The sequence below is a fragment of the Rhinoderma darwinii genome, chromosome 3, assembly GCF_050947455.1.
Source record: "Rhinoderma darwinii isolate aRhiDar2 chromosome 3, aRhiDar2.hap1, whole genome shotgun sequence".
NCBI classification, from domain to species: Eukaryota; Metazoa; Chordata; class Amphibia; order Anura; family Rhinodermatidae; genus Rhinoderma; species Rhinoderma darwinii.
The window spans coordinates 391376128-391448216 of NC_134689.1; the positions used below are offsets into that span (position 1 = coordinate 391376128).

Here is a 72089-nt window from a genome sequence, read left to right on the forward strand (position 1 = left end):
TCCACAGGAGAAAGGAGGCCAGGGTTGCATGGGAAGTCGGAACCATTATGGCCACACGTAAACAGTAAGCTCCCTCTAGTGGTACCTGCAGGCTGTGAGAATTTTATTCTTTAAATGGATTTTCTGACAAGCTCACCAGGAAGTCAGTGAATGGAGAGCTGATTTATATTACAGCAAGGGCAGAATGATTGTAAAACATAATAAAACATAATTTAGCAAAAGAAGGTAACGATCACACACATATACTAAGGTAACTGAGCCTAAGGCTGGGTTCACACGACAGGGTCCCGCCCGAGCCCGAGTGTCGGCCGGTAAAATCGGCCATAAAGTTTTGTACCCGTTCCGGGCCGGGCAGATCTGGACAGTGACATCAGCGGCAACTCCTGAAGGGGAATCCCCATGTGTTCGGGGATTCCGGTTCAGGAGTTTCCCCTGATGTCACTGCCCAGATATGGACAGAGACATCAAGCGCTCTGTCCAGGAGCGGAATCCCCGAAAACACAGGGATTCCGCTCCTTCAAGGAGCTAAAGTGGGGCTAGCACATAGCAGAGCGGGGAGATACCTCCCTGCTCTGCTATAGTGGCGTCGCTACAGTAGTAGCAGCCGCAGCAGCAGCTGCTAGCGGTGCCATGGAAGGTGTCGCCGGGCCAGGGCGCTTTTAAAACAAGCAGTGCTCCCTTCCACCTGCTGTACACCCCGGCCCTGCCACACAGTGTACAGCGTACAGCCATTCGTTCGAATGGCATAAACTCCTCCTCCTCACATGCACTCTGCGCTGTGAGGAGGAGGAGATAGAGCGCAAGCGCCGGAAAACCCGGCCATCACTCGGGACACATCCCGGTGATGGCCGTGTATTACCCGGCCCCATAGACTTCTATAGGAGCCGGGCGGCCGGGTACCCGGCCGAAAATAGAGCATGTCCCACTTTTTGACGGCCGGTTTTCCCGGCCGTCCAAAAAATCGGTCGTGTGAATAGCCCCATTAGGAGTCTATTATTCCTAATGCAGCCGAGTGCCGGCCGATTTATGAACGGCCGGCACCCGGCCGGTAAAACCTGTCGTGTGAATGAGGCCTTAGACCTTACTTACACTTGTGTATTTTGGTCAGTATTTGTAAGCCATAAACAGCAGTGGGTCCACCATCAAAGGTGAAAATATTTCCATTTTAATGGTTCTCTGTTTATGTTTTACTCCTGGTTTTGGGTTACAAATACTGATGTAAAATACTGACCAAAATACAAAAGTGAGAACGATTCGATTTTTTCTCTGCACTCAACACTCACAACCTGGTCATAAAAAATAATGCCACACCTGTTAACAGGTTGTATGTGGTATTGCAGCTCAGCTCCATACAATGCAATAGAGTGGATCTGCAAAACCAGACACAACTCATGGTCAAGTGTGGTGTTATCTTTGGAGAAAAGCAGCAAGATTTTTCTAATTCTGTACAACCCCTTTAACTGGTTTGGGACTGCCTACTGTATCTTTACAGCGGGTGGCCCTGGTCCATACTATATTTATGGCACGGGCTTTAGATGGCAGCCCGAATCTTTTTTAAATTATTTTAGTTTTTTTGATAGAGCATTTTGTTAGGGGGAAAAAAAATGGGATTACATTTTTTTTTTTACTTATTTATAAGTAGCTTTATTAAACTATTTTCTTACCTTTTTTTTTTTTTAGTCCCACTATGGGACTTACACTGCAATACTTCTGTATTGCAGTGTATTATGCCTGTCAGTGTAAAACTAATAAGCATACACTGAAAGCAGACCTGCGGGCCTTTGTTAGGCACTCAGCTGCCATGGAAACCATCTAAGAGGTAAAATGGGTGGGATTGCCGCTAACGCCGATCCTGCCAATTAAAGCAGGAGCCCAGCTGTCTTTAGATAGCCTGACACCCACTCAAGCTGGTACGGGACACTTCTGCCGGCCTTTTGACACAGCGCCATGGAAAGGCAGCGCTGTAGCATAAGTACTAGTAGGCATACACTGAAGGCAGACCTGGATACCTTTGTGGGGCCCCCGGCTGCCATGGACACCATCGTCACCGCCGATGGGGGTGACAGGGGAAGTGTCCTCCCTCTGAAACCACCTTGATGCTGGGGTTGCTATAGCATCTAAGGGGTAAAACGTGTGGCACTGTGGCATAAGTAATCTTAATGACCGAAGTGAAAAGGCGTATGGAGCGATCACTAAGGGATTAATCAAGCAATAAAAGATGTATAATTGAGAACGGTCGACCTTGATGGACCTGTGTCTCTTTTCAACCTACGTAACTACACTATGTAAACGCATCATACAGATGACTTCTAGCTCGGCAGCGCAACTTTTTTTAAAATCTTTTGCAGCAGTCATAGTATGAAAATGCCAAGGAAATAGCCCATATAGCTTAAAATGTTATTACAACTAGGAGATACAGTACCATACTGGGATCACCACTCTACAAATAAACATTGATTATAGATATTATTCTGTTTATCCGCACCATATGGAATATTTTAGAGAAATGTGAATTATTTTACGTTTGTACGAGTGATGTATTTCCGACTGAACGTAATGCAATCAAGCACTGCTGTGTAATACATGCAGCATAAAGAACGACTGGCATCATAAGCGGATTCTAATAGGATTCTCATTGAAAGCACGGACGATAATACAGTTCACTTATTGGCACTTTATAACTGGAGTTCTATCTAGGGACACACACAGTTCAATAATATTCATAAATAAAAATAGCCTGGACTCGAGCTCTACCTGAATTATACTTTCATGAGTAACCGTGCTTTGTATTCTGGAGGACTTAAAGATTTGTCGTTTTAACAACCTTGGCAGCAGGAACGAGACATCTTCGCTTGACTTCGCTCCTCCACATTTCTCATGGTACCTCGGGGGGGGGGGGGGGCAGCGCCAATGAACTGCAGTATGTGCAACACAGTTCCTATATACCAGTGTCTCGTACCACAATATCTTCGTTCTTTAACTCTTTACTGATTTGAATGTATTTTACATGGAGCAGAGAAATAAAACCGGAATGTTTAATTAAATTAAAAAAAACATTATTTGTTTGTTCCGAAACAGCGCCACTCTTGACAATAGGCTAGGTGTAGTATTGCAACTCAGTCATGCCTGCTTAATTATTTTTCCACAAATATATATATATATATATATATATATATATATATATATGTTTATTTTTATGAGACAGTGACAGGAAAAGTGGTAGTGGATTGCTATATTTCCCCAAGATTCCTCTCATATGTCTACTAGGCTCCAGGAAGTATATGTCCCACCCAGGGTGGGCTGGATGAGATAGGAGGAATCCATAAAAGCGGAGTATCCTTAGCAAGGAGTAGTTTTGCTAAGAACTCTGGTAATTCCTAAGTTCGGGCCTTGAATTTTATGGAATGATAGGCAGGTTGGTAGTAGGGCCTATCATTCCCTTTCTGGCCAGTACGGGTTTTCCTCTGCAACTCAAGTGTTGCAGTAAAAGGTGTGCACTTCGCGGGGCCATGTAAAAAGGACAGAATGTGTCTGTATGGGGACAGTATACTGAAGGCTGATTTACAGCTGTTTGTTTTTGTTAGCAAACTCGTTTTTCATGGACATTTTTTTTTTGTATAGTCGATGAAAAACGGCTCCAAAAATAGCTCAAGAAATGACATGCACTTATTTTTTGCGGTCGTTTTGAAAAAAGCCCCGTCAGAACAGAACGCCGTATTTCCCATTGAAATCAATGGGCAGATGTTTGTAGGTGTTCTGCTTCTGATCTTTCAGCCGAAATCACTATGTGTGCACATACCCTAAATCTATATAATTGCTATTGATACAAAACCTGAACTAACATTGATTTAGTCTTGAGACGGTTTTGTCTAGTAGAACCTACTTCATGTTTTGTTTCCAGAATGTAAAGGCTGTAGGTTTTATTTTGTTTTCTGCCACAAAATAAAGGTCAAGCAAAGCAACTGTTTGACACACACACAAATTAGTAAGACATTTCTTTAAAAAAACATGATTGATTTAAAAAAAAATAAAAAAAATGCCATTGATTTGAAAATATACATTTTCAGTTAGTAGAATAATGAGACTGGAGTCATTTGACATATCAGGGATCTTAATTCTATTACTTTCCAAGGTGTACACTATAGGTCATTAACAACACAGTACGTAAATCACAATACTGCTGCATGTTACTGGGTACAGAAAAAGTTGACAAAATGATGGCCTTTTCTGACATAATTTCCTGTTGCGCAGCTAATGGTTGAAGCTGCACCTCACAGACTTCTTGTTCGGTCTGTCCCCTTCATGAAATATTGCAGTATTCACACTGGTCTACTCTATCCTAAAAAAAAAAGATAAAAGGCCCTTTTACATGAGCCAATGATCATGTGAATAAGCAATCATATGAACGCTTGTTCCCGATCATAGCCCTGTGTAAACAAGGCAAAGATCAGCACGTCTCCGTGTGTAACCAGGGAGATCTGCTGCCGACATGATACAAATGCATGGGGATGAACGATCGTAGTAATAATCACTCAACTTCATACATACGATGATTGCACGATTTGAAAGGAGTAAACAAGCGCTAAATCGACCAGTTTTATTGTCAATCGCAAGCATAGGTGAATATCTGCCCGTGTAAAACCACCTTAAGAGACCATTATTATACAGTCAGCGTGGCTGACTGGTCATCTTCTTCATTATAAGGGTATGTTCACACGCTGAGAGGCAGTTACGTGTGAAAAGACAGGCTGTTAACAGCTGCCTCGTTTCACACGTAAAAGCTCCTCCTCGTAATTTACGAGGCGTCTGAGACGCTCGTAAACCTTGAGCCGTGCTTCATTGATTTCAATGAAGAACGGCTCAAATTACGTGGCAAAGAAGTGCCCTGCACTTCTTTGCCGAGGCAGTAAATTTACGGGTCGTCGTTTGACAGCTGTCAAACGACGACTCGTAAATAACAGGTCGTCTGCACAGTACGTCGGCAAACCCATTCAAATGAATGGGCAGATGTTTGCCGACGTATTGTAGCCATATTTTCAGACGTAAAACGAGGCATAATACGCCTCGTATACGTCTGAAATTTGGCCGTGTGAACATACCCTAACAGTGTACAGTAGCTGTCTAATCATCAGCAGTAACTAGGATAGGAGTTTGTGTGGAACAGTCCATGTAATTTCATCATAAAGGAAGTGCTGGTGCCTGTATGAGTGACACAGACTCAAATAAAAAAAAAAAGCATGTTGATGATGCCTGATTCAGACTTATCATGCAACGGCCCTAAAATGATATTAGAAATAGAAGAATCAAGAAAAGAAACAGGTAAGAGATTGACACATGGAACTCCTAACTGGAACACATGGATGACTTTAGTTTGGAGTTTCCCTTTAGGGGAGTTCACAAAAACAAGCAATTTTCCAGCAAGCAGACATTTTGGGAGTCTGTTTAATGGTCGCAATTGTGTCCTTCGTGTTACTACGGCATAGGTAGAGAGCATTAATAAAAGGGGGACTCTACAAGTGACAAGTTCCCTTCAAGGCCTCATTTACACGAGCGTGTGCGTTTTGCGCGCGCAAAAAACGCAGCGTTTTGCGTGCGCAAAAGGCACTTGACAGCTCCGTGTGTCATCCGTGTATGCTGCGTGATTTTCGCTCAGCCGCCATCATAGAGATGAGGCTAGTCGATGCCCGTCACTGTCCAAGGTGCTGAAAGAGTTAACTGATCGACAGTAACTCTTTCAGCACCTTCGACAGTGCATTCCGATCACCATATCGAGTAACCTGTTTAAAAAAAAAGAGGTTCGTACTTACCGAGAACTTCCCGGCCGTTGCCTTGGTGACGCGTCCTTGGTGACGTGTCCTTGGTGACGCGCCTCTCTTGACATCTGGCCCCACCTCCATGGATGACGCGGCAGTCCATGTGACCACTGCAGCCTGTGCTTGGCTGCAGCTGTCACTTGGACTGAATTGTCATCCCGGGAGGTCAGACTGGAGGAAGAAGCCGGGAGTTATCGGTAAGTCAGAACTTTTTTTTTTTTTTTACACGTTCACGTATATTGGGATCGGAAGTCACTGTCCAGGGTGCTGAACCAGTTTAACTCTTTCAGCACCCTGCACAGTGACTGTCTCCTGCCGGGTTCGGTCAAAACGAGTTCGGCCGAACCCGGTAAAGGTCGGTTCGCTCATGTGTAAGACACTCCGTCCGGAGCACGTGGTGCTTTTCTGTTTACATTCAGTTTGACAGCTCTTGCGCGAATCACGCAGTTCGCACGGAAGTGCTTCCGTGCGACCTTCGTGGTTTTCACGCACCCATTGACTTCAATGGGTGCGTGGTGCGCGAAAAACGCAGAATTTTAGAACATGTCGTGAGTTTTACGCAACGCACTCGCGCTGCGCAAAATTCACGCATCGTCTGCACTGCCCCATAGAGTAATATAGGTGCGTACGACACGCGTGAAAAGCACGCGCGTATATTACGCTCGTGTAAATGAGGCCTAAATCTGGTTAGACCCTTCCACAAATGAAAATAACATGCACAAAATGTGTCCTTTATTAAGCATAAGACCTAATCTTAAGTACATTTGCAGAAAGAATTGTATGCTTTCCCAGAAAATAAATTATAGTCTTGTTAGTTTAACTTTAGAAATAATAATTCTGTTCTACAAATCTTGTTTGTTGTATGCCAGCACTAAAGCTCTTACATTAAGAAATGAAGGTCTATGCTTAGGCTGGTTCCATACAGGACGGTAATGCTGCGGTTTTTCTGTGCGGAATACAGTACCAGCCCCGTGGATGAAATTTACACAAATCTCATCCACATGCTCTGGAACATTTGCCGCACGGACATCACAGCATAATGCGTATTTGCAAATCCGAAGAATGGTCAATCTGCTGCGGCTGTTCGCAGCGGATTTCACCCTTTCTTAATGTAGACCGATTCTGTTCGGGATTTGTTGCAGAAAAATTTGCCACAAATCTGCTACATGTGCGATTACCCTTAAAGTGGATTTAGTCTAGCACATGGCTATGATCATTGACTACCAATTTAGAACCACATCAAGTCTGCTCAGTGACTTAGTGTGCCACACTGTGACTACCAAGCTCTACATTGCAGCTCTGAATGTTCTGACTGGCTGCCATAAATGATCACAAGCCCACCACTAACCTAGCAGAAAGTCAGTACATGGGGATAAGATTTCCAAAGGCAGCATGGCACAATAAAAGACAATCACTACACAATTGGCCTTACTGAGGTGTAGGTGTGTGCGGGGTTGTTGTCCTGGGGCTTTGAATGTGCAAATATCTGTATCCTAGATTTAGGAGACCGGCACAATGATTACTAACAAATCACCAATAAAGAGAAAAACACCACATGGACTATTCCAATTTATTACAAACATGATCACAATAAATGTACATTATCATATATACAATAGATTAAAAACTCATAACTTCTGCGTTACAAGAATGTCACCTTACGTTGACTAGGTCTACATTTTACGCTTCGCGTTTTTTCATTTTTTATAAAATTTCAAAAATGTTCGGACCGGTGAGTCTTCCATTGGCTGAAAAGTTTGAGATCCTGAAAATGAAAGCAGGAAAGTTTAGATCTTGGAATGTAACCAGAAAACCTCATGCCCCATGTTTACCAGACAACATAAAACCTACTCAGTTGTGTGGACAATTGCTGTATGTGGGAAGTGGTTTCATTTAAGGAGGAGTTTAACAAATTGATTGACTGTTGAATGTTATCCAGCTGAAATAAAGAAGAAATCTTTCAATAAAACACAGGAGTAATAATGCAATTATTATTACTATATACATATCGTATACTTATCAGAGACTTTACTACCGTGAATGCACATCCCTATAAATATAGGAAATAAGTTAGATCTTTCGTTTTTAGGTAAATATTGTCAGTATCTTGATAAAACTTCCTGTCTACATCCACTCATATCCGAAATATTCAAGTGTAACTGCCTTGTAACATCCCTACCATTCATGGTATAGTCATCACAAAACTAAGATGTGAGGTTGACAGTAGTCCATAAGCTACACATTGAAGAGCTACTTTAAAGGGAACCTGGTTGAGTACCTTAAACTATGTTTTATGGTACTAAACCACCAGCATGTCGATGTTCTGCTGGGGTTTAGTGTCCGAAAACATGTCCCCTCCTTAAAACGGTCAGTTTTATCATTTTGCCTAAAAAAAAAGTCAGAAATTGCTTAAGAGGCCGGTACACCTTAGGGCCTGTTCACATCAGCGTTGGCTTTCCGTTCCGGAGTTCTGTCGGAGGTTTCCATCGGGTGAACCCCGCAACGGAAAGTCAAACTGAAACCACAGCTTCCGTTTCAGTCACCATTTATATCAATGGAGATGGAAACATTGCTAATGGTTTCCGTTCGTCACCATTCCGGCAGGTTTTCGTTTTTCCGATGGAATCAATAGCGCAGTCGACTCCGCTGTTGATTCCGTCGGAAACCTCAGACGGAACCCCGGAACGGAAAGCCAACGCTGATGTGAACAGGCCCTTACTTCACTGCGCAAGCTGTTGGTCAAGCACTGTTCAGCTCTACCATAAACATGCAATAGGGAGAGCAGGATAAGCAGCTGCCAAACAGCCATGATGACGATTATCACTTCAAGCCCAACAAAGGATCGGCATGTTAAAAGCTGAACAGCCAGATCCTGTTTCCTCTTAACAGCAGAGGTGGGAGCAGCCCTCATACACATTAGATTGATAGAAGGATCCTACTGAAATCAACAGGATCTGTTGACAATATAATGTGATGCCAACCCTAGCTGTTCTCCGACGGGGAGGAAAAAGAAAAATTGAATACCTGTTTTTTTTTTGCCTAATAAAAAAATTGGCTGTGCAGGGCAATTTTGACATTCTTGTAATGCATTCCATTTTTTGACTTTTTATTCTAGCAGAGATGCTACACTGTATGGACAAAAGTATTGGGACACCTACACATTACATCTACAGGAGCTTTTATGACATCCTATTCTAAATCCATAGGTGTTAATATGGAGTCGGTCCCCCGTTTGCAGCTAAAACAGCTTCTACTCTTCTGGGAAGGCTTTCTACAAGACTTTTTGGTGTTTCTGTGGGAATTTATGTCCAGAAGGGCATTTCTGAGGTCAGACACGGATGTTGGATGAGAGGTTCTGGCTCACAATCTTTGTTCTAGTCCATCCCAAAAGTGTTGGATGGGGTTGAAGTCAGGGCTCTGTGTGGTCCAGTCAAGTTCTTCCACACCAACCTCACCAAACCATGTCTTTATGCTTGCTTTGTGCACAGGCACAGTCATGGTGGAACAGAAAAGGGCCGAACCCCAAACTGTTCCGACGAAGTTGTAAAGAATACAATTGTTCAAAATGTCCTGGTGTGCTGAAGCACTGGAACGAAGGGGCTGGGGCCAAACATTGAAAAACAAGACCATAGCATTATCCTTCCTCCCCCAATATCTTGGAATTCTGCATTTATTGAGTCAGCAGGGCGTTGGAGACTTATGCTCCTCAGCGACGACGCTCTGTAACGTTACGTATTCTACAACTTTGTTGCTGTATTTCGTAAACGCTTCCACTTTACAATAACATCACTCACAGTTGATGGTGGAATATCTAGATGGGAACAGTGGCATCCTATTACAGTACCCCGCTGGAATTCAATGAGCTTTTTACAGCGACCCATTCGATCACAAATGTTTGTAAAGGTGACTACATTTTTATACATATGTGGCAATGGGACTGAATAAAACACCTGAATTCAATGATTAAGTGGTGTGTCCCAATATTTTTGTCCTAATAGTGCCTGTTGGTATGCGAACGCAATATTTTTCTTCTCCTTGTGTCTAAAGGGACAAATTAAATTTAGCTGAACCGATTGGGAAAGGTTCACTTGTGTTGAACCGAAACGTCGCCTTCTATAGAATAAAAGTTCTACACTTGATTTTCACCTTGACATCCTGGAGCGCTGCCAGTTTTTGACTTTGCACATAAAACATCTATCATCTGAACAACCAGGAGAACGTGGAACTTCTAACTGCAGCTAATTTCCTGCCAAAACAAAGATCCCCGTTTAATCTGGGGACAGTTGGGATGCCCCCAAACATTATATTGGCTGACATTATTCTAATGTGTAGGGGCAGCCTTAGTCCTTCAGTGTGAAGATCCTGTAAATAACTCCCTATAGTTATGTTTTCTGCACACTCTGAGTATGACTTGGGGGGGGGGGGGGGAAGGGGTATCTACGTTAACCTAAATATCCCCCTGCCTGCTCTCTCCATTGTTCCGGGCATCCTAATTCTTGCTAACAGTATGACCTACAGCACCTGATCCAACAGGGTTTTACGTCACAAGAATGAGGGGATTTGTCGAAATGACAAGATACTGCAAAATGGCTTTGTTTTTTTTTTTGTTTCTGACAGTTTTACTCAAAAGTAAAGGTTCAATTTGACTTTAAGTGAAATAACTTGAGGATCGTGAAGTGGTTATGAAATCTCCTATAAATGCTCCGTCTTATTTGGCACTACGAATTGGAGTGATTTTAACTTGCACAGCACATATTGCTGTAATTTTAAGCTGTTCTTCCTGACATATTCAATTATTTCTCCATTTCGGGGGCTGAAGCACCTGCTACAAGTCTTCAGAAAATCTGTCAGAGCTCGAAGATTGCTCATATATAAAAACGACTGAACTCTTCAATGTCTTACGTAACACAGCAGATATTACCAGATTTTTTAGACTATAGGAAGCACTGGACCATAAGACGCCCCCCATAATTTGAAGCATAAATTCACAGAGTTTTCTGACGCGGAAACTGTGTCGGAAAACGCGCCAAAAATAATGGCCGAAAATGCCTCCCATTGATTTCAATGGGAGGCGAAAGTGTTTTTCCCCGCGAGCGATAATATTTTAGGCAACTAAAACGATACGATTAGCAGACGAACGAGTGTTGCTTTACAAATGTTGGAGTAATTTTTCTCCTTTATTCCTTGTAAAAATTCTATTTAAAAAAAAAAAAAAAAAAAAAAAAAGTCGATTTTCATCTTCACAGACGAATTCCAATTAATTAATTTAGGAAACAAAACTGTGAGGTCAAAATGCTAACTATACCCTTAGAAAGATTCCTTGAGGGGTGTGGTTTCCAAAATGGGGTCACTTTTGGGGGGTTTCCACTGTTTTGGCCCCTCTAGACATGGCACCGAAAACCATTCTAGCAAAATCTGCGCTCCAAAATCCAAATGGCGCTGTAATTGGGAGAAATTGCTTTACAAATGTTGTGGTGCATTTTCTTCTTTATTCCTTGTAAAAATTATAAAATTCTATGTTTTTTCAGATAAAAACAAAATTTTCATTTTTACAGACTAATTCAAATAAATTTAGCAAAAAAAAATAAATGTGGGGTCAAAATGCTAACTAGACCTCTAGATACATTCCTTGAAGAGTGTGGTTTCCACAATGGGGTCACTTTTGGGGGGTTTCCACTGTTTTGGCACCTCAAAACCTCTTCAAACCTAACATGGTGCCTCAAATATATATATTTTTCAAAAAAAAGGAGACCCCAAATTCCACTAGGTGCTCCTTTGCTTCTGAGGCCTGTGTTTCAGTCCATTAGCACGCTAGAGCCACATGTGGGATATTTCTAAAAACTGCAGAATCTGGGCAATAAATATTGAGTTGTGTTTCTCTGGTAAAACTTTGAAAATGTGAGAAATTGCTGCTAAAGCATGTTAAAAAAAAACACTGCCAATCTAAAGTAGACATATGGGAAATGGTAATTAGTAATTATTTTGGGTGGTATTACATAGTAATCTGTTTTACAAGCAGATACATTTAAATTTAGAAAAATCATAGTTTTTGAAAATTTTCCCTAAATTTTGGTGTTTTTCACAAAAAAGTCCAATATGTCATGATAAAACTGTCTCAGAATAGCTTGGATAGGTAAAAGCATTCCCAAGTTATTACCACATAAAGTGACATGTCAGATTTGAAAAAAAAAAAAACGGGCTGGTTCTGAAGGCCAAAATGAACTTGATCCTGAAGGGGTTAAAGCAGCTGTGTGTATGAATTGACAAAATAACTAAGAAGCAACAAAAACAATAATAGCTAAACTTCTGCAAGGTTACTTAATGGAGTTTTCCAAAATCGGAAAAAAATTGGCCAAGGGGATGCCATCAAGTAAAAAAAGACCCATAACTTACCTGATAAATCCCCTGCTGCTCCGCTGGCCCCCGTCGGCCTTTGTTCAGCTGGAGCAATGACGTGCCTGTATACACGTGATCATTCCAGCCAATCACTGGTCTCAGTGGTGTACGACACAAGTTTCAGTAGGCCAGTGATTGGCTGCAGTGGTCCTGTGGGTATATGGGTACAGCATCAATGCAGCACAGTAAACAAAGAACGAGCGGCAACCGATTTATCAGGTGTTATTTTATGGCTTTTCGAACACTGGCCAATTTTTTCCTGATCTCGGAAAACCCCTTATAACAGTGAAATATTGTTAAAGGGGCAAATTATGCTTTACAGATTGATAAATCTAGAATATTTACAGTTAGACATACACACACATAAAAGAGAGCTCTATTTTATACTACGGGTGTGGTAAAATCTCATATTGAGATCAAACGACAAAGTTAGTCGGCAACTTCTAACAAAATGAAACAAATGTGAAGGCACAAATCTGCTGTGACTGCAATGCAATAGCAAACAAACACAAAGATGCCGCAGCACTTGGCGGGTGCGAAGATATAAGGCGCATTGAATATCTGGATTATTTCAAATCCCATTACTGCTAGATTTACTATACTTATAGATGTGAGGTTCTAAGCGCTCATTTTAATGACATTTTGTAAGCTCATCTTCTACGAGAAGGAGACATTAGGTCGGGTTCCCACGTAGCGTAAACGCTGCAGAATGGTGTGCGGAAATTCCGCAGCATTTACAGTAGCAGCAAAGTGGATGTAATTTAGAAAATCTCATGCCCACGCTGCGGAAAAAAAAACCCAGCGTAAACATTAATAAATTGACCTGCGGTGGAGAATTTAATCCCGTAACATGTCAATTTATGCTGCGTTTTTGTTGATTTCTTGTTGCATAGGTTTTCCCTATTGAATTCAATGGGGATGCAAAACCAGCAACAGAAAGCCAAGTGTTGTGACTTAATCTCTGCGATTATGCTTGGAATAAAATCGCAACTCTGGAAAAAATAAAAATAAAATAATTTGCTTACCCAGAACGCCCTCCTTCTTCCTGCAGGCCGGCCTCCTGGGATGACGTTTCATCCCATGTGACCGCTGCATCCAATCACAGGCTGCACTGTCATATGGCCTGCAATGTTATCGTAGAGGCCGGACTACTATCTCTGCTTCCCTACGGAACTGCTGTTCTGTAGTGAACAAAACGATACAGTACAACAGAACAGCAGTGACTCCTAGTGTATATATAACCGCACCGCCCTGTAGCTACTACCCCTCCTTGCAGATCACACCACACCCCCCTTGCAAATCACACCACACACCCCCTTGCAGAGGGCATCACACCCCACCTTGCCGATTGCACAACCGCCCCCCCTTGTAGATAGCACCAGAGTAGCACCCACTAGGAGCTGTATCCCTGGTCAAAGTGTCAGCAACCTCTTGCCGGGGATTCAGCCCCTAGTGGCAGCTACAGTGTCTGCTATCTACAAGAAGGATGGGGGGGGGGGGGGGGGTGTTGCGATTTACAAGGAGGGAGGGTGAGATCTGCAAGGATGTGTGGCACTATATGGGGGGTGGCCATGTCACTATATGGGGACGTCGCGGCACTATCTACAGGGACGTCGCGGCACTATCTACAGGGACATTGCGGCACTACCTATATGGGCACTGGTGTTTTTAGGGGATCAGGACAAAAAAAACCCTGACAAAGGAAATCCATTTGGAGAGACTGATGCAAAATGGACATGAAAAACTGAAAATTGATCAGCTTTTACTGGCCATTTTTTTTCAATGAGTTGTGACTGTAGCCTAAATGACTACGATACCAGGAGTGCCGTTCACATGTACCGTGGTCAGGCCAGGAAATCTGGCTGCCACATGGACCGTTTTTCACGGTCCAATCACGGTCATGTGAATCCAGCCTTAATGTAATTTATTTAACAACACATCGTGGTACTGCACAGGGTCCTGCTCAGACCTCAGACACTATAATGTAATCTCGCCCCAGAGTGCCCGCTCAGCACTATCTGCCTGGCCCTGCTGCAATTTACACTGCTCTCGCCTGCAATGTTGCAGACCGGCTGAGGTGGTGACGGGCACGTAGGGGTGTTAGCGCACGCAGTGCATCATTGATTATAGATTCTGTTAACCTGTTCCCTGCCGGGGAAAACAGAAGTTATAATCAATTAGATGGATGTTTTTCCAATAGTATTTTTGATAAAGTATTTGCAGAGGTTAAAAGTTGTGAAGTTACATACAATTATTATAGTAATATATGTGAAAAAGTTATTTATATAAAGAAAATAATTTATTAAATGATCTCTTGGTATTTATTTCGGTTTATTTACCAGTAATAAAAAAAATTGAGATTCAAAATCGAAAATCGCCCATAGGGTTAAAAAACAAACAAAAAACATCTAGCTTTACTGCACCAGAAATCTTCCACCCTTTCTTGAATGCAACACCGGTTCCTTACTTTTCGCTCTATCAGCTAAACAAACGACAGCTCATGCCTAGAAGAAACCATATATTCCATACTCAAGAGCTCACTCGATTGGATAACTTCATGACCAATGAACTGCTTACAATTATCCTAATGCCCAGCAAAAGTTTTCAAGATCTGGGGTCCATGCCTAGCGCATACCCATCCACACTTGTCAATTGCCGGTCCTTCACTTGGAGAGAGGCGAGTGTCGCAATGTACATGTATAATGTTTAGCGTAGGGACCCATCTATAGGAGGTCGCCTTGTCATGGCAGATGGGCTCACACAATATGATCAAAATGTGACATTTGAGAGTAAATATCAGTATTGCAATTTTAAATAATCCAGATATTCAATGTTTGCATATATCTTAGCGTTTACAGGGTGTTGCTGCATCTAGAATCCGTATTACAACGTAAGACGCAAACTCCACACTGCTCAAGTGAACTGAACTTATATCACCGTAGATCCCTATACTAATCATAGTTCAGTTCACTTGTGTACTCATGTGTCATTACAATCAATATACATTACCTCCAGCCAGGACGTGACGTGTATTCATTCTCCTGACCACTTCTGTAGCGTCTCCGTGATTTACAGCATAGTAGGCGTAGTCTCGTGAGATTACGCTGTAAACTGTCATTCACAGCGAGATCTCGCTGTGCTGTACATCACAGAGACGCTACAGAAGTGGTCAGGATTCTGAATACACGTCCCGCCCTGGCTGGAGGTAATGTATATTCATTGTCAGGACACTGCAATAACGTTATAGTGTGTTTATGTGGCTGCACATAGCGATATAGATATATCGCGATCTGCAGTGTAAATAAATGGAGAGAAGTGCATGACACCGATTGGTCACTGATTGGTCAGCGTCATATACTTCTCTCCACAACGCCCACTTGGCCAAAAAGTAAAACACGCCCAGTTGTCTATTGAGAAACTCATTAGCATAAATCTAATATAGGTCATAACTCTGTCAAAAATAATAGTTTTTCTAAATAAAAAACACTGCTGTAATATACATTACAGCGCCGATCACATTATGTACAAGATAGGAAATTTATAATCTGGTGACAGAGACTCTTTAATTATACAAGTTACTAATAGTTTTGTAAAGGTGAAATTAATCATAATGGACTTTATCATAATAGCATTCTTGTGAAGAAGAGTCCCATCACATAAACATACTTGCACACATATATAAAAAAAAAAAAAAAACTTCTTCTCAGGGGAGGGAATGGTAATACTAATTTTGCATTTGACCATGAAAAGGAGACAATTTCTGCAACATGAAACATACCACAATATCCATGCAGTCAATTACTGCCCCCTGCTGGTGCAAAAGTGCACTGTAGTCTGGTTTGCTCTGAAGAACTTGATCTTGGGAAGATGGAATATCGAGAACGCTGGCTGGGGGATTGTTATTCACTTTACTTTCCTCAAGCTGCCTTTTGAAACAAGAGGGTAAATATTGCTTATGCTAAAGTATAATCAAGAATATTAGGATTAGGCCTAGTTCACATCTGCGTTTAAAGCCTCGTTATTTCGACAAAAATACCAGAAACAATAGCACAGACACCCTGACGGAAACCATTGAAGTCAATGGGTTTCACAGACCGCCGGTGGAGTCCGTGGTACAAGGCAACCGCTGTATCCAGTATTTTCATTGCTTTGCTCCTATGACGGAGCAGAGCAACGGAAATATCAAAACGCAGATGTGAACATAGCCTAACATGGAAAACTGAATTTTATATACAATAGAAAAAATACAACCAAAAATAAATGAAAAATATTTTTAGAAAATTACTTTCTATCTAAATTAAATATAAATATTTATGTAAAACTGGCTGGACCTTCCTTCAAGGTTTCCGTCTCTATTGAGATCAATAGAAAGGTAATCGGAAGCTTAAGTTTCAGTTTGCCTTTCTGTTGAGGGGTTAACCTGATGGAAACCTCCAACAGAACGGCAATGTTAATGTGAACACAGCCTAACAGCTCAATTACAAAGTTGGAATCGGATAACACAGGATCCACCACTGACCGTGGCGATTGTGACAGCACGGCTTCTCCTCCCTCCTCCCCTCCCGCACATGACACAGCATACCTTCACTCTCCCATGTAATTCAATAGTTCGCATTTTACTTAGTTTTCCAGTTTTTAAAGAAAATCTCTGGAACTGCTGTTACAGCACCTCAGACAATATGGCTTCCCTCTAAAGATCAATTCTGGCATGGTACAAATAAAGTGAATAGAACAGAGTACAAGGTGTGCTCAGCTTGTAGAATATGTTTTTACATTCATGTCAGTCATTTAGTTCCCGAGGACAGTCTTTAGGGACTGTGACTAGAAGGGCTGACGTATTTCTTGATATTCGGCTCATTCGAGATAGAGGCGCTTTCAAATAGAGCTCTTTGTATGCATACCTCGCCTCGACGGAAATCAGCGTCTCTAGCCAGTTTCCAAAATCTGCCCTCAGGAACTGAATTACTGCAGAAATATTCCACAAGCGGAGCGTATCCCGTACGCTGTTCAATTCCCTTTTTTTTGGACCATCCCAGAGAGACACGTTAAACAGTTGATGGATTAATAGTTTGGCTCTTCCACGGTTACAATCCATTATTTTAAGATGTCTAGAATTCATTAAAAACTTGAATTTTTTTTTATTAAATAAAAATATATTTATTGTCCATAGTTCAGGCAATTATTAGTGATGCGTAGAAGTCGTATCTAATGTGTAATGTCATGAAACCTGGACACCTGCCTTCTCTTATGTCCCCACCAGACCGTGCTTCTATAGAAATCAATGTAAGCAGATCCATCCTCAAGAGTCACTGACAGGAACACAGCTGAAGCTTCCTTTCTACTGCATAAATTTGACATAAAATACACTATATGGCCAATAGTATGCGGACACCTGGCCATCACACCTATATGAGCTTTTTGGAAATACAATTTTAAAACCATGGGTGATCACATCAGTTAAGGGACCCATTTAGTGGCTATAACAGCCTGCACTCTGTGGGAACTTGTGTCCATTCAGTCGGAAGAGGGTTTGTAAGGTCAGGCACTGATGTTGGCTCCCAAACATGTGTTCCTAGTCATCCCAAAGGTATGGGGTTGAGGTCAGGACTCTGTGCAGCCGCTCAAGTTCCTTCACACCAAACTCATGTCTTTATGGAGCTCGCTGTGTCCCCAGGGGCACAGTCGTGCTGGAACAGGAAAGGGCCAATCCCCAAACTGTTGCCACAAAGTTGGAAGCTACAATTGTGTAAAATGTCTTTTCCCCTGGCATTCACCACACGCAGATTCCTCCATCAGACTGCCAGATAGTGAGACATTTCATGACTCAAGAACATGGTGCTCCAAAGTCCAGTGGTGCGTGCTTTACACCACTCCAGCAGCCGCTTGACATTGAGCATGGCGAGCTTAGGTTCGTGTGCAGCTGCTGGACCATGGAAACCCCTTTTATGAAGCTCCGGACGCACCGTTCTTGTGCTGATGTCACTTCCAGATGCAGATTGGAACTCTGCAGCGAGTGATGTAACTGAGGATAGGCGATTCTTACATGCCACGCGCTGAAGCACTTATCGTCCCAGAGAGTTTGTGTGGTCTCGGTTTGTGACTGAGCTGTTATTACTCCTAGACGCTTCCACTTCACAATAATAGCACTTACTGGGGCAGATCTAGCAGATGAGAAATTTCACTAACTTGTGTCAAAGGTGGCATCCCATGGCAGTGCCACGTTTAAAAGTCACTGAGCTCTTCCGGATGACCCATACTACTAGCAAGGTTTCTCTATGGAGATTTCATCGCTGAAACACCGAAAATCAATAATTAAAAGAGTTCCCACATACTATTGGCCATATGGCATATATAATACATAGTGAGACCTTGCTGTTTCAGTAAATTTGTTGCGGAATTAAATTTCTATAAAAGAAGCTCAGTTTGGAAAGTCCATATTCCCCTGGCTCTCTCAACGGAGTCCAGTGCCCAAGTACACATTGTTCAGCTATAACATAAAAACCACCTGCCTAATATTATGTAGCCCCCCCCCCCATGCCGCCAAAACAGCTGTGACCCGTTGAGGCACGGACTCCCCCTCTGAAGGTGTCCTGTGGTATCTGGCAGCAAGACGTTAGTAGCAGATCCTTTCATTCCTGTAAGTTGTGAGGTGAGGCCTCCATGGATCAGACTTAGTTTTCCAGCACATCGCACAGATAATCGATCAGATTGAGATCAAGGGAATTTGGAGGCCAAGCCAACACTTTTAACACTTTGTCATGTCCCTAAACCATCCTCAATTTTTGCCGTGTGGTAAGCCGCCTTACCTTGCTGAAAGTGGGCACTGCCATTAGGGAATACTGCTGCCACGAAGGGGTGTACTTGGTCTGTTTAGTTAGGTAGGTGGTACGTGCCAAAATAACATTAAACATGAATGTCAGGACCCAAGGTTTCCCAGCAGAACATTGCCCAGAGCATCACACCGTTTCTGCCGGCTTATTTTCTTCCCGTAGGGCATCCTGGTGCCATCTCTTCCCTAGGTAAGTGACACACACGCACACCGGCCGTCCACATGATGTAAAAGAAACGAGATTCATCAGACCAGGTCACCTTCTTCCATTGCTCCATGGTCCAATTCTGATGCTCATGGCCCCTTGTAGGCACTTTCGGCAGTAGACAGGAGTCAGCATGGGCACTGACTGGTCTGACGCTTCGGAGCCTCAGACGCAGCGAGGATATTACAGGCCGCTGGAAGCTGCGGAAGATGCCATTTTCCCCAATATAAGATATATTAACACCTAGTTTTATAAAAATAATTCTGCTTTCCACACCTCTCAATAAAACGTACCTGGTTAAGACATCGGCTTTCTCTTTGTAATTTTCGAGGAGCTCTTCCCAGCGTCTGGACTCGGTAGCGAACCTGAGAATACAGAAGACTTAGCTACAAAGGCTGTAATAAAATGTCAATCATCCGGAATTAGTACGTTGATCAAAAGAACGCTACTTCAAAAGAAGTATGTCTGTGGTTCGGGCCTCACTGTACTAACCGTGCCTGACTGTGGCTTTATAGATATGCTGTATTAGTGACTTCAGCTATTGGCTTGCCAAGCATCCGGGGGACAGCTACAGCGCACAAGGTTGCTGACCCGTGTTGTAATGTCTAGAGAAGATGGGCAATTAATAGACTATTCTGTCTCTATTGCCTGTGAAACACTTGCGGCTGCCGCTGCTAGAGCAGTCATGGGTTTCCTAATATTGTGGCATTCAGATGATTTTTCTCCTATCCCATTAATTACACCAGAAAGTCTTTGAAGTTCTCCTCTTAGATCCATCATGGAGAAGAAAAAAAAAAAGACAAATCAAAATGTGAACAATTATCCACGCTTGTTTTGATGGCGTGTTCTGTACCAGAAGGCTTCACTTTTCTCTATCGTCAGAGACGACTACAAAAAGTCATGAAAGATTCTGAATGTTACACGGGATTAGAAGAATTAGAACTGGTTTATACTTTTACACCAGACTTAGACTAGATAAGAAAACATATTGTCAGTATAGACAAGGGATGGATAAAACCTTGTTGCCAGAAAATCCCTAGAAAATGCCCTGGCGACCGGGTTTTGTTTTTCTGCCGGTTCTGCATTTGGCGTCCAGGTGCTCCCTGTGACTATGCAACGGGAGGGGGGAGTTGGTTGAGACTTGCTGTGACTATTGGGAAAGGGGTGCTGGACAACTCTTGTTGGGACTACTGAGAGTTAAGGGGGCTGAAGGAGAGTTGCTATGACGACTGGGAGGAGGCTTGATATCAATGACTACTAGGGAGGTGGGATCGGCTTGCGGTTAATGTTTACATAAGGAGGACACTGCTGTGATTATTGGCTCTAGAAGAGCATGGGACACAATTTTTACTAATAGAAGGGAGGGGGAGACTGCTTTAAAAGGGTATTCCAAGAATCGGCAATTATCTCCTAACCACAGGATAGGTGATAGTTGTCTATCGCTAGGGGCTTCACCATTGGGACACCCACCGATTGCGAGAAACGGGCTTCCAAACCCTCTGCTGCTCCTCACTGTTTGACCGCAGCGAGGAGGACATTGAATAGATAATGTGCAGTACCGCTACATACAAAGTCGATGGGATTGATGGAAACAGCCGCGTGCTCGACCACCGCTCCATTTAAACTCATCCGCACGGTGGGAGGTGACGTGGAGGAGGATCTGGTGATTCGGGACCCCTGTTCTCACAATAAATGTGGCTTCCAGCACTGGAACCCCCAGCGATCAGACTATAATCACCTATCTTGTGTATAGGTGAACTTTGTAGGTTCTGGGACAACCTTTTAAAAAGATGTAATCCAGTTGTAAAAAACGATGTGCAGATTGTTTCTATGCAGGAAGATCTATTACTTACTAATGTGCGGTCTGTGGGTGAGGTCTCTGTAAGCTGGTCTTACCAGGAGCAGGTCATGAGACTGCAGGTGTTATTTCCTGCTCGTGTGATGTTTCGTATTCTGAACACATGATTATCTACTCTCCCTGGAGTGTGAAATGTCACACATCACCTCTGCTCCCTGCTCTCCCTCCTCCCTATATCTGAAGGGATCCCGTTTCACAGATCTGTGTTATGTGTGATGACAATGGATTAATTACAGGTTCTACTATGTGTAAACAGGCCAGCGATCAGCTGCGAGACGAGCAAACGTTCGTTAGTCGACTGGTTTCATCTTTTATGTAGGCTATAAAATCATCGTTGTTTTATAATTTTATAATGACTTCTGAGCTGTGGTGGCATCACCTGGTGAGAATTCAGACACATACAGGTACTTTTCTGTATTTTCCATAGTCTTTGATAACCTCTTTAACTACCAAAGGGAGCTCTGTTGAGGCTCTGTTTGATGGTGTGTGGGGGGGGGGGGGGGCAAAACCTCAAGCGATGTGTAAGGAGTCCGGTTACACCGGCCAATTTCAGCCGTAGCATCGAGCGTCGATCAACAAGACAGCTCGCTGATCGGGGCTTGGTTGCTTCTTTCACAAGGAGTTATAATTAGTAATGCTTGGGGACCAGCGATTGTTACTACGATCGCTCGTTCCTATGCTTTACCATCATGTCGGCAGCACATCTTCCCGTTTACACAGGGAGAGGCGCTGCCGACAACGATAATATTTTCTGCTGCATAAACGATTCGATCAGCGGATGAACGAGCGATTACACAGGGCAATTATCGGGAATGAGCATTCATATGAATACTTGTTTGCCCGACCATTGGCCCGTGTAGAAGGATTTACGATAATGAAAGATGAGATCATGAATTGGACCACTTACTTTGAGATGGTTTCCGTGATTTCTGCCTGAGCAGTCTCTAATTCTTCAATTGGCATGAAACTTTAAAAAAAAAAACAACACACACACATTAACGAAGCGAATAAAGTTCTAACATTATTTGTCTATAACAATGTGGAGTATGGGTTACCAAAAAATGAGAGACACCTAACTATGCTTCTTCCAACTATACAATGTGCACACCATCATTTACACTTCAAACACCTCTGTGTCTCAGCGGGTACAAAAATATACCAAAATGTTTTCTTTTCATGTCCAAGGAGGTCAGCTATATTGACTTACATTACAACTCAAGTAGGAGAAGCAGGTGACTACCAATAGCTACAAAACAAAAGACACTATAATAACATCCATAATTAATATCGAAATACCACTATGGACAAAATGCCCTATTTCCACGATACTGAACAGCAGAATTAAATAGCGAATAAAACAAAACCTTTACTAATCTTAAATATAATAGTAAAAAAATTTAATTAAATACCCAAAGTGGTCTCTGCAGGTTATGCAACCGATGTACATAGAGGAGTACCACTCTGCTAAATAGCAGTAGAGTTATAAATATAGTACGAGGTGTTATAGTGAGGTGCGGCTGCAGTCTGCTAGGTTGGGCTCCACATCATTATTAAACAAAGAATCATTCCCCCCCCAGCTGTTTTTTTAATTTAGCGCTTAATATGGAAATGAGCCACCGGCTAGCCAAGTGGGTTTGGCCACCGGCGATTCTTAATGGGCGTGGCTACCTCTGAGCCTCTGACGCTGACCTGTCAGCGTGAGGCTGATACACAGCGATACCGATCACTAGAGGTGCTCGTCTAGATAATCCTGCCTGCCATAAATGTCAGATAGATGCCGGTCCACACAGGTGGGACCTGCATTCATCTCCAGAACACGGCCCCTAAACCCCGTTCCTCCGCTGTGTGTTACGGCGGACGCGTCTGATTCCCGACTATGATGGAGAAAACAGTGTAGCTCGCTGAGCTACGCGGTTTCCGTAACTACCATTCAGTTCTATAGTGCCACCGCTGGACTCTTAGACACAGGGGCTATTAGGGGAGACTGCTAATTCACTTTGTAGGACCTAGTGTAAGGTATTAATCATGAAAAGATTTGGTTAATAACACAAAGGGGTGCAAACTGCTATGAATCAGACCACTAATGAAGTCTTAGGCTAGATTCACACTGCACTGGTGCATACGTTTAAGGCATCCACTAGACCTTTGCAACTATATGTCTATACATTTAGTAACGTCACCGTTTCTGCCTATTGTAAAACAGAAAAATCCTGCATGCCACACTGTATATATATATATTTATTTATTTTGCTGAATCAAGTTCTATTGTAAAGGTTAGTTGACTACACTTTTGATTATAGTTCAAATAAATACCAACATAAACCAGCCAAATCTATGGCATATGTTTAGATCAGGGGTCTCAAGCACGCGGGCCGCATGCGGCCCCTGGGGCTGTCATCTGCGGCCCGCGGGACAGAGCCGATAGTAGAGGCTCTGCTCCGAGACTATGGAATTCCCTGACATCGCTGTCCACATATGAACAGCGATGTCTGGGGCTTCCCCTGAGCCGGAGTCCCGAGCAGAGCGCTGGTGTCGGCTCTGCTCCGGGACTCTGTGGAATTCCCTGACATCGCTGCCCATATATGGACAGTGTGTCAGGGTCTTGCCCAGAGCGGAGCAGAGCGCTGGTGTCGGCTCTGCTCCTGGACTCTGTGGAATTCCCTGACATCGCTGTCCACATATGAACAGCGATGTCTGGGGCTTCCCCAGAGCCGGAGTCCCGAGCAGAGCGCTGGTGTCTGCTCTGCTCCGGGACTCTGTGGAATTCACTGACATCGCTGTCCACATATGAACAGCGATGTCTGGGGCTTCCCCAGAGCCAGAGTCCCGAGCAGAGCGCTGGTGTCGGCTCTGCTCCGGGACTCTGTGGAATTCCCTGATATCGCTGCCCATATATGGACAGTGTGTCAGGGTCTTCCCCAGAGCGGAGTCCCGGGCAGAGCGCTATTATCGGCTCTGCTCCGGGACTCTGGGGAAGCCTCTGACATCGCTGTCCATACATCGACAATGTCAGGGGCTTCCCCAGAGCAGGAGTTCCAGTGATGTCAGGAGCACAGCTGGAGTCCCAGGAAGAGCCTACTAGCGCTCTGCCTGGGACTCCAGCTCTGGGCAAGCCCCTGACATCACTGGGGCAGCCTCTACAGAGGGCACTGGGGCAGCCTCTACAGAGGGCACTGGGGCAGCCTCTACAGAGGGCACTGGGGCAGCCTCTACAGAGGGCACTGGGGCAGCCTCTACAGAGGGCACTGGGGCAGCCTCTACAGAGGGCACTGGGGCAGCCTCTACAGAGGGCACTGGGGCAGCCTCTACAGAGGGCACTGGGGCAGCCTCTACAGAGGGCACTGTGGCAGCCTCTACAGAGGGCACTGTGGCAGCCTCTACAGAGGGCACTGTGGCAGCCTCTACAAGTGGGTGTGTGACAGTATCTGAAGAGAACACTGGCATTATCTAGGGGTGTGTTGCATTATCTACAGAGGGCACTGTGGCCTTATCTACAGAGGGCACTGTGGCCTTATCTACAGAGGGAACTGTGGCCTTATCTACAGAGGGAACTGTGGCCTTATCTACAGAGGGAACTGTGGCCTTATCTACAGAGGGAACTGTGGCCTTATCTACAGAGGGAACTGTGGCCTTATCTACAGAGGGAACTGTGGCCTTATCTACAGAGGGAACTGTGGCCTTATCTACAGAGGGAACTGTGGCCTTATCTAGGGGTGTGTTGCATTATCCACAGAGGGCACTGCGGCAGCATCCACAGAGGGCACTGCGGCAGCATCCACAGAGGGCACTGCGGCACTATCTAAAAAGGGGCTGCCCAATCTTGACATGTGTGCTAACTGAGCCGCCGGACTGCATTTAGCGACACTTAAACTGGAAAGCTGGATTGTTGAAATAAGCACGTGGAGAAAAATCTCAAATTTTAAAGAGGCTCTGTCACCAGATTTTGCAACCCCTATCTGCTATTGCAGCAGATCGGCGCTGCAATGTAGATTACAGTAACGTTTTTATTTTTTAAAAACGAGCATTTTTGGCCAAGTTATGACCATTTTTGTAGTTATGCAAATGAGGCTTGCAAAAGTACAACTGGGCGTGTTGAAAAGTAAAAGTACAACTGGGCGTGTATTATGTGCGTACATCGGGGCGTGTTTACTACTTTTACTAGCTGGGCGTTGTGTATAGAAGTATCATCCACTTCTCTTCACAACGCCCAGCTTCTGGCAGTGCAGATCTGTAACGTCACTCACAGGTCCTGCATCGTGTCAGACGAGCGAGGACACATCGGCACCAGAGGCTACAGATGATTCTGCAGCAGCATCGGCGTTTGCAGGTAAGTCGATGTAGCTACTTACCTGCAAATGCTGATGCTGCTGCAGAATCAACTGTAGCCTCTGGTGCCGATGTGGCCGACACGATGCAGGACCTGTGAGTGACGTCACAGATCTGCACTGCCAGAAGCTGGGCGTTCTGAAGAGAAGTGGATGATACTTCTCGTCAGAACGCCCAGCTAGTAAAAGAAGTAAACACGCCCCGATGTACGCACATAATACACGCCCAGTTGTACTTTTACTTTAAACACGCCCAGTTGTACTTTTGCAAGCCTCATTTGCATAAATACGAAAATGGTCATAACTTGGCCAAAAATGCTCGTTTTTTAAAAATAAAAACGTTACTGTAATCTACATTGCAGCGCCGATCTGCTGCAATAGCAGATAGGGGCTGCAAAATCTGGTGACAGAGCCTCTTTAAACCTAGCGCTATTATTATAGTAATGTAGTATAATTATTATTATAGTAATATAGTGTTATAATAGTTCAAATAACTAATTGATTAACAATAATTTTGTATTGTATCAAATTTGAAAGTAATGCGGCCCATCAACTTCCCATTTTTTCTATATGCGGCCCACTTACCCGGCCGAGTTTGAGACCCCTGGTTTAGATAATGATAGCCTATGGGCACGTTGGTATATATATCAGGGGCACTTCCTGATGTATACTTCAAATATAAAGCCTAAATGCAGTATGTACAGAGCACTAGACATCGAAGCCAGAGAGGCAGGCGGCTACAAAGATGATCCCTCGTCTATAAAGGCCTCAGCCAACAAGAACCCTGTAATGCTTCATCTCTCCTATGGTGGTGCTGCAGGGGAATTGAACAATTACTGCCGGATTCTCTCCCAGATTCTAGCCGATCACTGAAGGTCCCAGCAGTGAGAAAGCCTGTGATCAGAGACCCTTTTAACTAATGACAGTTTTTATACACTTCCAAAATCTGTCCTACTGTATTTAAGTTGTAATATTAAAAATCCACAGTATTCACCTGATTGACTTCTCCGTACATGTATTAAAAGTTCCATCACGAGACAATCGCTTTATGAAACGTTTAAACTTCTCTTTCACTGTTGTGGCTGAAATATTAAAATTCATCGGTTATTACTTGCATGCCGACCAATAGTCAAGATTGTGTCCTACTCTGAGAACAGTTGGTGTGCCCACGCGATCAACAGGACGAGTATTCCTGTTCTGCGTCGTCATGTGGTTAAAAAAATTCAGTAAGGAGAACAAAACAAAAACAGTAAACTGATCTTTGATTCTTGGGAGTCCAATCATATTGCTAATTGGATCTTCTTAACTGGTTGCCTACTTTAAACAACCTCTCTATATGTCCAATTCCATTGTATGGGTGTAATATATTCCGAGTTGCTCTGGAGAAAATTGTTCTGTGTACAGCCGGCTTTACTTGACCACTCACTAATTGCCAGTCTCATATTAAAGGGAAACCGCTTACTAGAGTTTTTGTTACATTTACTTTTTCAACAGATTGACAACATACTCACCACTGAGGTTGAATGCTTCTGTGCTGAAACCATCTGAGTGAGACAGAGAGTTTTCTAGGTTGCGAACGGAGTACTTTATGTAAAGATATAAAAAAAAAAAAAGAATAAAAGAGGTACGCAAAAAAGTCGTTAAAGAGAACCTTTCACCTCCCCATACATGTGTAGCTGAGTGCAGCAAGTAATATGGGGGGTGGGGGGCTGCACAAACCCTGGGGCACTTGAAATTTTTTTTCTACCTCCCTCCGTTATTTAGATATCAGTGCCGTTATAATTGGCGCCCGATATTTAAATAACCCCCTGAACTGTAAACTGGGCGTGTACTGGCAACTATGCTGTTACTATGGCTGTGACACTGTCCAATCAGATATGGACAGTGTTACAGCAAGAGCGAGGACAGTGTGTGCGCGCGCGCACACGCTCTTCAGCTTCCAAGATTAGTCTTCTGCCGAACTGACAAGGGGGTGTGTCACTGCTACGGACAGTGTAAGAGCTGTGGAGAGGAGAGTGCGCTCTAATCTCTTCAGCTCTTGCGAGAGATCAGTCTTGTATTGTCTGCCGAACTGGCAAGGGGGCGTGTCTCTGCTATGGACAGTGCAAGCGCTCCCCAGCTCTTACACGGTCCGTAGCACTGACACGCCCCCTTGCCAGTTCGGAAAAATGATCTTAAAAGCTGGAGAGGGTGCGCGCGCACACGCACACTCTCTCTCTCCTCGCTTTTGCTGTAACACTGTCCATATCTCATTGGACAGTGTCACAGCCATAGTAACACGCCCGCTTGCCAGTACACGCCCCGTTGACAGTTCAGGGGGTTATTTAAATATTGGCCGCCAAATATAACGGCACCGATATCTAAATAACGGAGGTAGAAAAAAAATGTAAAGTGCCCCAGGGTTTGTGCAGCCCTCCCCATTACTTGCTGCACTCAGCCACACATGTATGGGGGAGGTGAAAGGTTCTCTTTAAAGTAAATGTAACATCCAAGTTACTATATACAAGTTTTGTGTTGTTTTTTTTTCATAAACATCGCAATGTAGAGCAAAATTCTGATTACCTCAGTGTAAATTTACATTAAAGAGCCTGTCCAGTTTAAAAAATGTATTTCCATACACCCGATTAGGGAATTCTGAGTAAATAGAGGGGGTCCCCTGTTGAGGATCCTCATCTCTTGGCCAGAGTGGAGAGCGGTTACAAAGAGTGTCTCTTGCCCTGGAGGAGCTGTAGTATCCTGCATTACACAGACAATAGATTGGATGGGCACTGTGTAATGCTTGATTTCTCCTGTGATGACGCTCCAGAAAAATGTAACACGTACTGCCAGGTTCCCCCACAGATTACAGCGGTTTACGGAGAGTCCTAACAGAGGGGCACTTTGTGATCAGCTTATGGTCAAGAGACCCGGGTTTGTCCGAAGCAGAAAACCCCTTTAAGGACATTATTTCTACAATTCCAAAGGTTCTTTTTTGTGGAAAAAAAAAATATTTAGGCTACGCTCACACAGGGTGTATATGCTGCGTAAAGGTACACCGCGTATTCGCCCTGGTTGCCATAGGAAATTCTGGCCAAAAAAAAGCACCAAATTGAGGTGCAGTGTTTCGGCCGGAATGTCCGCTGCGGAAAACAGAAGAGGGAAAAACCCAAAAACTGCTTACCCTCTGACGTCCTGCAGACTGGCCTCCTGGGATGAGGTTTCATCTCATGTGACCGCTGCAGCCTGTGATTGGCTGCAGCGGTCACATGGGATAAAGCTTCATTCCAGGAGGCCAGCCTGGACTAAGAAACAGAGAATTCTGGGTAAGTATAAGAAAATTTTTTTTTCTGAGTTGCAATTTTTGCTGCGGACTTGCAGCTTTTCCACCGAAAACATCTGCTGTTTGTTGAAGGTTTTACCTCCCATTGAATTCAATGGTGAAAACCCACAACAAAAAAGCAGATTTGTTGAAATCTCATCCACTCTGCTGTGGATTTTACGCAACTAAATCCGTTGCGGAAAATCCGCAGTATTTACGCTACATGTGAGCGTAACCTTATAAATGTCCTATGTTTAGGTTTTCATTTAGGTCCCATGATGAACCATTTCCTGTTACCGTTTCCAAGTCTTTCCCACACTGGATGGGGCTTAGCAGATTATTCACTATGTGGCTGTTGGGGAATGTTCACAACAGCGTTGGGCTCCCGTTGATCGGTTCCATTAGACCTTTCCATCGGAGGAACCGATGAACGGAAAGCCAAACAGAAACCATAGCTTCCGTTTGCAATACCATCGATTCAATGGTAATGCTTCCGTTGAATATGGTTTCCGTTCCGTAAGTTTGTTTTCTTTGCGGAAACAATAGCGTAGTTGACTACGCTATTGTTTCCGCGAAGAAAACTGAAACATTCTGTTCCATTCTGTATAAAAAGACAAATCCCCCCAAAAAAAAAAAATGACAGACCATTGGGGACTCATACCAAGCAGTTCTGCATGATGGTCCAGTGGATGTTGGTCTGAGTGTCTAGTGGTGCAAAAACGGACACCGCTATTTCAAGCAACTGGTTAAAGGGCTATTCCCAGAATCCACAGGATGGGCTGTAATTGTCTGATCGCTGGGACCCCACTGATCTTGAGAACACGGAAACCTCCGCTTCTCCTCACCCGAATGGAGGAGCACATTGAATGAGGCCGCAGTTGAGCACGTGCACTGCTGATTCAATCACGCTCATAGACATTAAATGGAGCGGGAGGCGCATGCTCGACTGCCACTACATTTAAGCTCCTCCTCACTACGGTCGAGCAGTGAGAAGGAATGGAGGGTTCGGTGTTCTCACAATCGGTGGGGGGGGGCCCTCAGCGATCAGACAATTATGAACTATCCTGTGTAAAGGGGGATCATTTTTTTTTAATCCATCCTCGAATACAGGGGTTTAGAATGTGCCCCTCACACAGCTTGCTTCACTGGAATAGAGGCTTAAAGAGGCTGTCACCAGATTCTAAAATCCCTATCTCCTATTGAATGTGATGGGCGCTGCAATGTAGATAACAGCAAAGTTGTTTTTTTTTTTAAAACTATCATTTTGCCCAAATTATGAGCAATTTTAGATTTATGCAAATGAGTTTTTCAATGTACAACTGGGCGTGTTTTCTCGTTTTACCGACGCCAAGGTTGAAGGACCTGTGGGTGACCTCATCGTTCCCACCCAGCTTCTTTCACTGCAGACACACAGCGTGACGTCACCCACAGGTCCTTCAACCTTGGCGTAGGACAAGAGAAGACACATCGGCTCCAGGCGTCTGAGAAGGGTACAGGTACAGGCTTACCATGTGCAGGTAAGCATAGTAAACTCCCTAGAGACGAGCATATTACCCTCTCGGACGCCTGGAGCCGATGTATCTTCTCTGTTCGACGCCAAGGTTGAAGGACCTGTGGGTGACGTCACGCTGTCTGCTGTGAAAGAAGCTGGGTGGGAACGATGAGAAGTGTATGATGCTGATTCGTCAGCGTCATACACTTCTATTCACAACGCCCAGTTGGTAAAACCAGTAAACACGCCCAGTTGGTAAAATGAGAAAACACGCCCAGTTGTCCATTGAAAAGCTCATTTGCATAAATATAAAATTGCTCATAACTTGGGCAAAAATTATCGTTTTTAAAAAAAACAAAAAACTTTGCGGTTATCTACATTGCAGCGCCGATCACATTCAATAGGAGATAGGGATTTGATAATCAGGTGACAGAGCCTCTTTAACTACATTGAGCCCACAGAGGAAAGTTTTACTGACAAGCTTTTTCCAGAGGGATTAAATAGCTGTTCGGTTGTAGCACTAGTTTTTTTAGGTACACAGACTAATATATTATAGAACTGCACCATCAGCAATTCCGTACTACACATCATTATCAGTGTTGGTCCCGCTGCTGACAAAGAAAGAAATCTGAATATAGATCTGTAAAAGCAGCTGCCGGACTTCTGGAGATGCTCTATGGCAGTGGTCTCCAACCTGTAGCTCTTTAGCTGTTGTGAAACGGCAACTCCCAGCATGCCCTGACTGTCCGGATTGCAGTAGAAACAGTGTATTGGGAAATTGCATACAATTAAAGAGGTATTATGATTTCAGCAAATAAAAGGTTAATGATAAAAGTTATAGAATTTTCTAATATACCATCTGTATTAATTCTGTATGTTTTCAAGATCTCTGCTTGCATTAATACAATAGAACCCTTGTTTCCTAACAGTGGATACAAATCTGTCCTGGTCATGTGATCATCACACAGGTGCCTGGATCGGTACAATACACAACGGATAACTGTATTTAGTTCTACATCTATGTGTCGATCACATGACAAGGACACATTTTTATCCACTGGAAGGAAACAATGAAGGTTATGACTGCATGCAGAGATCTTCAAATACTCGAAGAAATGAATACAAATTCATAACTTTTCATTATGCAAATAAATACACTTAATTTGCTGAAACCATAATACTCCTTAATATTTCTATCTTAAGCCTCATGCGCACAATTGCATTGGTGCTGCGGTTCGCAAAAAACACGGGTCCGTTGCAGTCCAAAAGACCGCAAAAAACCCTTGTTGCGCATTCATGTGTCATCAGAATTTACGGATCCACAACAATTCACCAGTATTGGTGAATCCGCAAAACCGGAACATAAAATGACATGTCCTGAGTTTTTGCGGTCCGGATTTTCGGACCTGCACCGATCTGTGTAAATCACGGTTGTATACATAGGTCCATAGAAAAGAATGGGTCCGCAATTTATCCGCAAAGATGCGAGTGGATGATGCCTTATATTTTCCAGGGTGACTCCAAATCAGACATAAGCCACTTTCACGTGACATTATTTCGATCAATATTCCCATCACACAAAGTGATGGCATATCGCTGGGTTATGCCATTACTTTGCAATCAGTGGGGGCCTGAATGCCAGGATCCCCACCGATTCAGAAGATTAAGGGGTCACAGCATTGATTTAGCACGACATCTCTTCTCAGCCACTGGCAGCAAAGCACCATTCACTGGATTCACTAAATCAGCGCTGTGGCCCCTTCATACTTAGGATGAGCGGGAGTCCCAGCATTCGGACCCCACCGATTGCAATTTAATGGCATATCCTAGCGAGATGCCCTCACTTTGCGTGATGGGAATACCCCATTAATATATACTACAACTATGAACGCTCGAGCCTTGGCATGGCACAGGGTTCAACGGTTGCGAGACAGTTTAAGTCGTCTGCGCTCCACAGTCATGTTCGCTATTATTTTTGAAGTTAGAACTTTTGTTAATCGAGTTGGAGACATTACATACCTCAAAGCAAGACTGCAGAAGTTCAGACAATCGATCATTTTCGGGTAATTCCAAACTAATGGCTTCACTGAGCGCTTACAAGAGAAAAATATGATCAGACACATCTCAATGTTAATATTGGGATCATGTAGAGTAAATTCTCACTCCTGAGGAGTACATGGGTTATCTTTATTAGAGAGACAACCCTATTCAGAATTTGGTCAGCACAGTAAAGGGGCATTTATCGGTTATGGGTATAACAGCTGTGCCTGGTACAGAAGCACGTCCGATGCGAGCGCCATGACCTTGTGCTGGAGTAAAGCGAAAAATCAGCCAAACCTCCGACAATAAATAAGGTAAGCACCGCCAAAGGTACTAACTAATATAACTAAGCTCATAATGGGATATGGCTTTAATTCCCTACTCTCATGTCAGGATACAAAAAAAAATGATAATTTAGCACATCAAATATATTAATCTCCTTCCATCTGCCACACATTTACCGGCTGATTGTCAATGTCATACGAGAGCCATTTAGGACGTGTTCACATCAGCGTTGTCTTTCCCTCGAGGTGTTCCGTCGGAGCTTTCAGTCGGGGGAACCCCTCATCGCAAAGGCAAACGGAAACCATAGCTTCCATTTGCATCGCCATTGATCTCAATGGTGACGGATACTTTGCTAATGGTTTCCGTTTGCCACCGTTGTAAATAGGTTCCGTTTTACTGAATCAATAGCGCAGACGACTACGCTATTGATTCCGCCACAAAAAAAAGGAACCCATTTGCAACGGTGATAAATGGAAACCATTAGCAAAGTATCCGTCACCATTGAGATCAATGGCGATGCAAATGGAAGCTAAGGTTTCCGTTTGCCTTTGCGATGAGGGGTTGCCCCGACTGAAAGCTCAGACGAAACCCCTCAACGGAAAGACAACGCTGATGTGAACAGGTCCTTACCGATCATGCTAATTTTTATGTAAACGCAATAAATGTTATTCAACAATAAACTAGTTTGATCGTTTTGTGCATTTAGACTGGGCAATAATCATTGCAATTGCTCAAAAACGAACAAATCAATTATTGAGGTCTATGAAGGGTTAACGGAATAGAACACATTACACAAGTCCTTAAACAGTTAAGGGAGCCGTACACTGTATCTTTATACCATCTAAAGCGGTTGCCCTATCAGACGGCCCGTCTATATACCCTATGAGCACATATGGATGCGATAAAGGGAGATCACTTGCTCGTGACCTCACTCTATGACCCAGATTGGACCTAGTCAGTCCATACAGCCGCTGCTGCAGAGGAGATGTCGTGCCAGACAGGGGGTTAGAGAGGCCAGGCCTGATCCAGCTTTTCTTTAGTGAGCTGCAATACCAGGCACAGCCACTATAAAATGTATGGAGCTGTGCCTGGTAAACCATAATGGGGACGTGGTGCTCGCCGAATCGCCACAGCCCTTTCAAACAGCAGATCGGCGGGGGTGCCGAAATATCCAATATCAAACCTCTTTAAAAAGGTTAGCTTGACATTATAAGACAATCCTCCTGGTACACCGCTGTAGTGTATTGTTTCTTGAAGAGTTGCTGCCAGAGAAAAGAAGAGGCAGCTCCCCCGGGTGTGATGAGCAGAACCTTGGGCCCTGACAGTATGTCGACCTCCCAGGAATACTATGGATGGTAAAAATGTATTTAATCTGAATAGTTTACATATAATTGTATCTAAAAGACCCAAATAAGAAGATTCAAGACCCCTACATATTACGGATAGGGCAACAACTCTAACCTGTGGCATTGTGATAGATCGGAGGTAAAGTCCTACGATGTTTCTTGCCAACAGATCTTCTTAAGGATTGTCTTCTCTGCCGCGGGCTGGGGGAACTTTCTTTAAATGACAAGTTGTTTGGACTGTTTTTCGGTCTCTTTCCCGGGCTAGCTGCGGCAGCACGAGGAGGAGTGGAGTTCTTCTTTCCCGGGCTAGCTGCGGCAGCACGAGGAGGAGTGGAGTTCTTCTTTCCCGGGCTAGCTGCGGCAGCACGAGGAGGAGTGGAGTTCTTCTTTCCCGGGCTAGCTGCGGCAGCACGAGGAGGAGTGGAGTTCTTCTTTCCCGGGCTAGCTGCGCCAGCACGAGGAGGAGTGGAGTTCTTCTTTCTTGGGCTTGTTCTGATGGGGCTGACATTATGTGCGGTCTCCATTCTTTCTTCACCTATCATAGATAATATAAAAAGGAAATCTACTTAAGAAAACAAATGTGACATGTCCTGAGAAAAAAAAAAAAGGAAGATTATTTAAACTACTTTGTTGGATTACTAGCAGTGGACATCCCCCGGAAAAATACCAAAATCAAACATATGCCAAGCACAGCTTAGAACTGAAGGAGGAAAGCCATATACTGAGTGAGGAGACCCCTTCTTTCAAGACATGTAGGTGCTACACTGGTGTGATCTTCAGATGTGTCCACCCGACAAATCAAAGATACTTAAACTAGAGAACCCCTTTAAATCGTACCCCTCTTTTATACGTCCATTGACACACGACAGAAGATGGCATTCGCGGGACCCCTCACCCACAGATTACCATGAAAGAAATACTCTGAGATCCAGATCAACTGCACTGCCCAACTCCTCCCGTATGATCTAAAGGGGTCTTCATGTTCACGTAGGCCGGTCCCAGAGTTTGGCCAGGCCTTATGAGGGTGTATGCATGGCCTTCTTCCCCCTTATTATGTATATACCCTGTGTATTATGTGTAACACAGGCCGCATGATACCCTCCCCTATGATCGACCCTGAGCGACATGACCGGCCTGCATGAAGAACCCTGTTAGAACACCACAACAGAGTGTGAAGATCGCTAAGTAGATGAGAGGCAAGGCCCTTCGTTCTCATCTGCAATGAGGGAACAGTACTTATTTTTTTATCCCATTAATATTAGAACGTCCTAAGCACCCGATCATGCCCTTACATTGTCCAATGAGGAAAGACTACTGCCTATACGCTGTATTAGGACATATAAACAGGGGTTATGTGGAGACCTACAATTATTAGCAGTGTAGTCACTGCAGTATGTGAGAACATGCGCTAATATACAATCTAGTCCCCCGTCACGTCGAAATTCTCATAGATTTTTACATCACTGTCGGGGGACCGGAAGTCTAGTCGCACAGCCTCCTTTGATGACGCTGCGACTCTTCGTCACGTGACCGGCCCCGCTGTACAAGAAGGAGGAGTGGTACAGTGAGTACATAGAGTACAGCGGGGCCGGTCACGTGACGAAGAGTCGCAGCGTCATCAAAGAAGACTGTGCAACTAAACTCCCGGTCCCCCGGCAGTGCTATAAAAATCTCAAGAATCAGTGCGACCAGAATGTATATTAGCGAGTGTACTCACATACTGCAGTGAGTGGACTCAATTTTTGGTCCCCACATAACCCCATTAACAGATGATGGTAGGCCCCTCACCAAAGTAATCCCCCCATTAGTCACAGCAGAGGTCTGCTGCAAAGAGCAATGGGTACTGCGGGGAAGTCAGCACAAACAGATATTACTTGTTAGCACATTGAATTTTTTAAGTGCACCTTTACCTGTGATCATTTACGCTACCGGACATCGGGCGCAGGGAGACATTCCTGCATGCTGGGTGGCAGTTGCCATGGCAACTGTAGGACACCTGGACAGTATCTTGCGCGGGAACATGAGCAGGATACGCAAAAGGTTGCCATAGCAACTGCGTCGCCCAGCGTGCAGGAGTGTCTCTCTACGCCTGTTGTCAGGTTGGGCGGGAGGTCACACGTAGAGGAGCGTCGTGAGGCTGTTCTAATCAGAGGTTCCAGGAATCTGCACCCGCCATCACCCGGAAGCTGCCAATGACAGACTGTCTCTCACAGATACAGAATAATAACAACACGAAACAAAACAGCGTTTACAGCACGCGTCTGTGTAACAGGGACTATCCAAGCTGCAGAAAAACTACAACTACCAACATGCCCAGACAGCCGCAGCCTCTCAAGTCATGCTGGGAGTTGTAGTTTTACTACAGTTTGGAGCCCGCGGGACTATTCCACGAGCAGGAGGGGGCGGCATCAGCACACACGATATTCAAACGGCTTTATAAAAGTGTTGCCACAGGACCGGCGTTCGCACGTAATACATACCACCCCACGGGCGCCGGTAACTTTCTGTTTACCCGGATGTAGGAAAGGACAGTGCGCCACCCATCAACAACCGACCAATGGCGATACAGCTTGTATCTGTAGCCGCGGCTGCACAGTGAAAGACGAGTGAGGTGATTGGTCGGCAGAGAGGACGGTTAGGCGCGGTTTTTTGAGACGATGACTTGAAATGGCGTAACGAGAACCAGTTTAGGCAACAATTGTCTCATCGTCCTGGGACAGTTACTACTGTGTGAGCTAAAAGCTGGAGCTTGGAGTGTGCAGGAATCTTACGTACCGTCATTTTTCAGGCGTAGTACATATTACAGCGTTTTCTACCAGAATCCTGGTATTCGTTCAGCCCCCAAATAGAAGCTAACTCGGGTCAGTCGGGCCGAGATTTTCGGCCGTAATATTCATGCAGCGCTTTTCCTACCCGTCAGATCTGGTGGAATCTGCGATAAAGGCTCCGACGCAGGTGTGAACAGGACCTTATGATTGTATTCCCCTTTCCACAAATTTTACCAACAGATTTCGGGAAAATTGCCACATGATAAAATTTCAGCATGGGGCCACATTCAGGTGGGCATATTGTACCTGCGTTGAACACTCTGCATTCTGGATAAAGCACCCAGACCCCACATGGTCTGTAATACCAACATGACGGCACTATGGGAGTCTACGGCTGGGGGCACATCATGTTCTTCGTCTACGTTTAACATATATGCCGTGAAAAGCTTCCAAGGCTGGGACAGATGGCTTAACACTGTCTCCGTTACCACACACTTTAGGTTTCGTTCACATCTGCGTCAGGGCTCCGTTCCGTCAGACACAAACGGAAACCATAGGTTTCAGTTTCCATCACCATTGATTTCAATGGTGACGGATCCGGCGCCAATGGTTTCCTTTTGTCTCGGTTGTGCAAGGCTTCCGTCATTGTGACGGAATTAATAGCGTAATCGACTACGGAAACCTATGGTTTGTCTGTCAGGGTCCCGTCCTGACGGAAAACGTTGGAACGCACCCTGGCGCAGATGTGACGTATACATAATGAACTCCCATGACCCTGTTCAAGACGTATACGTTAAACAGATACCGTTATAGCCCACGGGCGACCGATGCCACTATTAAGCATCTTTAATGCATACATCACCCATAGACTAAAATGGTACCATTTAATGTATACATCATGAAAGGCTATTGAAAAGCACTTGACCTATATATTAAAGCAGGGGTCTCAAACACGTGGCCCTCAGGCCGCATGCGACCCCTGAGACTGTCATCAGCGGCCCGCGGGGCACCGTAGCTCCTCCGGGAGAGGAGAGAGCAGGCCGAAGGAGTGCGCCGGCGAATAACGAAGCCCCTGACGTCACTGTCCATATATGGATAGTGATGGCAGGGGCTTCCCCCGATCTGGAGTCCCAAAGCAGAGCTTATATTAGTGCTCTGCTCCGGGACTCCTGCTCCTAGAAAGCCCATGATATCACTCTCCATATATGGACAGTGATGTCTGGAGCAGAGATGGAGTCCCAGGCAGAGTAGCGTTCTGCCTGGGACTCCGGCTCTGGGGTTGCCCATGATATAACTGCCCATATACGGACAGTGTTGTCAGGAGCAGATCTGGAGTCCCAGGCAGAGCGCTAGCAGCTGCCTGGGACTCCGTCTCTGGGGTTGCCCCTGACATCGCTGTCCATATATGGACAGTGATATCACGGGCTTCCTTGTGTCGGCTGGGCATTCCATTCCTAGAGGGAACGATTAAAATAATGTTTAATTGATAATAATTAAAAATGGGCTATCCTAGCCCTAGTTTCAATAGAACAGGCTCAGTTAAGGTGGTCAGTAATGAAGAGAGGAAAACTCGTGTGCTGACGATATTCCAAACACCGAGCAAAACCTCTCCACTTATAGTATACTGCACTGACCCACCTCACTGACATAGGAGACTGTCTCCTATGTCAGTGAGGTGGGTCAGTGCAGTATACTATAAGTGGAGAGGTTTTGCTCGGTGTTTGGAATATTGTCAGCACACGAGTTTTCCTCTCTTCATTACTGACCACCTTAACTGAGCCTGTTCTATTGAAACTAGGGCTAGGATAGCCCATTTTTAATTATTATCAATTAAACATTATTTTAATCGTTCTACTACAGGCAGTAAATTTGAATCATTAACGGAACGAAATAATCTTATCTTTGTGCATATTCAGTCCTAGAGGGAGCCCCAATGGAGTATGCCTGCACGATCGCCCCGGGAGCCCGGCTGTAACTGACAGCCAGACTCCTGCTACAACAGCTAGGATTGAAGAAACCACCAATCCTGGTAGTTTAAAACCTCAAATGCCGCGGTCAATAGAGACTGCGACATTTAACCGCTTCCCGGCCGCCCACAGTAAATTCACGTCGGCGCATGCTGGGCTCTGCAGCGCCGACGTGAATTCACGGTGGGTGTTAAAAGCGCGATCCGGGTGTCTCAGAGTAGCGCTGACACCCGGATCGCACTGTTATCCCCTGCCTATAGTCCCGGAGACATGACCGGGACCTAATTGGTTCAGGTCCCGGTCATGTGATCGCAGGGAAAGTTTGTTGTAGCAACGAACTGGAAAGTTTCCCGGGGACTGATTGCGGGTGCTGCAGTCGGTTATAAGGCAAAACCGGGGGCCATACAACAGCCTCCGTGTCTGCCATGCACAGCAGCCTATGAGAACCAGCTGGAGGCCGGTCCTCATAAGCTTCCTGTCAGTGTGACTCTCAGGGTATGTGCACACGATGAGAGGCTTTTACGTCTGAAATGACAGACTGTTTTCAGGAGAAAACAGCTGCCTCGTTTCAGACGTAAAAGCTCCTCCTCGCATTATGCGAGGCGTCTTTGACGCTCGTAAATCTTAAGCTGCTCTTCATTGACTTCAATGAAGAACGGCTTAAATTACGTTGCAAAGAAGTGCCCTGCACTTCTTTGCCGAGGCAGTCAATTTACGCGTCGTCGTTTGACAGCTGTCAAATGACGAAGCGTAAATGACAGGTCGTCTGCACAGTACGTCGGCAAACCCATTCAAATGAATGGGCAGATGTTTGCCGACGTATTGTAGCCCTATTTTCAGACGTAAAACGAGGCATAATACGCCTCGTTTACGTCTGAAAATAGGTCGTGTGAACCCAGCCTCAGCGTCACACTGACAGTTTATAATACGTTACACTACCTAAGTAGTGTAATGTATTATAGCAGCGATCAGTGCTGCCAGTCTTCAAGTAAAAAATAAAGTAATAATAATGTTTTATAAAAGTGTAAAAATAAGTTATAAGTTACAAAAACAAAAAATGCTTTTTTTCCCTATAAGTCTTTTATTATAGGGAAAAAATGAAAATGTTAAAAAAAGTACACATATTTGGTATCACCGCGTTCACAACGACCCAATCTATAAAACTATAATATTATTTTTCCCGCACGGTGAACAGCGCAAAAAAAATAATTAAAAAACAATGTCAGAATCACTATTTTTTTGGTCATCAACCCTCCAAAAATATATAATAAAAAGTGATCAAAAAGTTGCATGTACCCTAAAATAGTACCAATAAAAACTACATCCCGTCCCGCAAAAAACAAGCCCTTACACAGCTTTTTTGACTGAAAAATAAAAACGTTATGTCTCTCAGAATATGGCGACACAAAAAATAAATAATTTTATCGAAAAGTGATTTTATTGCGCAAATGCCACAAAACATAAAAAAACTATATACATCTGGTATCGCCGTAATCGTACTGACCCGCAGAATAAAGTACAATGTCATTTATAGCGCACGGTGAAAAGTGTAAAAAAAAAAAGGACAAAAAACATTGTCAGAATTGTTTTTTTTGTCATTTTGCTTGCCAAAAAAATCTAATAAAAAGTGATAAAAAAATCACATGTACCCTAAAATGGTAGCAATGAAAACTACAGATTGTCCCGCAACAAATAAGTCCTCGCACGGCTCCGGTGAAGAAAAAATAAAAAAAGTTCTGGCTCTCAGAATATAGCGACAGAAATTGTGCAGTGTCCAAAAGCTGATAAGATCAGGCGCCATTTATCAGTGCGACACCGGCCACATATCTGCGGATTATTATTTATTTACCAAATTATTATACCCTCTTATTATGCCCTGATGTACTCCGCACAGATTACATATACCCCCACATCATAAACTGAAATACCAGCAAAACCCCAAACAGAACAGTTACCAAGCAAAATCTGCGCTCCAAAAGCCAAATGGCGCTCCCTCCCTTCTGAGCCCAAACACCAGCTTACGTCCACATATATAATATTTTATATCCGGGAGAACCCGCTCAACATTGTACGAGGTATTTGTCTTCAGTGGCACAAACTGGGCACAACATATTGTGCATTAAAATGGCATATCAGTGGAAAATTGTAATTTTCACTTTGCACCATGCGCTTGGCATTAACCCCTTTGCGCACCACGACTTAATAGCATGTCGTGTTGCGGGGGGGTTATATATGGAGCGGGCTCATGCGCTGCGCCCGCCCCATATTCTGCAGATGTCCGCTGTGTATTACAGCTGACACCCGGGACTAATGGACAGGAACAGCGATCGCGCTGTTACTGGAGCCTGTAAAATGACATTATACTGCAATACATTAGTATTGCAGTGTATTGTACCAGCGACCTAATGATCCACTGTTTCCACTGTTTTGGTACCTCAGGGGCTTTGCAAATACAACATGACACCCAAAAACTATTCCAGCTAAATTTGAGCACCAAAAGCCTAATATTGTTCCTTCCCTCCTGAGTCCTGCCGTGGGTCCAAACAGCAGTTTATTGCCACATATGGCAGATTGCTGTAATCAGGACAAATTGCTTTACAAATTTTGGGGTGATTTTTCTCCTTTATTCATTGTAAAAATTAAACATTTCTATGTTTTTTCATTTTCACGGCCTAATTCCACTAAATTCAGCAAAAAAAACTGTGGGGTCAAAATGCTAACTATACCCCTAGAAAAATTCCTTGAGGGGTGTAGTCTTCAAAATGGGGTCACTTTTGGGGGGTTTCCGCCGTTTTGCTCCCTCCAGGGCGTTGCAAACGCGACATGGCACTGAAAACCAATCCAGCACAATCTGCGCTTCAAAATCCAAATGGCGCTCCTTCCCTTCTGAGCTCTGCCGTGGGTCCAAACAGTAGTTTAGTACCACATATGGGGTATTGCTGTAATCGGGAGAAGTAGCGTTACAAGTTTTGGGGTGTTTTTTAATCTTTATTCCTTGCAAACATTTTTTTTTTTAATATTTTTTCAGAAAAAAAGTAGATTTTCACTTTCACAGGCAAACTCCAATAAATATAGCAGAAGACCTGTGGGGTCAAGATGCTAACTATACCCCTAGATAAATTCCTTGAGGTGTGCAGTTTCCAAAACCGTGTCACTTTTCGGGGATTTCCACTGTTTTGGCACCACAAGACCTCTTCAAATCCGACATGGTGCCTAAAATATATTCTAAAAAAAGGAGGCTACAAAATCCACTAGGTGCTCCTTTGCTTCTGAGGTCTGTGCTTCAGTCCATTAGCGCACTAGGACCACATGTGGGATATTTCTAAAAACTGCAGAATCTGGGCAATAAATATTGAGTTGCATAAGTGCTGCGTAATATGTTGGCGCTATATAAATAAAGATTATTATTATTATTATTTCTCGCGTAAAACCTTCTGTGTTACAGAAAAAATGTATTACAAATGAATTGCAGCAAAAAAAATAAAATGTGTCAATTTCACCTCTACTTTGCTTTAATTCCTGTGAAACGCCTAAAGGGTTAATAAACTTTCTGAATGCTGTTTTGAATACTTTGAGGGGTGCAGTTTTTAATATGGGGTGATTTATGGGGTCTATCTAGTATATAAGGCCCTCAAAGCCGCTTTAGAACTGAACTGGTCCCTGTAAAAATAGCCTTTTGAAATTTTCTTGAAAATGTGAGAAATTGCTGGTAAAGTTCTAAGTCTTGTAAAGTCCTAGAAAAATAATGTTCAAAAAACGATGCACATATAAAGTAGACATATGGAATATGTGAAATAGTAACTATTTTGTGTGGTATTACTGTCTGTCTTACAAGCAGATACATTTAAAATTAGAAAAATCATAATTTTTGCAAATTTTCTCTAAATTTTGGTGTTTTTCACAAATATGCAATGAATTTATTGACCAAATTTTTCCACTAATATAAAGTACAATATGTCACGAGAAAACAATCTCAGAATCGCTTGGCTAGGCAAAAGCATTCCGGAGTTATTACCACATAAAGTAACACCTGTCAGATTTGCAAAAATGGGGCTGGTCCTGAAGGCTAAAATGAGCTCAGTCTTGAAAGGGTTAAGTTGTTTGACAGAGGGAAGAAGCTCCCTCTGTCACCGAATTGCAGCTCGCGAATGCAATCACTGACTGGCGACGAGTTGCCATGGCAGCCGGGGGCCTAACAAAGTGGCATGGCCTAATAGATTGCCTGTCAATTTTACACTGACAGGCAATAATGCTTTGGTATACAAAGTATACCAAAGCATTATATAAGCGATCAGAAGATTGCATGGTAAAGTCCACTATTGAAACTAATAAAAAAAAAAAAAACTGTTAAATAAAGTTTAGTAAAAAAAAAAAAAAAGATTACAGTAAAAATTAAAATAAAACCACTTTTTTTATTTACTAGAAGTGCAAAAACACACGTATATGGCATTGCCGTGATCGTGACGACCCACATAATAAAGTTAACTCATTAATTAAACTGCTGTATAAATGCGGTACAAAAAAACGCTGGCGACAATTTTTTTTCCATTCCCGCCACCAAAAAATTTAATAAAAGTTAATCAATAAGTCCCATGTACCCCAAAAGGGTACCAATGAAAACCACATCTCGTCCTGCAAAAAACAAGCCTGACGTCGACTGACAAAATAAAAAGTTACAGCTCTTGAAAAGCAGCAATGCAAAAACAAACAATTTTTGTTTAAAAGTGTTTTAATTGTGCAAAAGTAGTAAGACATTAAAAAAACGATACATATTTGGTATCTCCGTAATTGTACTGACCCATAGAATAAAGTTAACATGTTATTTACACCGCATAGTAAACGGTGTAAATTTAAAACGTGAAAAACAATGCTGTATAAGCAATATAATATATACACCCCATTATGTAGTATTGTTATAGTAATGTAGTGTTATTATAGTAATGTAGTATTGTTATAGTAATGTAGTATTATTATAGTAATGTAGTATTATAGTAGTGTAGTATTGTTATAGGAATGTACTATTATAGGAATGTAGTAATATTATAGTAATGTAGTATTGTTATAGTAATGTAGTATTATAGTAGTGTAGTATTGTTATAGGAATGTAGTATTGTTATAGTAATGTAGTATTATAGTAGTGTAGTATTGTTATAGGAATGTACTATTATAGGAATGTAGTAATATTATAGTAATGTAGTATTGTTATAGTGATGTAGTATTATAGTAATGTAGTAGTATTATAGTAATGTAGTATTATTATAGTAATGTAGTATTATAGTAGTGTAGTATTATTAGAGTAGTGTAGCATTATTATAGTAATGTAGTATTGTTATAGGAATGTACTATTCTAGGAATGTAGTCATATTATAGTAATGTAGTATTATTATAGTAATGTAATATTGTTATAGTAATGTAGTATTATAGTAGTGTAGTATTATTATTATTATAGTAATGTAGTAGTATAGTAGTGTAGTATTATTAGAGTATGGTAGTATTATTATAGTATTATAGTATTGTTATAGTAAAGTAGTATTTTTATGGTAATGTAGTATTATTATAGTAATGTAGTATTTTTATGGTAATGTAGTATTATTATAGTAATGTAGTATTATTATAGTAATGTGGTATTGTTATAGTAATGTGGTATTGTTATAGTAATGTAGTGTTATTATAGTAATGTAGTGTTATTATAGTAATGTAGTATTATTATAGTAATGTAGTATTGTTATAGTAATGCAGTATTATAGTAATGTAGCATTATTATAACAATGTCGTATTGTTATAGTAATGTAATATTATTATAGTAATGTAGTATTGTTATAGTAATGTAATATTGTTATAGTAATGTAATATTATTATAGTAATGTAGTATTATAGTAGTGTAGTAATATTAGAGTAGTGTAGCATTATTATAGTAATGTAGTATTGTTATAGGAATGTATTATTATAGGAATGTAGTAATATTATAGTAATGTAGTATTATAGTAATGTAATATTATTATAGTAATGTAGTATTACAGTAGTGTAATATAATTATTATTATAGTAATATAGTATTATTAGAGTAGGGTAGTATTGTTATAGTAATGTAATATTGTTATAGTAATGTAGTATTATAGTAACGTAGTAATGTTATAGTAATGTAATATTGTTATAGTAATGTAATATTGTTATAGTAATGTAGTATTATAGTAACGTAGTAATGTTATAGTAATGTAATATTGTTATAGTAATGTAGTATTATTATAGTAATGTAGTATTATTATAGTAATGTAGTATTGTTATAGTAACGTCGTATTATTACAGTAATGTAGTATTGTTATAGTAATGCAGTATTGTTATAGTAATGTAGTATTATTATAGTAATGTAGTATTATAGTAATGTAATATTGTTATAGTAATGTAGTATTGTTATAGTAATGTAATATTGTTATAGTAATGTAGTATTATTATAGTAATGTAGTATTATAGTAATGTAATATTGTTATAGTAATGTAGTATTATAGTAATGTAATATTGTTATAGTAATGTAGTATTATTATAGTAATGTAGTATTATAGTAATGTAATATTGTTATAGTAATGTAGTATTGTTATAGTAATGTAGTATTGTTATAGTAATGTAATATTGTTATAGTAATGTAGTATTGTTATAGTAATGTAGTATTATAGTAATGTAATATTGTTATAGTAATGTAGTATTGTTATAGTAATGTAATGTAATATTGTTATAGTAATGTAATATTGTTATAGTAATGTAATTTTATAGTAACGTAGTATTGTTATACTAATGTAGTATTGTTATAGTAATGATGTAGTAATGTTATAGTAATGTAGTATTATAGTAATGTAGTATTATAGTAATGTAGTAGTATTATAGTAATGTAGTATTATAGTGATGTAGTATTATAGTAATGTAGTATTGTTATAGTAATGTAGTAATATTATTATAGTAATGTAGTATTGTTATATTAATGGACTATACAGAAGGACAGAAAAGAGCCATAAAGCCAATTCATATAAAAGGCAAACTTTTATTAAACATATATTACATATCACAAACACGGTATAAAAAGTTACGTAAGAACAAGACCCTAGTATGAACAATGGAGCAATTATTAGGGTCTTGTTCTTATGTAACTTTTTATACCGTGTTTGTGATATGTAATATATGTTTAATAAAAGTTTGCCTTTTATATGAATTGGCTTTATGGCTCTTTTCTGTCCTTCTGTATAGCTAATTATGTGGAACTGCCTGTGTGGTAAATTATGGGGGGACGTTTGTGTAGTAATCCATACCCAGCCCTTATTATAAATGCTTTTGGAGTGCATATGGTGATTATTGTTATAGTAATGTAGTATTATTAGAGTAATGTAGTATTATAGTAATGTAGTATTATTATAGTAATGTAGTATTATTATAGTAATGTAGTATTGTTATAGTAAAGTAGTATTTTTATGGTAATGTAGTATTATTATAGTAATGTAGTATTTTTATGGTAATGTAGTATTATTATAGTAATGTAGTATTATTATAGTAATGTGGTATTGTTATAGTAATGTGGTATTGTTATAGTAATGTAGTGTTATTATAGTAATGTAGTGTTATTATAGTAATGTAGTATTATTATAGTAATGTAGTAATATTATAGTAATGTAGTATTGTTATAGTAATGCAGTATTATAGTAATGTAGCATTATTATAACAATGTCGTATTGTTATAGTAATGTAGTATTATTATAGTAATGTAGTATTGTTATAGTAATGTCATATTATTATAGTAATGTAGTATTGTTATAGTAATGTAGTATTATAGTGATCTAGTATTATAGTAATGTAGTAGTATTATAGTAATGTAGTATTGTTATAGTAATGTAGTATTATAGTGATCTAGTATTATAGTAATGTAATGTAGTATTGTTATAGTAATGTAGTATTATAGTGATGTAGTATTATAGTAGTGTAGTAGTATTATAGTAATGTAGTATTGTTATAGTAATGTAGTAGTATTATAGTAATGTAGTAGTATTATAGTAATGTATTTTTGTTATAGTAATGTAGTAGTATTATAGTAATGTAGTATTGTTATAGTAATGTAGTATTATAGTGATGTAGTATTATAGTAATGTAGTAGTATTATAGTAATGTATTATTATAGTAATGTAGTATTGTTATAGTAATGTAGTAGTATTATAGTAATGTAGTATTATAGTGATATAGTATTATAGTAATGTAGTAGTATTATAGTAATGTATTATTATAGTAATGTAGTATTGTTATAGTAATGTAGTAGTATTATAGTAATGTAGTATTATAGTGATGTAGTATTATAGTAATGTAGTATTGCTATAGTAATGTTGTATTGTTATAGTAACGTAGTATTGTTACAGTAATGTAGTAGTATTATAATAATGTAGTATTATAGTGATGTAGTATTATAGTAATGTAGTAGTAATGTAGTAGTATTATAGTAATGTAGTATTATAGTGATCTAGTATTATATTAATGTAGTAGTATTATAGTAATGTAGTAGTATTATAGTAATGTAGTATTGTTATAGTAATGTAGCATTAGTGATCTAGTGTTATAGTAATGTAGTATTGTTATAGTAATGTAGTATTATAGTAATGTAGTATTGTTATAGTAATGTAGTATTATTATAGTAATGTAGTAGTATTATAGTAATGTAGTATTATAGTGATGTAGTATTATAGTAATGTAGTAGTATTATAATAATAATGTAGTATTGTTATAGTAATGTAGTATTATAGTGATCTAGTATTATATTAATGTAGTAGTATTATAGTAATGTAGTATTGTTATAGTAATGTAGTATTATAGTGATCTAGTGTTATAGTAATGTAGTAGTATTATAGTAATGTAGTATTGTTATAGTAATGTAGTATTGTTATAGTAATGTAATATTGTTATAGTAATGTAATATTGTTATAGTAATGTATTTTTATAGTAACGTAGTATTGTTATACTAATGTAGTATTGTTATAGTAATGATGTAGTAATGTTATAGTAATGTAGTATTATAGTAATGTAGTATTGTTATAGTAATGTAGTAATGTAGTATTATAGTAATGTAGTAATGTTATAGTAATGTAGTATTGTTATAGTAATGTAGTATTATTATAGTAATGTAGTATTATAGTAATGTAATATTGTTATAGTAATGTAGTATTGTTATAGTAATGTAGTATTATAGTAATGTAGCATTATTATAACAATGTCGTATTGTTATAGTAATGTAGTATTATTATAGTAATGTAGTATTGTTATACTAATGTAGTATTGTTATAGTAATGATGTAGTAATGTTATAGTAATGTAGTATTATAGTAATGTAGTATTGTTATAGTAATGTAGTAATGTTATAGTAATGTAGTATTATAGTAATGTAGTATTATAGTAATGTAGTATTGTTATAGTAATGTAGTAATGTTATAGTAATGTAGTATTATAGTAATGTAGTAATGTTATAGTAATGTAGTATTGTTATAGTAATGTAGTATTATTATAGTAATGTAGTATTATAGTAATGTAATATTGTTATAGTAATGTAGTATTGTTATAGTAATGTAATATTGTTAGTAATTCACTGTATTTACTGATACAAATAATTTGTGCTCCCACAAAACATGAAGAAATTGCCAATTCACTGAAGTGATATGAGTAAAATATATATCTTTATTTGGTAACTCTCTAAAAAGAGGGGTACAATCACCACCGTGAAAAGCCCCACCGTGTGTGTTAAAAACGTATTAAACAAAATACTCCAGGTCCTGATTCAATTGTGAACCCTATATACCTGGATGCATCACAAAGATACAAAAATTGGAATCAGCGTTTGAACATTGGTATAACAGTGGTTTAAACCCTCAGACACACTAGAGCCCGCGATTACCGCAACAAAAACTCCTAATGCTCAGGTACACAACAATGCCACTGTCTCCTACGCTCTAATTCCTCACTTGAAACCAACCCTACGCGTTTCAATATACTTATCGTCAGGGGTCTGTAGCTTGATAAGTCTAGCCAAGATGCCAGCGATATTATTTCAGCAGCAGATATTCTGCTGTACACCACGGAAGCATGCTCGCATAGATATCAGCGGCATGCTTCACTACGGGACTCTGAGTTACTATGTACATGTAACTCCTCCCCCTGGCCTCGGCGGCGCACTCCCTACCAGCCTATCACGCTCACCCACCAAGCTCGTGATGCCTGACCATGTGACCACCAGTGTCACACTGACAACATCAAACGAACGCGCAGGTGCAGTGGAGGCTGTAGGAACACCTCATTGCCGCTCAGGAGCTCCTTTAAGTCGAGGATGGAGTATAACAATAATGAGTTTGGGTATATATTGCGGATCAGCTCAGGCCCACAACCGGACTACCATTGATAAAACAACATCCCTGTAGATACATATTGCATGAAAGATTGATACAATGTCCACCACACTCGGAACCTTAAATCAATTGCTAAACCCAAACACCAAGTCTATTATCTTTGATGGCATAATGCAAGGCGCTATACAAGAACTTGGCACAACGGCCGTATATCTGCCTGAAAAGTACTCATGAAATGCAGCTGATGAAAATGCATATTCAAATAAAACAGGCATAGTTTGTCTGCTCGTTTAACCCCTTTGGCTGTACACACTCCAATCTATAGATCCATTGAGCTTCTTTTCGCAGAATGAGATTATCCCAGTCCCCTCCCCGCTTAGGAGGACGTATTAATTCAATTGCCTGAAATTTAAGACATTCTGCTCTGCCCTGATGTTTAGCATGTACATGTTTAGATATAGAGGTGTCTCTCAAATTTATAACATCACCAACATGTTCTCTAATTCGGCGCCGAAACTGCCGTATCGTTTTGCCCACATAATTCAAGGGGCATGGACATGTAATTAGGTAAACCACTCCTGCTGTCTTACAGTTCACAAAGTCTCGGATATCATATTCCACCTTCGTTGTGATACTTTTGAATTTTTTCCCCCCTTGGATAAAATCACAGGCTTTGCAACTGCCACATCTGTGTGTGCCCGGTACCTGCCTATCCAACCAAGTTCCTTTACGTGTGATGGGATCAAAACAACTCTGCATCACCCTGTCCCTAATATTTTTGCCTCTACGGAACGTTACTGAAGGCCACTGTGTGATATGATCCGCCAAGTCTATATCAGCACTTAGGATACGCCAGTATCTTTTCAAGATTTTCATGATTTCAGTTTGTTTAGAATCATAAGTGCCTATAAGTCTTGAGACTCGTTCTTCTTTTCGCGGTCTAGGGAAGGGTTACTTGAGGAAGCAGGTAGAGCCCCAGGACTAGGGCCTTTTACCAATCTAAAAACCAAAAGTAGGAAGCTGCCACCAGTGGGAGATTTCACAAATGTGGATTTGTTTGTTGACATGGTGGGAGATGAGATTAGGGCCTTGAGTCAGGATATTAGGGTCATGGATAATAATCTGTCCTGGTCTGAACGAGTGGCTCTCACCACCTTGGAAAAAAGACAAAATATCGTGTTGAAAGCATCCGATAAAGTTGGGAACATCGTGATTATGAGCAGAGATGACTATAAAAGAATGTGTGAGGACATTTTACTTAATCATGACTGTTATACCATCTTAAAGGTCAATCCCACAGCACAGTTCAAGAAGGAACTGTTGGTTATTTTGCGTGATGCAAAGAGCAAGTCTCTTATCAGTGCTAGTGAATTTGACTTTTTATTCCCACAATTTCCCACCATGGCATGTTTCTATAGCCTGCCCAAAATCCACAAGGGGTATCCTCCCTTACGTGGCAGACCCATTGTGTCAGGCATTAACAATTTAACCCAGAATGTGAGCACATATATCGACCAAGTTTTGCGTCCATTTGTACTGGGCCTTACATCATACGTATGTGACACCATGGATGTTTTGAAACAAATTGAGGGTATCACATTGGAACACAACACATTTTTGGCCAGCCTGGACGTAGAGGCTTTGTATTCTTCCATCCCACATAGACTTGGCTGTGAAGCAGTGGAGTATTTCTTAAAATCAAGAGGGACTCAATTTGGGGCTCATAACCAGTTTATCTTGCAACTGTTACACTTTGTGTTGGAGAGAAATGTATTTATCTTTGAAGATCGTATTTTCCATCAACAACGTGGTACAGCAATGGGGAGTCCGACTGCTCCCACTTATGCAAATTTATTTCTTGGCTGGTGGAAAGAGACAGTAGTATTTGGGGACAGGTTTGCTAAATGGACTTCATCAATAGGAATCTGGATCAGATATATTGATGACGTGTTGCTGTTTTGGAATTCAACAGAGGAGGAATTTAACACTTTTGTGGCAGCCCTTAATGTAAATGATCTAGGGCTAAGGTTCACTTGTGAAATCAGTGATAAAGAATTATCCTTCCTGGACCTTAAAATTATTAAAACTAATGAAGGCACAATACGTACCAAAGTACATCGTAAGGAAACAGCTACCAACAGTTTCCTTCAATGGAACAGCTGCCACCCTTACCCCCTTAAACGAGGGATCCCTAGAGGCCAGTTTATGAGAGTACGCCGGAACTGTAGCACGATAGAAGATTTTGAGATACAGGCGCAGGACCTCACGAATAGATTAAAGGATAGGGGTTTCCCTAGGGGAGTAATCAGAAAGGCCTATGAAGGAGCAAGGGATGCAGATAGGCAGAATCTTCTTGTCCCTAGACCGCGAAAAGAAGAACGAGTCACGAGACTTATAGGCACTTATGATTCTAAACAAACTGAAATCATGAAAATCTTGAAAAGATACTGGCGTATCCTAAGTGCTGATGTAGACTTGGTGGATCATATCACACAGTGGCCTTCACTAACGTTCCGTAGAGGCAAAAATATTAGGGACAGGGTGATGCAGAGTTGTTTTGATCCCGTCACACGTAAAGGAACTTGGTTGGATAGGCAGGTACCGGGCACACACAGATGTGGCAGTTGCAAAGCCTGTGATTTTATCCAAGGGGGGAAAAAATTCAAAAGTGTCACAACGAAGGTGGAATATGATATCCGAGACTTTGTGAACTGTAAGACAGCAGGAGTGGTTTACCTAATTACATGTCCATGCCCCTTGAATTATGTGGGCAAAACGATACGGCAGTTTCGGCGCCGAATTAGAGAACATGTTGGTGATGTTATAAATTTGAGAGACACCTCTATATCTAAACATGTACATGCTAAACATCAGGGCAGAGCAGAATGTCTTAAATTTCAGGCAATTGAATTAATACGTCCTCCTAAGCGGGGAGGGGACTGGGATAATCTCATTCTGCGAAAAGAAGCTCAATGGATCTATAGATTGGAGTGTGTACAGCCAAAGGGGTTAAATGAGCAGACAAACTATGCCTGTTTTATTTGAATATGCATTTTCATCAGCTGCATTTCATGAGTACTTTTCAGGCAGATATACGGCCGTTGTGCCAAGTTCTTGTGTAGCGCCTTGCATTATGCCATCAAAGATAATAGACTTGGTGTTTGGGTTTAGCAATTGATTTAAGGTTCCAAGTGTGGTGGACATTGTATCAATCTTTCATGCAATATGTATCTACAGGGATGTTGTTTTATCAATGGTAGTCCGGTTGTGGGCCTGAGCTGATCCGCAATATATACCCAAACTCATTATTGTTATACTCCATCCTCGACTTAAAGGAGCTCCTGAGCGGCAATGAGGTGTTCCTACAGCCTCCACTGCGCCTGCGCGTTCGTTTGATGCTGTCAGTGTGACACTGGTGGTCACATGGTCAGGCATCACGAGCTTGGTGGGTGAGCGTGATAGGCTGGTAGGGAGTGCGCCGCCGAGGCCAGGGGGAGGAGTTACATGTACATAGTAACTTAGAGTCCCGTAGTGAAGCATGCCGCTGATATCTATGCGAGCATGCTTCCGTGGTGTACAGCAGAATATCTGCTGCTGAAATAATATCGCTGGCTTCTTGGCCAGACTTATCAAGCTACAGACCCCTGACGATAAGTATATTGAAACGCGTAGGGTTGGTTTCAAGTGAGGAATTAGAGCGTAGGAGACAGTGGCATTGTTGTGTACCTGAGCATTAGGAGTTTTTGTTGCGGTAATCGCGGGCTCTAGTGTGTCTGAGGGTTTAAACCACTGTTATACCAATGTTCAAACGCTGATTCCAATTTTTGTATCTTTGTGATGCATCCAGGTATATAGGGTTCACAATTGAATCAGGACCTGGAGTATTTTGTTTAATACGTTTTTAACACACACGGTGGGGCTTTTCACGGTGGTGATTGTACCCCTGTTTTTAGAGAGTTACCAAATAAAGATATATATTTTACTCATATCACTTCAGTGAATTGGTAATGTAATATTGTTATAGTAATGTATTTTTATAGTAACGTAGTATTGTTATACTAATGTAGTATTGTTATAGTAATGATGTAGTAACGTTATAGTAATGTAGTATTATAGTGATGTAGTATTATAGTAATGTAGTATTGTTATAGTAATGTAGTAATGTTATAGTAATGTAGTATTATAGTAATGTAGTCTTGTTATAGTAATGTAGTAATATTATTATAGTAATGTAGTATTGTTATATTAATGGGCTATGCAGAAGTACAGAAAAGAGCCATATAGCCAATTCATATAAAAGGCAAACTTTTATTAAACATATATTACATATCACAAACACGGTATAAAAAGTTACATAAGAACAAGACCCTAGTATGAACAATAAAGCAATTATTAACACTTGCAAGGTGGTATCCACCGGTATAAGTGCTATATAAATGAATTATGTGAATTAGGTACAGACCCCAAAAGAGGGGATTATCCTATTATTCATCCAAAAATCCTATTAATATAATCAAAATAAGTAAAAGATAAGAAGGGAGGAAAAAATAGGATAAAGTACTGGTGCTTTAAAATATCATTTATATAATTGATATCTTCCTCAGGGGGGATGTGTGAGCAAGCAACCGTAGCGAAACGCGAGTTGGGGTCTATGTGAAGGAGCGAATACCAACTATTACTTCTCCTTGCTGTCATGAGTAAGGCTGCTAGATATAAATGATATTTTAAAGCACCAGTACTTTATCCTATTTTTTCCTCCCTTCTTATCTTTTACTTATTTTGATTATATTAATAGGATTTTTGGATGAATAATAGGATAATCCCCTCTTTTGGGGTCTGTACCTAATTCAAGTAATTCATTTATATAGCACTTATACCGGTGGATACCACCTTGCAAGTGTTAATAATTGCTCCATTGTTCATACTAGGGTCTTGTTCTTATGTAGCTTTTTATACCGTGTTTGTGATATGTAATATATGTTTAACCCCTTAATGACCAGCCTATTTTAGACGTTAATGACCAAGCTATTTTTTAAGTTTTTCCATCGTCGCATTCCAAGAGCTATAACCTTTTTATTTTTGCGTCAACATAGCTGTATAAGGTCTTGTTTTTTGCAGGACAAGTTGTATTTTTAAATAGCACCATTTTGAGGTACATATTATTTATTGATTAACTTTTATTAACTTTTTTGGGGGGGGGAATAGAAAAAAATCTGAAATTTCGCCACTCTTTTTTCCGTCCTAAATCTACGCCGTTTACCGTGTGCTATAAATAACACAATAACTTTATTCAGCGGGTTGTTACGATTGCAACGATACCAAATATGTATAGTTTTTGTATGTTTTACTACTTTTACACAGTAAAAACGCTTTTTTTTTCAAAATTATTTGTTTTTGTGTCTCAATATTTGAAGAGCCGTAACGTTTTTATTTTTTCGCCGATGCGGTTGTATGAGGGTTTTTTTTTTGCGGGACGACTTGTAGTTTTTATTGGTACCATTTTGGACTAGATGCGACTTTTTGATCACTTTTTAATCACATTTTTTTAAAGTCAGGATTCACAGAAAACAGCAATTTTTCCATCTTTTTTTATTTAATTTTTTACGGCGTTCACCGTGCAGGTTAAGTAATGTAATAGATTTATAGTCGGGGTCGTTACGGACGCGGCGATACCAAATATGTGTAACTTTTTTTACTTTATTTTGATTTTTTAATACTAAAGCAGTTTGTAAGGGGAAAAAGTGGGTTTTTCATTTTTTTTTCACATTTTTTATTAAACTTTTTTTTAAACTTTTTTACTAGTCCCACTAGGGGACTTTAATATGTGATTCTCCGATCGCTATTATAATACACTGCAATACTTCTGTATTGCAGTGTATTATGCCTGTCCGTTTAAAACGGATAGGCATCTGCTAGGTCATGCCTGCGGCATGATCTAGCAGGCTTTCGCTCCAGGCAGACCTGGGGGCCTTTATTAGGCCCCCGGCTGCCATGGGAGACACTGACACTCGGCGATCGTATCGCCGGGTGTCGGTGGGAGAGAGAGGGAGCTCCCTCCCTCTCTCCAAAACCACTCAGATGCGGTGCACGCTATTGAGCACCGCATCTGAGGGGTTAAACGGGTGAGATCGATAATAATATCGATCTCACACTGTAGATATGGGATGCTCCCAGCCCTCAGCTGCCTCTGGCAGCTGAGAGCAGGAAGATTTGACAGCTCCCTGCTCTGTTTACTTATTCCGATGCCGCGACGTAAAAAGTCTATGGCATCGGAATAAGGCCCGTTAGTGACCAATGTAAAAACACGATGGGCCGGTCACTAACGGGTTAATAAAAGTTTGCTTTTTATATGAATTGGCTTTATTGCTCTTTTCTGTCCTTCTGTATAGCTAATTATGTGGAACTGCCTGTGTGGTAAATTATGGGGGGACGTTTGTGTAGTAATCCATACCCAGCCCTTATTATAAATGCTTTTGGAGTGCATATGGTGATTATTGTTATAGTAATGTAGTATTATTAGAGTAATGTAGTATTATAGTAATGTAGTATTATTATAGTAATGTAGTATTGTTATAGTAAAGTAGTATTTTTATAGTAATGTAGTATTATTATAGTAATGTAGTATTTTTATGGTGATGTAGTATTATTATAGTAATGTAGTAATGTTATAGTAATGTAGTGTTATAGTAATGTAGTATTGTTATAGTAATGCAGTATTATAGTAATGTAGCATTATTATAACAATGTCGTATTGTTATAGTAATGTAGTATTATTATAGTAATGTAGTATTGTTATAGTAATGTAGTAGTATTATAGTAATGTATTTTTGTTATAGTAATGTAGTAGTATTATAGTAATGTAGTATTGTTATAGTAATGTAGTATTATAGTGATGTAGTATTATAGTAATGTATTATTATAGTAATGTAGTATTGTTATAGTAATGTACTATTATAGTGATGTAGTATTATAGTAATGTAGTATTGCTATAGTAATGTTGTATTGTTATAGTAACGTAGTATTGTTACAGTAATGTAGTAGTATTATAGTAATGTAGTATTATAGTGATGTAGTATTATAGTAATGTAGTAGTAATGTAGTATTGTTATAGTAATGTAGTATTATAGTGATCTAGTATTATATTAATGTAGTAGTATTATAGTAATGTAGTAGTATTATAGTAATGTAGTATTGTTATAGTAATGTAGTATTATAGTGATCTAGTGTTATAGTAATGTAGTAGTATTATAGTAATGTAGTATTGTTATAGTAATGTAGTATTATTATAGTAATGTAGTATTGTTAAAGTAATGTAGTAGTATTATAGTAATGTAGTATTATAGTGATGTAGTATTATAGTAATGTAGTAGTATTATAATAATGTAGTATTGTTATAGTAATGTAGTATTATAGTGATGTAGTATTATAGTAATGTAGTAGTATTATAATAATGTAGTATTGTTATAGTAATGTAGTATTATAGTGATCTAGTATTATAGTAATGTAGTAGTATTATAGTAATCTAGTATTATAGTAATGTAGTAGTATTATAGTAATGTAGTATTGTTATAGTAATGTAGTATTATAGTGATCTAGTATTATAGTAATGTAGTAGTATTATAGTAATGTAGTATTGTTATAGTAATGTAGTATTATAGTGATGTAGTATTATAGTAGTGTAGTAGTATTATAGTAATGTAGTAGTATTATAGTAATGTAGTATTATAGTAATGTAGTATTATTATAGTAATGTAGTATTATAGTGATGTAGTAGTATTATAATGATGTAGTATTTTTATAGTAGTTCAAATAACTAATTGATTAATTTTGTATTGTATCAAATTTGAAAATAATCCGGCCTGTCAACTTCACATTTTTTCTATGTGCGGCCCATTTACCCGACCGAGTTTGAGACCCCTGCATTAAAGCGAACCTCCATTCTCAGCACAAATTTATAAATGTGATGGGGTATATGGAGTTATATTACCTGGTGCACTCCAGTTGCGCCCCTCGGCTGTGGACCCACCGCTTTCGGGTCCCCTCTTTGTTGAGTCTAAGACACTCCCTGTGTTCACAGATTGGACAGAGCTTCTTACGTGAGTAGCTGCGTCCAACCCGAGAGCAAAGGGTGTGTCTCGGACTTGTAGTCTAAGAAGCGCTGCAGCCATGTAGGGACAGCACTTAGGAGACCCCAAAATGGTGGATCCACGGTAGAGGGCACCAGCTGATATAACTCCGTATGCACCATCATATTTAGAATGTTGTCTTGCGACCGCTTTAACCCTTTCACGACCAATGACGAAAATGAACGTCCTGGTCGGCTGCTAGTTCCCGCACCATGACGTTCATTTTCGTCGGTATTTCAAACTGTCACTCTGTGTAAACACAGAGTGACAGGCGCGCGCTGACAGTTGTCCTAGACAGCTGTCACATCAGTCTCGCCGGACAGCGGACCATTGCCGCTGCTTTCGGCAATTAACCCCTTAAGTGCGGCGACGGATTGCCATCGCCACATTTAAGTGGTTTGAAGCACATCGGCAGCCCCACGAAGTGATCGTGGGGGCTACTGATGCTCGTCGTGGCAATCGGAGGTCAGACAATGACCTCCGGGTTGCCATGTACGGAAGCCTCGGAGGAACAGCCTCCGGCCGGTCCTCCTCGGCTTCCTGTCAGAGTGACAGTTACGTCACAATGACAGTTCGAGTACATTACACTACGTGTGTAGTGTAATGTATTCCAGCAGCGATCAAAGCTGTAAATCTAAACGTCCCCTAGTGGGACAAGTAAAAAAAAAAGTTAAAAAAAAGTAATAAAAATGTTTTAAAAAAAGTGTAAAAATAAAAGTTATAAGTTATATAAACACAAAATGCTTTTTTTTCCTATAATAAGACTTTTATTATAGAAAAAAATGAACACGTTAAAAAAGTACACATATCTGGTATCACCGCGTTCGTAACGACCCCAACTATAAAACTATAATGTTATTTTTCCCGCACGATGAACACCCCAAAAAAAATCAATAAAAACTACGACAGAATCGCAATTTTTTTGGTCACCACCGCTCCCAAAATAAAGAATAAAAAGTGATCAAAAAGTCGCATGTACCCGAAAATAGTACCAATAAAAACTTCTATCCGTCCCGCAAAAAACAAGCCCTTACACAGCTTTTTTGACTAAAAAATAAAAAAATTATGGCTCTCAGAATATGGTGACACAGAAAATTAGTTTTTTTATAAATTACATAGTTACATAGTTAGTACGGCTGAAAAAAGACACATGTCCATCAAGTTCAACCAAGGGACGGGAAAAGGGAAGGAAAAATGTCTACACATAGGAGCTAATACTTTTTTGTTCTAGGAAATTATCTAAGCATTTTGTAAAGCCATCTATTGTCCCTGCTGTGACCAGCTCCTGCGGTGGCTATTCCATAGATTCACAGTTCTCACGGTAAAGAAGGCTTGTCGCCTCTGCAGGTTGAACCTTTTTTTCTCCAGTCGGAGGGAGTGCCCCCTTATTTTTTGAGGGGGTTTTACAAGGAACAGGATTTCACCATATTTTTTGTATGTGCCATTAATATATTTATATAAGTTAAAGAGGCTCTGTCACCAGATTTTGCAGCCCCTATCTGCTATTGCAGCAGATAGGCGCTGCAATGTAGATTACAGTAACGTTTTTATTTTTAAAAAACGAGCATTTTTGGCCAAGTTATGACCATTTTTGTAGTTATGCAAATGAGGCTTGCAAAAGTCCAAGTGGGTGTGTTTAAAAGTAAAAGTCCAAGTGGGCGTGTATTATGTGCGTACATCGGGGCGTTTTTAATACTTTTACTAGCTGGCCGTTCTGATGAGAAGTATCATCCACTTCTCTTCAGAACGCCCAGCTTCTGCCAGATCACGCTGTGACGTCACTCACAGGTCCTGCATCGTGTCAGACGAGCGGGGACACATCGGCACCAGAGGCTACAGATGATTCTGCAGCAGCATCGGCGTTTGCAGGTAAGTAGCTACATCGACTTACCTGCTAACGCCGATGCTGCTGCAGAATCAACTGAAGCCTCTGGTGCCGATGTGTCCGACACGATGCAGGACCTGTGAGTGACGTCACAGATCTGCACTGCCAGAAGCTGGGCGTTCTGAAGAGAAGTGGATGATACTTCTCGTCAGAGCGCCCAGCTAGTAAAAGTATTAAAAACGCCCCGATGTACGCACATAATACACGCCCACTTGGACTTTTACTTTTAAACACACCCACTTGGACTTTTGCAAGCCTCATTTGCATAACTACAAAAATGGTCATAACTTGGCCAAAAATGCTCGTTTTTTAAAAATAAAAACGTTACTGTAATCTACATTGCAGCGCCTATCTGCTGCAATAGCAGATAGGGGCTGCAAAATCTGGTGACAGAGCCTCTTTAATCATGTCCCCCCTTAGTCGTCTTTTTTCAAGGCTAAATAGGTTTCATTCTTTTAATCTTTCCTCATAACTTAAATTCTCCATGCCCCTTATTAGCTTTGTTGCTCTTCTTTGTATTTTTTCCAACTCCAGGGCATCCTTTCTATGAACTGGAGCCCAGAACTGAACTGCATATTCTAGATGAGGCCTCACTAATGCTTTGTAAAGTGGCAATATTACATCCCTGTCCCGTGAGTCCATGCCTCTTTTAATACACGACAATATCCTGCTGGCCTTTGAAGCAGCTGATTGACACTGCATGCTGTTATTGAGTTTATGATTTACAAGTACACCCAGATCCTTCTCAACAAGTGAATCCGCCAGTGTAGCTCGCCCTAGGACATATGATGCATGCAGGTTGTTGGTACCCAGATGCATAACTTTACATTTATCTACATTAAACTTCATCTGCCAAGTGGACGCCCAAACACTTAGTTTGTTTAAATCTGCCTGCAATTCATGAACATCTTCCATAGACTGAACTATATTACATAGCTTGGTGTCATCTGCAAAAATTGAAATAGTGCTATTAATCCCATCCTCTATATCATTAATAAATAAGTTGAATAATAGTGGTCCCAGCACTGAACCCTGGGGTACACCACTTATTACCGGGGACCATTCAGAGTAGGAATCATTGACCACAACTCTCTGGATACGGTCCTTGAGCCAATTCTCAATCCAATTACAAACTATATTTTCTAAACCTATAGTCCTTAATTTACCCATTAGGCGTCTATGGGGGACAGTGTCAAATGCCTTTGCAAAGTCCAAAAACACTAAATCCACAGCGGCCCCTCTGTCTAGGCTTCTGCTTACCTCTTCATAAAAACAGATTAGGTTAGTTTGACAACTTCTGTCCTTAGTAAAACCGTGCTGGCTGTCACTTATAATACTATTTTTTGTCACATAATCCTGTATATAGTCCCTCAATAGCCCCTCAAACATTTTCCCCACAATGGATGTTAAGCTTACTGGTCTATAATTACCCGGGGAAGACCTAGAGCCTTTTTTGAAAATAGGCACCACATTTGCGCTGCGCCAGTCCCTTGGCACTATACCAGTCACTAGAGATTCTCTGAATATTATGAAAAGGGGGACAGAAATAACTGAACTAAGCTCTTTAAGAATTCTAGGGTGTAACCCATCTGGTCCCGGGGCCTTGTGCACATTTATTTTATTTAATTTAGCTTGGACCATATCTACATTCATCCAATTCATTATATCAACTGATATATTAACAGCACTGGCAGCGGCTACATCAGCTGCTCTTTCTTCAGTTGTATATACAGAGCTAAAGAACCCATTTAGTAACTCTGCCTTCTCTTGAGCCCCTGTGACCAACTCCCCATTACCATTATCTAGGGGTCCTACATGCTCAGACCTTGGCTTTTTAGCATTTATATACTTGAAGAATTTTTTGGGATTTGTTTTACTATCCTTGGCCACCTGCCTTTCATTTTGTATTTTTGCTAATTTTATTACCTTTTTACAGATTTTTATTAAGCTCTTTATATTTTACAAAGGCTGCAGATGTACCCTCAGATTTGTATTTTTTAAATGCCCTTTTTTTGTCATGTATTGCCCCTTTCACAGAAGTTGTAAGCCATGTGGGGTTTAATTTGAGTCGTTTATACTTGTTACCTATAGGAATAAATTTTGCACTATAATAACTCAAAGTAGATTTGAAAATCTCCCATTTATCATTTGTCCCATTATTTGACATTAGTTCTTCCCAGTCTATATCCTGAATTGCAGCCCTCACCCTGGGGAAATTGGCTTTCTTAACCCCTTCCCGACATTTGCCGTACATGTACGTCATGGAAAGTACTGACTTCCCGCATCTTGCCGTACATGTACGCCAAATGTTTGGGACCGGCTCAGAAGCTGAGCCGGTCCCATCATCACCGGATCTCAGCTGTATCTTACAGCTGACATCCGGCTGTAACGGCGGGGACCGAAATTAGCTTCGATCCCCGCCATTAACCCCTTAAGTGCAGCGCTCAAACGCGATCGCTGCACTTAAGGTGTTTGCAGCTCATCGGAACCCCAGTAATGAAATTGCCGGGGTTCCGGTGGCTGCAATGGCAACCGGAGGCCTAATACTGGCCTCCCGGTCTGCCTAGCACCGAAGCCGGTCAAGATCCGCCCGGCGGCGGAGCCTGATCGGCTTCCGTAGCTGTCGGCAAGATGGCGCCGGGTCAGGAGCTGATCCGGCGTCATCAGCGGTGGAAGTCAGCTGTACTGTACAGCTGACATCCACCTGTAACGGCAGGAACCGGAGCTAGCTCCGATCCCTGCCATTAACCCCTTCGATGCAGCAATCAAAAGCGATTGCTGCATCGTAGCGGTTACTAGCAGATCGCCAGCCCTGACAGGCAATCGGGACTGGCGACTGCTGTTATGGCAACAGGAGACACAATGGTCTCCTGCTCTGCCATTACGGAAGCCGATTTAGGCCCCGCCGGGAGGCGAAGCCTAATCGGCTTGCTGTCAGTGAATGACTGACAGATCTAATACATTGCACTACATAGGTAGTGCAATGTATTAGAAAAAAAAAAATCTGACCGTTGGAACTTCAAGTCCCCTAGTGAGACTTGAGAAAAAGTGTAAAAAAAGTATAAAAAAGTGTAAAAAAAAGTGCACAAAATAAAAGTTTGAAAACAGTAAAAGTTTCAAGTAATCAAATAAAACACAATCCCCCTTTTACTCTTATCAAGTCCTTTATTATTGAAAAATAATAATAAACCATATGTATTTGGTATCGCCACGACCGTAACGACCGGAGGTATCAAAATATTATATTATTTATTGCACGCGGTGAACAGCGTAAAAAAAACCCGTAAAAAACGTTACCAGAGTTTCTGTTTTTTGGTCACTTTGCCCTACAAATATTAGAATAAAAAGTGATCAAAAAGGCGCACATATCCAAAAATGGTACCTATAAAAACTATAGCTCGTCCCGCAAAAAACAAGCCCTCATACAGCTCCGTCGACAAAAAAATGAAAAAGTTATGGTTCTCACAACTTGGCGACAGAAAAAATACATTCTTTTTACAAAAGTAATTTTATTGTGCAAAAAGTTGTAAAACATGAAAAAGTTCTATAAATTAGGTATCGCCGGAATCGTACGGACCTGCAGAATAAAGTTAACATGTAGTTTATAACGCATGGTGAACGCTGTATAAAAAAAAAAACGAAAAAAGCTGTGCCAGAATTGCGTTTTTTTGTTTACCTGGCATCCCAAAAAATAGGATAAAAGGTGATCAAAAAGTCGCATGTACCCCAAAATGGTACCAATAATAACTACAGCTCGTCCCGCAACAAACCAGCCCTCATACCGCTACGTCTATGAAAAATAAAATTAGTTATGGCTCCAATAAGTCAGGAAATAAAAAAATATGCAGTTGTGCCCGAGGGGAACATTTCTTCTGTTTGAAGAGGCGATTTATCAAGGACCTAAAATTAGGGAACCAGGAAAGGGAGGGCCCAAACATGTCCGCTGGAAGCGACGGTGCCCGTATTACACCAGGACAACACTTTCCTAGCAAAATTCCCCAAACTACAAAGGCGCGGAGTGTGGACCAAAGGGGGATAATAAAGGACGCCATTTATCAGTGCGACACCGGCCTGTGCGGAAAGGATCGATCACAGCGTAACACACATCTATGGATTATTTTATTGTTTTTTTTTACCCCATTATACCACCTGACTATGCCCCTGATATACTCCGCCCGGCTTACATATGCCCTACATTATAAACGGAAACACCAGTAAGACTCCAAACAAAACTACTACCAAGCAAAATCCACGCTCCAAAAGCCAAATGGCGTTTCCTCCCATCTGAACCCTACAGCGTGCCCAAACAGCAGTTTCCTTCCACATATATGGCACCGTCATACCCGGGAGAACCCTTTTAGCAATTTTTGGGGTGTGTGTCTCCAGTGGCATAAGCTGGGCACGACATATTTGCCACTGAATGGCATATCTAGGGAAAAATATAAATTTTTAATTTGCACCATCCACAGCGCATTCATTTATGGAAAAGATCTGTGGGGTGAAAATGCTCACTACACCCCTTAATAAATGCCTTGAGGGGTGCAGTTTCCATAATGGGGTCACTTCCCAGGGGTTTATTTTTATTATTTCACATCTGAGCCTCTGCAGTTGTGAACCAATACTTTGTAAATCGCCAAATTAGGCCTCAATTTTACATGGTACCCTTTCACTCCTGAGCCTGGTCGACTGTCCAGGCAAGAGATTAGGGCCACATGTAGGGTGTTTCTAAAACCAGGAAACCCAGCATAATAATTAGAGAGCTGTCTCGTTATGGTGGCACAAGCTGGGCACCACATATTGTCCACATATCTGTGGAAAAAATCCCATTTTCACTCTGCAACATCGAGTTCACACTAATTTCTACAAAACACCTGCAGGGTTAACATGCTCACTACACCCGTAGGTAAAAGCATTGAGGGGTGTAGTTTCCAAAATGGGGTCACTTCTGGGGGGTTTCCACTGTTTTGGGCCCACAGGCGCCCAGAAACCAATCCAGAAACATCTGCACTCCAAATGGCGGTCCTTCCCTTCTGAGCCCTGCCGTGTGCCCAAACAGCAGTTTATGACCACATATGGGGTATTGCCGTACTCGGTAGAAATTGCTTTACAAATGTTGGGTTCTTTTTTTCCTTTATTTGTTGCGAAAATGAAAAAATTTGCGCTAAAGCTACGTCTTATTGAAGAAAAAGGATTGTTTTTATTTTCACTGCCCAATTCTAATAAATTCTATGAAACATCTGTGGGGTCAAAATGCTCACTACGCCCCTAGATGAATTCCTCAAGAGGTGTAGTTTCCTAAATGGTGTCACTTTTTGGGCGTTTTCATTGTTTTTTCCCCTCAGGGGCTTTGCAAATGTGACATGGCCGCCGCAAACCATTCCTGCTCAATGTGATCTCCAAAAGCCAAATAGCGCTCTTTCCCTTCTAAGCCAAGCCGTGTCTCCAAACAGCCGTTTATTACCACATGTGGGGCATTGTTTTACTCGGGAGAAATTGCTTTACAAATTTTGTGGTGCTTTTTCTCCTTCAGTCCTTGTGGAAATGAGTAAAAATAAGCTAAACCTACATTTTCTTTGAAAAAATGTTGATTTTTATTTTCAGGGCCTACTTCCAATAATTTCTGCAAAAAACCTGTGGGGTCAAAGAGCTCACTATACCCCTAAATAATTTCCTCAATGGGTGTAGTCTCCAAAATGGGGTCACTTGTGGGGGGTTTCCACTGTTTTGTCTCCTCAGGGACTTCGTAAATGTGACCTGGCCTCCGCAAACCATTCCTGCTAAACTTGAGCTCCAAAAGCCAAATAGCGCTCTTTCCCTTCTCAGCCCTGCCGTGTCTCCAAACAACCGTTTATTACCACATATGGGGCATTGTTTTACTCGGGAGAGATTGGTTTACAAATTTTACGGTGCTTTTTCTCCTTCAGTCCTTGTGGAAATGAGAAAAAATTAGCTAAACCTACATTTTCTTTGAAAAAATTTAGATTGTCATTTTCAGGGCCTATTTCCAATAATTTATGCAAAAAACCTGTTGGGTCAAAACGCTCACTATACCCCTAGATAATTTCCTCAATGGGCGTAGTTTCCGAAATGGGGTCACTTGTGGGGGGTTTCCACTGTTTTGTCCCCTCAGGGGCTTTGTAAATGTGACATGGCCTCTCAAACCATTCCTGCTAAACTTGAGCTCCAAAAGCCAAATAGCGCTCTTTCCCTTCTCAGCCTCGCCGTGTCTCCAAACAACCGGTTATTACCACATGTGGGGTATTGTTTTACTCGGGAGAAATTGCTTTACAAATTTTACGGTGCTTTTTCTCCTTTAGTCTTTGTGAAAATGAGAAAAAAAATCGCTAAACCTACATTTTCTTTGAAGAAATGTTGATTTTAATTTTCACGACCTACTTCCAATAATTTCTGTAAAAAAGCTGTGCGGTCAAAATGCTCACTGTACCCCTAGATAATTTCCTTGAGGTGTGTAGTTTCCCAGATGGGGTCACTTTTGGGGGATTTTGACTGTTTTAGCACCGCAAGAGCCCTTCAAACCGGACATGGTGCCTAAAATTTATTCTAACAAAAATAAGGCCCCAAAATCCACTAGGTGCTCCTTTGCTTCTGAGGCCGGTGCTTCATTCCAGTAGCACGCTACGGCCACATGTGGGATATTTCCTAAAACTGCAGAAACTGGGCAACAAATATTGAGTTGCATTTCTCTGGTAAAACCTTCTGTGTTATAAAAAAAATTGTACTAAAAATTTATTTCTGCAAAAAAATATGAAATTTGTAAAATTCACCTCTACATTGCTTTAATTCCTGTGACATGTGTAAAGGGTTAAGACATTTTCTAAATGCTGTTTTGAATACTTTGAGGGGTGAAGTTTTTAAAATGGGGTGACTTTTTGGGGGTTTCTAATATATAAGGCCCTCAAAGCCACTTCACAACTGAACTGGCCCCTGTAAAAATGGCCTTTTGAAATTTTCTTGAAAATGTGAGAAATTGCTGCTAAAGTTCTAAGCCTTGTGAGGTCATAGAAAAATAAAAGGATGTTCAAAAAACGATGCCAATCTAAAGTAGACATATGGGGGATGTTAATTAGAAACAATTTTGGGTGGTATAACTGCCTGTCTTACAAGCAGATACATTTAAATTGAGAAAAATGCTAATTTTTGCAATTTTTCGCTAAATTTTGGTGTTTTTCACAATTAAATACTGAACATATCGAGCAAATTTTGCCAGTAACATAAAGTCCAATGTGTCACGAGAAAACAATCTCAGAATCGCTTGGATAGGTGAAAGCATTCCGGAGTTATTACCACATAAAGTGACACATGTCAGATTTGAAAAATGAGGCTCGGTCAGGAAGGTCAAAAGTGGCTAAAGAGGGAAGGGGTTAAAATTAAATGTTTTTGCCCTCCCAGCCTGCGTTTGTTTTTTACAGTATAGGTAAAATGTAACTATATTATGATCACTGTTACCGAGGTTTTCACGAACATTGACATTCCCAACAAGCTCTGCATTATTAGAAATGACCAGATCCAACAGAGCTTCACCTCTAGTCGGGCCTTCCACAAACTGGCCCATAAAATTTTCCTGAAAAAATAAGTGATTTTATTGTGCAAACGCTAAAAAAAAGGACCAAACCTATATACATATGGTATCGCCGTAATCGTACCAACCCGCAGAATAAAGTAAAAATTTCATTTATAGCGTACGGTGAGCGCCGCAAAAATAAAACCTAAAAAACGGTGTCAGAATTCCTGTTTTTTGGTCAGGATTGCAAAAATTTTTAATAAAAACTGATCAAAAATAATTGCATGTACTCCAAAATAGTACCAATGAAAACTACAGATTGTCCTGCAACAAATAAGCCCTCACACGGCTCCGGTGGTGAAAAAATAAAAAAGTTCTGGCTCTCAGAATATGGCGATGCAAAATGTGCAGAGTGTCCAAAAGTGGATAAGATCGGGCGCCATTTATCAGTGCGACACTGGCCACACATCTATGAATTATTATTTATTTACCGCATTATAATACCCTCTTATTATGCCCTGATGTACTCTACCCATCTTACATACACCCCCACATTATAAACTGAAATATTAGCGAAACCCCAAACAAAACTACTACCAAGCAAAATCTGCGCTCCAAAAGCAAAATGGCGTCCCTCCCTTCTGAGCCCTGCAGCGTGCCAAAGCAGCAGTTTGCACCCACACATATGGCATCGCCATACCCGAGAGAACCCGCTTAACGTTTTATGAGGTATTGGTCTTCAGTGGCACAAACTGGGCACAACATATTATGCACTAAAATGGCATATCAGTGGAAAATTGCAATTTTCACTTTGAACCATCCGCTGTGCACTAACCCCTTTGCGCACTATGACTTAATTGCCCGTCATCGTGCGGCGGTTGATGTACGGAGTGGGCTCACGTGCTGTGCCCGCTCCATACGCTGCGGGTGTCAGCTGTGTAATACAGCTGACACCCGGGACTAACGGACAGGTACAGCGATCGCTCTGTTAGGGTATGTGCACACGTAGTGACCAAAAACGTCTGAAAATACAGAGCTGTTTTCAAGGGAGAACAGCCCCTGATTTTCAGAGTGTTTTTTGAGCAACTCGCGTTTTTCGCGCCGTTTTTTACGTCCGTTTTTGGAGCTGTTTTCATTGGAGTCTATGAGAAACAGCTCCAAAAACGTCCAAAGAAGTGTCCTGCACTTCTTTTCACGAGGCTGTATTTTTACGCGTCGTCGTTTGACAGCTGTCAAACGACGATGCGTAAATGACAGGTCGTCTGCACAGTACGTCGGCAAACCCATTCAAATGAATGGGCAGATGTTTGCCGACGTTTTGTAGCCCTATTTTCAGACGTAAAACGAGGCATAATACGCCTCGTTTACGTCTGAAAATAGGTCGTGTGAACCCAGCCTTACAGAAGCCTGTAAGAATAACAATATACTGCAATACATTAGTATTGCAGTGTATTGTACCAGCGATCCAATGATCGCTGGATCAAGTCCCCTAAGGGGATTGATTAATAAAATGTGTAGAAGAATTATAGTTATTAGTAGTGAGATTTTTTTTTTTTTAAAGTAAAAAAAAAAAAAAAACAACACCTTTTCCCATTTTTCTTCTAAAGTAATGTAAAAAAATGAAAAAAATTGGTATCGCTAAGTCCGTAAAAGTCCAAACGATTACAATATACCATTATTTAATTTGCACAGTGAACACCTTAAAAAAAAAGTTCTAATTGAAACCGCCAAAATCGCAGTTTTTTTTTTTTTTGTCACCTTAGCTCTAAAAAAAAAATTTAATACAACTGTTGAATCACTTTTTATGTACCAAAAAATGGTACCAATAAAAACTGCAGCTCCTCCCGCAAGAAATAAGCCCTCACACAACTCTATTGATGGAAAAATAAAAAAAGTTATGGCTCTTGGAAAGCAGGGAGTGAAAATCTAAAATAAGAAAGCAAAAAATGGATCAGTCCTGAAAGGGTTAATTCATTTCTAATGAAAAACACGTATGACCACATGTGGGGTATTTCCGTACTCGGGAGAAATTGCTTTATAAAAAATGGTTGTTTTTTTTTCCTCCTTTATCCCTTGTGAAAATGAGAAAATTCAAAATTTTAGTGGAAAAAATATTGATATTCATTTTCGCGCCCTAATTCTAATAAACTCTGCAAAAGACCCGTGGGGTCTAAATGCTCACTATACCCCTAGAAAAATTCCTTGAAGGTTTTTCCAAAATGGGGTCACTTTTGGTGGGTTTCCACTGTTTTGGTCCCTCCAGTGCATTGCAAATGCGACATGGCACCGAAAACCATTCCAGCAACATCAGAAATCCAAATGGCGCTGCTTCCCTTCTGAGCCCTGCTGTGGGTCCAAACAGCAGTTTATTACCACATATGGGGTATTGTCGTAATCGGGAGACATTGCTTTACAAATGTTGGGGTGCATTTTCTTCGTTATTCCTTGTAAATATTAAAAATTTCTATGTTGTTTCAGAAAAAAAGTACATTTTAATTTTTACAGACTAATTCCAATATATTTAGCGAAAAACCTGTGTGGTCAAAATTCTAATTATACCCCTAGATAAATAACTTAAGGGGTCAAAATACTTACTAAATACCTAAATAATTACCTTATGGGGTCTAGTTTTCTAAATGGGGTCATTTATGGGGAGTTTCTATCGTTCTGGCAGCTCAAAGCCTATCCAAATGTACAGTGGGGCCTAAAACATTTTCAAGCAAAATATGAGTCCTTAAAGCCTCCTGTTGCTCCCTTCCTTTTGGGCCCTGCCGTGTGTCCACGCAGCGCATTAGGGCCACAATGTGGGTATCTTTGAAAATAGGAGAAACAGGGTGATAGATTTTGTGGTGTGTTTCTTCATTCTCATGGTCGCTTTACAAAGAAATGGGTTTTCAAACTGATACTTTTATGAAAAAAAGTTAAATAATTTTTTTTTTCACCTGCTATGTATTAAATTTAGCAAAAAACTGTGGGGTCAAAATACTTACTATACCCCTAGATAAATACCTTAAGGGGGTCTAGTTTTCTAAATGGGGTCATTTGTGGGGGTTTCCATCACTCTGAGACCTATGAGCCTCTGAAAACCTGGCTTGGTGCAGCAAAACAAAATGTACTTCAAAATTGATAAAATTATTATTCAATTTGTAAGTCCTCTAAATTGCTGAAAATTTATTTTATTTTTTCAAAAGTGCTGCAAAGAGATGGAAATATATATTTAATTTAAAAAAAAAGTACAGTATGTGTGTACAAAGAGATGGAAATATATATTTAATTTAAAAAAAAAAGTACAGTATGTGTGTACATATGTGACATATTGCAGTTAAAAATAGGGAAAAATTGTAATTTTTGCAAAATTTCTTCAATTTTTCTATTTTTTTATTAATTTCCGCAAATTGTATCAGTCTACTTTTACCACTAAAATAAAGTACAACATATGACGAAAAAACAAAGTTAGAATTACTTGGATATTCAAAACTTTCACAGAGTTATTCTCTGATAAAGTCAGACATACCAGATTTGACAAATCTGGCTTGGTCATTAAGGTACAAACAGTCCCGGTCATTAAGGGGTTAAGTGTACACCTGTGACGTATGCCATAAAGTGGCATTTGTCACCCATTAGCTCACATGTAAGAAAAAACGTGTACCGCGCTCTATATAAGTTTTTTGCAGAATCCGTCGAGGGAAAAGCGTAGTCTACTGTGCTAGTCCATCCTTAAAAAAGGAGAAAAAAAAGGTATGCGAGCCTACCGAGGACAGAAAGACACACTGTTGGCCTCTGTTGGGCTAATGAAGCCCTATGGATATGTTTAGGGTGTACACCGGAAGCTTTCCCAAAATACACGCTAAACGTAGGGCAAAAACGTTATCTGTACATAGCCTAATGTACAATATGTGATTAAAAGTATGTGCACACCTGACCCTCACACCTATGTCAGCTTGTTGGACATTTCATCCATCCTTTTTGCAGCTATACCATCCTCCACTCTTCTTTGGAGGGTGTCTGTTGGAATTTGTGCTTATTTATCCAAAAGTACAGACTCTGATGTTGGATAAGAAGGTCTGGCTCACTATTTGCATTCCTTATCGTCCCAAAGGTGTACGATGGGGTTGAGGTCAGGGCTCTGTGCAACCACTTAAGTTTCTCCACACCAAACTCCTCACACCAAGTCTTTATGGAGCTTGCTGTGTGCACTGTGGCACAGGTATGCTTTAACTTGAAAGCGCCGAACCCAAAACTGCTACCACAATGTTGAAGGCATACAATTGTGTGAAATGTCTTTGTATGCTGTAGTATTAACATTACCCTTCACTGGAAAAAAGTGGCCAATCCCTAAAAATCAGCCCCAGACCATTATCCTTCCTTCATCAAATGTTGCAGTAGGCATTATGTATTCCAGTAGGTAGCATTCTCATGGCATCTGTCACACCGATTGTAACGTCTATGGCCGCAGACCGTCGTCCTGACTTACTCTCTGACGGCCATGGACCAGCGAGTTCCCGGCGGTATCTCCCTCCTGGGAGACGCCGGCACTCACTTTCTGGTCCGGACACTGTCTCCCACAGGGCGTGCGCGCCTTCGTGTCCACGGCCTTAAAGGGCCAGTACGTGCACATTTGCAGAATAGCTGCAATTAGCCCAGAATGCCTCTGGACTATAAAAGGGGTCCTGCCCTCTCGATCTTTGCCTGAGCGTTGTTGTGTTACCTTAAGTTTGTCTTTGCAAATGGTCTCCTAGTGTTTTCCAGTTCCCAGTGTTTCCCGTTCCTGCTGCCTGTACCCTGTATCCCGTGCTTCTGTGCCTTCAAGAGTTGAAGTCGTGTTGTGTCCTCTGCTGCATCTATTGTGTCGCACCCCGCTGGGGGTCTGTCTACTGTCGGAGCCTCATCTTAGCCTGAAACCACAGTTACTGTCTACATTGCCTCAGGTACCCTTTCTGAACTATAGACATTGAATTATACCTGTTTGGCCACCTGCTATCCCGCTACGTTGTACGGCCCAGTGGGTCCACCCCACGCCGTGACAGTACGCTCAGGCCATGGACCCCGCTCGTCAATTCAAGGACCTGTCACCTTCCCATGCCATGCAAGCGGATCTGCAGGACCTGCGAACACGACAGGATTAACTCCTTGTGGCAGTAAACGCCATGGCACTACGGCTAGGGGCGCTAGCTGCTTCCTCCTCTGCTCCTGTTCCAGCTTCTCGGACTGATCCTCCTGCTACACCTGTAAGCACCAGTTCTGATCCTTTGTTCTCGCTGCCACTACCGCCTCGTTTTTACGGAGAAGCAAGCGCGTGCAGGGGACTGCTCACCCAGTGTCAAATCCACTTGACCCGGCACGCCAGAGCATTTCCCTCAGACGGCGCCAGGATCGCCTTCATTGTTTTTCTGCTTGCCGGCAAAGCCCTGGCGTGGGCGAACCCAATCTGGGAACGACGGAGACCCGAGACTTCCAAGGGTTTCTGCGGTTATTCCGCACTGTGTTCGAGGAGCCTGGACGAGTTTCGTCGGCAGCTACCTCTCTACTTAACCTTTGCCAGGAGGACACCTCCGTGGGCGAGTACACCATCCAG

At 41.1% G+C, this 72089-nt stretch overlaps 1 protein-coding gene across 3 annotated transcripts; it reads right to left on the minus strand.

Moving 5' to 3' along the window:
• Positions 1-7377: 7377 nt before the first annotated feature.
• Positions 7378-36435, minus strand: DSN1 (DSN1 component of MIS12 kinetochore complex). 3 transcript variants are annotated; one of them, XM_075858950.1, is made up of 10 exons: positions 36368-36435; positions 34003-34422; positions 32236-32309; positions 26938-27010; positions 26421-26508; positions 22009-22068; positions 19537-19608; positions 15988-16135; positions 7665-7752; positions 7378-7578 (listed from the first exon to the last, which is right to left on the minus strand). In XM_075858950.1, the coding sequence occupies exons 2-10, from the start codon at positions 34409-34411 to the stop codon at positions 7511-7513; spliced, it is 1080 nt and encodes a 359-aa protein (XP_075715065.1). In that variant the 5' UTR covers positions 34412-34422; positions 36368-36435; the 3' UTR covers positions 7378-7510. The 3 variants fall into 3 exon arrangements, 2 of the variants coding, with proteins under 2 accessions (XP_075715065.1, XP_075715064.1); XM_075858949.1 differs by lacking the exon at positions 36368-36435 and adding an exon at positions 35798-36293; XR_012882567.1 differs by lacking the exons at positions 7378-7578; positions 7665-7752; positions 36368-36435 and adding exons at positions 19016-19443; positions 35798-36320 and having other exon boundaries at positions 16055-16135.
• Between the last annotated feature and the right edge of the window lie 35654 nt (positions 36436-72089).

Bases quoted from the DNA above. Each gene is read 5' to 3' on its own strand.
- DSN1 (XM_075858949.1), bottom strand. The intron at 32,310-34,002 runs GTTAGAGTTGTT...TTCTCTTGTAAG, and splicing joins GATCTATCACAATGCCACAG to CGCTCAGTGAAGCCATTAGT. The intron at 7,753-15,987 runs GTATGTTTCATG...TCTTTATTTCAG, and splicing joins TTGACTGCATGGATATTGTG to CTGGATAACATTCAACAGTC.